The sequence below is a fragment of the Diadema antillarum genome, unplaced genomic scaffold (genome assembly GCF_040938485.1).
Source record: "Diadema antillarum isolate AM-2024a unplaced genomic scaffold, OU_Dant_1.0 seq00000566_RagTag, whole genome shotgun sequence".
Lineage (NCBI taxonomy): Eukaryota > Metazoa > Echinodermata > Echinoidea > Diadematoida > Diadematidae > Diadema > Diadema antillarum.
Window position 1 is genome coordinate 891888 of NW_027271505.1, and position 72089 is coordinate 963976.

The following is a 72089-nucleotide window of genomic DNA, read 5'->3' on the forward strand; positions in this document are numbered from 1 at the left end:
GGGGCCACCAAACGCATGATTGTCCTTGGCAGCATCAGTTGTATCAGAGTGACTCTATTTAGCTCTCGATATGATTATGTCAATCATTATGGATCCAACATACTCTCTTTGTCATTTTTTGCCTTTTGAACATTTGTGTGATGTTGCTAGTAAGATCTTTGCTGTTTTGTTTTTATTTTTTTCTCTCTCATTTTCTTGATGAGTTGAATTAGATCTATTTTTGGAAACAAAGCGGATGTGTACAACACATGGATGATTAAATGCGTTTTGATCAATAATGTCTTGTGATTAATAATGCCTGTGTATAATTTTTGAGAAACCATTGCAAAGAAAATGGCCATATCCAATCTGCTTCACAATCAAATTTATTCCAGCATCATACTGAAATATATATATATATATATATATATATATATATATATATATATATATATATATACATATATATATATATATATATATATATATATATATATATATACATATATATATATATATATATATATATATATATATATATATACATATATTTCTGTTTCTTTGTACATGTAGGTCTACATGGTTATGTAATTTCATAATACATTGTACACCGATTTTGCTCGTTTGTTCATGGAAAATGTTGAAAAAATTGTACATGTAGGCCTAGGCCTACGTGGAAGGGGTCAAGATCAATATAATGGTCCCAACATCAAGTAAGCAGACTAATCTATAATGGGTTTTATTTATGTCATGAAGAAAGATATAAAACAACAACTTTTCATCCAATCTTTTTTCATTTCATTCAGCAGAATATGTCACTGATCTGCCTAAAAAAGAAAAAAAATCATATGCAGCAGTCTAATATTGTTGTCTTCTGTTTTGTCTTTCATGAATAAAATATGAACAGCATAAGCATAAAGTCCGACAAATGTCCATGTGTTTCCATTGGCACTGAGATATATTGATGTTGCTGTGACTTAATGGGATCGTATAGTTTTGGTTGAGACCCAATTTCAGGTTTCTAACATTTTTTGGTGAGATGAGAAACCTCTTATAAAATATGAAAGAGCATGTAATTCTATGAGGAATTTACTGTTTATTTGATGAAAACTGGTTTTGAAATGGCTGAGATATCAAAAAAAGAGCAATTCTAATAAAGTGTGGGACCCACACTTTATTACGATCACTTTGTTTTACTTTGTTTTTGGATGTTTCAGTCATTCCAAACCCCATTTTCATCAAATAAACTTTGAATTCCTCTTAAAATGGTATGTTCTGTACTATATCATGTTTTCTTGGTATCTCGCAAAAAGTTAAAAGCCCAATTCTCATCTCCACCAATACTGTACTATCCCTTTAAACTTCAAATAAGATTTTCTCAAGAAATTTGACTCTCTTATATTAAAGGGACTGTACCGTACAGTACTGGTTGAGGTGAGGATTCAGGTTTATAACATTCCTAAGTGAGATAATGAGAAACCTCTTATGAAATATGATAGAGCATGTAATTTTAAGAAGGATTCAACTTTTATTTGATGAAAATTGGTTTTCAAATGGCCGAGATATCCAAAAAAGCGATAATAACAAAAAGCGGCAGGCCACGTCATTTATTAGGATCTCTTTGTTTCACCTTATTTTTGGATATCTCGGTCAATTTCAGAACCGATTTTCGTCAAATAAACTTTAGATTCCCCTTAGAATTGTATGCTCTTTGACATCTCGTAGTGGTTTCTGAATATCTTGCAAAACATTAAAAGCTGAATCCTCACCTCGACCAAAACTGTACACACCCTTTAATACTCGGAAGGTACTTTGCATGCATTAGTTGTTGCTATGTCGGGCAAGCCGTGGGCAAACATTGGACAAGCTTTATGATTGTAGGGCAAAGTCTCATTGTAAAAAACCCCCCCAAAAAAATGTCTTGTAAACTGGTCTATTTTTCCCTGCCTCTTAGATCACTGATAAAACAACCATTGATTGTAAAGAAGAGCGGAATATAGGGCACCAAAGTGTGATGTTATAGCCTTTCACTGCCATGAAAACTGGTTCTAGACAACCTCATGCAGCTCAAATATCTGTGAACATAGTGGTTCCTAACCAGGCTCAAACAAAAGACCGTGACATCATCACTTTGGTACTCTTAACACTGGATGAACTTGACAGAATAAGCAGGTATGGACTCAAAGTCGGTTAGTTCATGTCTTACAATTTATTTATTTGAGGTGAACTCTGTGAATTTCAAAGAAAACAAACTAAGGAAGCTCATATAAACTCATCCCGATTGGAAAAGCAGAAACAAATGAGAAACAGAAGGAGGAAAGAGGGATAGAGGGCGCCCTTTAGAACAAAGAGACATGGGAGACACAGGGGGGAAAAAATTATTAGAAAAGGATGGGGATTTTCGGGTAGAGTTTGAAACAAACCATTGTAAGAACACAAAATAAGCTGAATATATTCCAGTTATATATTCACACTGCTGGAATCTTTCTCGTAGATCAGCTTAATTATAAATCTGTCAAAATAATCCAATGTACAAGCTCTATTTACAGGCATTGACAAAATAAAGATGCCAACAGAGAAATAAGGCTTTACAAGTGCAAACATTTTGTAACTGAACAAACATGTCTCACAATTGTGACAGTATGGATTAGATATATGAATAGCATTTCACAGTAAGACACGTACTGTGATGTTATCACACAGTTTGCCACAAATTGTTAGAAATAGCTTAAATCATAAATACAGAGCTTCCTTTTATCAGCTATCCAATACAATTTGAGCCATCCAACATCACATGCTCATCTTGAAGAAAAAGAAAATAATGTTGATATCCTCCTTCAATACTACGTTATAGGTGTCTATAGTTACAGTTGATACAAGAACTTTTAAATCTTTTAAAGCAAAGAGTACTACACTTGTGTGGTCCAAAGATATGGAAGGAGATTATAGCAAATTACTACTGTAATACTATCGATTCCTCTCACATTGGACAGCGTTTCTAATGTCGCCTTACCTTTTGTTTTCTTGGTTGCATACACTAACGAGCGGTGTTGTACTCGCCATCAAAATATGAAAATGACAGTATATGCAATAACAACTTTGCACAGGTAATACAATCAAGTAATATGAAAAAAAATTAAATTAATTCTTGCATTGTCACAATTATTGTCATAATCAATTGTTGTCAGTTAAAATCATCACAGTAGGAGGAGGTGGTAAAGTATCGAGCCATCAGCTGGTGACCTGACAAGCTCAAAATACTTCGTCGTTTCTCAGAGCGAGCAAAGTCTGTGTGTACAAACAATGAGATTGAAGGGCATATGAAAGCAGATCAAATGATGCATACTAGCGATGAACCTACACTAACACAACCACAACCCTGTAAGGAGTCAAACTCTGTGTAGATCTCACGAACTCTCCTGCAACACATACTGTAAACGCAGAAATATTTGTGGTACATTATTTTTCGAGGATTACGAGCTACTTTTTGCTAACCTGAATTCTAAAAACCTGCAAAAATATTTGCACAATCTTCTATGCATGTTTTGAATGGGTTGAATTGTGCGTTTTGTCAGCTGATATACTTAACTACGCATGTGTGGATGCTAGAAGCTCTTGCGCAGGCCGTATTTGAATGGATCATTTGTGTGTGCACTGTAATCAAATGTGTGTACTTGTGTAATGTGCAGTTGTTTAGAGTGGGGCAAGATGTGGGTGTATCAGTATACATGGGCCACAGTGAAGGAGTAAATGTGTATCAATTTTCATGCATAGAAATATCGAAACAAATTGTTTTTGAATTGTTTTTTTTTTGAACTGGCAGCAAACATCCTTGAAGGCAATTGCAGGGTGGGAAATGAGGAACCTGTAAATGTGTTTTTGAACGGCTTAGCATGAAAACTTAATCACAAACTAACTATGTTTATAGTACGAGTATACCACTAGCTCCATACCTTGCACAGAGCATTACCCTATCCTGCACCAGCTAGTGTCTTTCAAATGCGATTCTGTAGCTGCTATAAGTGAATCAGAACAGATTTCTGTAGAGTATGGTTAACAGCATCTGACATAAAAACTGACAATTTTATACTGCTTCAGTGACCGACATTGAAGCCTTTGATGATTGCCAAGCAAAATTCAATGCGCAATATTTCAAACAGTCCACATCAATCAAACTTACATGTACAAGAGTGTTTCATCGAGCAGAGGTAGGGCACAAATAAATTATTCAATCTTGCACAAATATTTCATCTCTAACTAGTAATGTCACAAGATGTTAGACCACAGTAGATTATAACATGGCGTGTCAAAACATCATACCACATAGGTCTACAAGTACACTAATAGTTGTAGGCACATGCTCTGTTCTGAAAGAAAGAAAACAACAAAAAAAAGAAAAGAAAAGAAAAAAGCCTATACACAATCAGAAGTGGGCATTCTCGTATAAAGCAAGCTTGTGAAATCCTACAGCTTCCCACAATCGAGGCAACATCGATGTATTGCCAAATTCCACTTCCTATATATGGTTCATGGTCATTATCTTCTCATTATCTATGGTTCTATACATAGCTGTTTTGTTTTTCCATTACATTCTCCAAATTAATCCATGATGAACAATCCAGTTATATAACAACAGCAATTGAAATCACTGCCAGCATACTGCTGGGTCTTCATCCTTTCCTTTTTATGGAAAGATGTTTTCCAGGTTGGAATCAATCAGTCAGTTGGTCCGCTACGAGTCAAGTGATATTAATTTTGAATTCGATATGTTTTGTCATACTGATGGAATAGACAAATCGAGCAATTAGAAGCTTCGCCCATCTCAATAATTCCTGCATGATACGTGGAAACAGAAGAGAGAGACGAGAGGATCAAGGTTTGCCTTGAAATGAAGAGATTGAGAGAGAGATGGACGAAAGTGTGGTTAGGCAAAAAAGTAAACACGTGATGAACACTGGAGAGGGTTATGTGATATTTCAAGATTACAAATAGCATGCTTGTGATGAGTATCTCATTGAAGTTTGAATTTTGAACTTCACATTCCTGGATCAGTTGGGGATTGGCTGAAGGCAAATCACATATAGAGATTGAAAGGAAATTCCTCAAGAATCTTGTTCGCCCCCGCACTCCGAATATTTTTGGACTGATGCGTTCAATCATTGCAAAGACTGAAGTTACTTTAGAGTATCATCCTTGAGTAAAGCACAAAAATTGTCTCTGGAGTGATTTCTATTGTCCAAGATCACCAGAAAACATTGCATCCTGATACATCAGACAATGCTAAAAACCACATCATTAAATAACTCCAGTAAGCACACACACAAAAACCCGACTGTATCCATTCCTTTGTCTACAGGCTACAAATCCCGTCAATAGATACCACGTTGTAGAAATGTAATATCAAATATCATATTCACATTCAGCATTGGCGTCTTGTTCTATCGATTTGCACCCACTTTCGTAAATTTGCAACAACTGTACACAGGACTGAAGATGGGGAAGAAATAATACAAACAAAACTCAGTCCATTTGGTGAGGATAAATAATTTGGCAACAAATGGTGCAAAAGATAGTAGATTAGTGATACTGGCAAAGAATGCATATATCATGTTAAATAATGATGGCCTTCGTGTGTAGTCATACATATTATACACATTGTCGCCATTGGATGCCAATAAATCAATTATTTTACAAGAGCAGCAAATCCTAAGCTAATTTGTAAGTTACCACACAATTATATTACAATGTTATCATTTCAGAGATGTGATGCTTAGTTGGTTTTTTTTTCAATTCTTTCCTTGTAATAGTCGCATTTGCATTGCTTATTGTACACTGAATTTTGTTGCTTGTTTCATATAAAATGAAACATTTTCATTCACAAGTCGAGCCTTCTACAGATGGTGTAAGATTACTAGAAAAACAATTTCATAGCATTTTGTATGATGAAAACATGTTGAATATTGTGAAAGTTGTAGCAATCACATTGTATGTCAAGTACTCTCTTAATAGCTCACAACTTCTACCATGCTTAAGAAAAGTCTTTGCATTTTTGGCAGAAGAAATCATTTTGCTATTAGTGGTATGTTTATTGCAGTGATGATAAGTCTTTATCATATTTCATCACAGAGCTGTATACTCCAAAGCTGTGATGAACCTGACTATGCTACACTGTTTCATTTTTGTTTTTCGCCAGAAGGTTTATCGGAAACTATGATTACCACGCTATATCATTTCATCAGGTTATTGCAAAAAGCAGTCTAAGTATCTGGGGTGTTTTGTATATTTATTACATTTTTAGTTTTTAGTTTCTGAAAATCCTTCACTGAAAAAAAGGGCATACATTTTCAAGCAATATTCTAAATCTCGCATGCACATCGATGGAAATTCTACATTGCAATTGCTCATTCCTTCCAGACTGCGAATCTGTCCAAAGTAAAAGATAATGCATTTCTGCACAAAATGTTGATGACAAATTCTAACACAACTTTCTCAAATATGATGCAATTTTCTCACAAGCTCTGGGTCAAGGGTCCGGCCATCAATGGACAATGGCCACTGTCCTGGGCGCACGTATCACTTTCTTCCGCCAGTGCCTGAAGCGTTTGCAGGCCTACACTCCTAAAAACAACGATGTGCACACTGCCAATGACGGCATCCCTGTATCATACTCACAGAATGTGTATCCATTTACATCGTATCCACACAACACAATAATAGATATATGTACAACCCGTTCATTATATATAAATCCATCCTGAAGCTTTTCTGTTTTTTCTCTGCCTCGAAAGTCTGTACAAAGTCCCTGGGGAGAACCAAAAAAAAAAAAAGGAAAGAAAAAAACGTATCCTCCATGGGTTGCATCCACACAAGTACTTTAGTTTCACGATGAACGGACCTTACAGCAAACGAGCTTTACACAGTATATCATTCTGCTTGCAATCACTGGCAATTGTTCCACAGACTTTGACGTCTTTCCTCTCAGTCATAGTAGGGACACATCACTGGCTGGCTCCTCCCATTTTTGAGATGAGTTCGTCACATAGACTCGTCAGCTCCGCGTTTTCCTTTGACTGCAGAGTGACACAGACACAGAAACAACATTATACAAATAATGAATGATTACGAGTGCAATGGACAGGATATTTCATGAGGTGAAAGATGAAATGATCCATTCAACGAGGCACAGCTGAGTTGAATGGATCAATAATTTAATCTCTCACAGAATGAAATATTCTGTTCATTGCACAAGTGAAAAACATTTATTATTTGCTTAGTATAACACAAACAAAATAGATCCTTATCATTTGATGTTTCATGAATTTAGAATTGAGAGAATGTGCGAGATCTGTGATTGAGAGAGTGCTGAATGCTATATGCTAACGCACTTGTCCATCAATATGCTTGATCGCATACCAACTGGAAACGCTAGTGTTTTATAAACGTAGCCTGCCAAGCTCTGGGCATGCATGCAAATGGAGCAAATCACATGAATCCAAGATTGCACAGTAAATGGAGCCACAATTACATGAATGAGGATGTAATAGGAAAATGGGACAAAATAATCAATATCAAACAACCAATCAAATGACAAGGATCTAATTAGGTGTTAAAGGTACTAGCCCACATTTGTAAACCTGCAGCAATTGGTCACATAGTTAGCATGGAGTTTGGGTATGATTGCAGTAACACCTGTGCAAAATTTCGTTCCAATTAGTCCATTACTTTCATAAAAATAAATGAAAATGCACCGTATGCATGCGTATAACGCTCGCTAGCTCCGGTCCACGTACGTACTACTTGCATGCGATACATGTGTAAGTTACATGTACGTACTAGTAGCTAGCCGCGGAGACCGCGCCGCAAGGCCTGGTCCTGGCGGCTACCTCGCAGCTGAGCGGGAGCAAAAATCACTGCCACATTCACGGCGACTTCACAAATAAAGCACGGCTAAATTTCTATCATAAACACAGTGACAATTAATACATTACCTTTTCGACTTGGTTTTTCTCACCCATTTATCCAGAAACTGCAAAATTTTCTACATTTTTTTAGGAGTAATAAGTGGCCTGCCCTAGTGCAACAATGGAGAGACTTGCTGCTATATCCATTAGTACGCATTACGCATGCTCTCAATGCACTGCACTGCATGCATGCTGTGCGCCTGTGCAAGTGATTGTGAGTTTCAGTGAGCATCGGTGAGCTGAAGATATTCGCGTTATAAGACAACATTTTCTGCACCATAAGCAATGAAATGCATCAAACAGTCGCCGAAATTAATCATTTAGGTTTAATCGACCCATGTAAGTATTCCCAGTAGTTTTTGTTGAAAAATTAAGGAAATATAGCGCCGAAACGGCACCCGTTTTGTACAACTCCTCGATCTGAATGCGAAAACGGCACAGCCCCAACGCTGCACGTTGGGGCTGGTCGCAGTTAGTACGTAGCTAGCCCGCGCTCGTAATTCGATTTTGGGTCGGGTTGACCCGGTTTGAAAATTGATTTTAAAACGATGATTTTCTCTCTTTTATCGAATGGTATAGACAAAGAGCAACAGGTGAGGTACATATGTTACTGTTATAACTTGTACTTGAAGTCATATTGGACCTGTTTTATGCAGTTTTGATTTTCGTGGTTTTGCAAATGTGAGCTAGTACCTTTAATGTAATTCATGATAACTACTACAGGAGTGGTGGTATCTACATGGTTGGATGAATATACTTTGTTGATGCCATCTCAAGCCATTAATTCCCCAAGACTGAACATAAAGTCAGGTACATGAATGAGGCACAATGGCCTGAATTCACAGAGGTAGATTAAATTTTGTCAATCGATGATGCAAATTTCATCTGCATAGTAAATGCACGTGACAGATCACGTACGGCAAAACACATCCAATAACGAATGTGTACTGATAGAAGCATGTAACAGGTGCACCAATTGCACACTTGTTTTAATCCATGGACTACTCAGTATATCTACACCTTTGACTTTTCAATTAAACTTGAAATTATGTTTGTGAATTCAGGCTAATAAAACAATAATTTGAACAAACGAGGAAAACAACATCCACAACTACAACTACAAGACTGCAGACTGTACCTCTTTGGCTGTTTTTGACTGTTACTCAACAGAAACCGAAATTGTGCACCACAGCGTTATTTCACATATTTCTCATGCATAGTATTCATTTTAAAGCAAAAACTGACAATTTTTGCCAGCATATGACAGCTACATTTCACATTTTTGGAACTCTACCATAATTGGAGAATAACCCTGTGAAGGAACGAACCTTTTGTTGGATAGTCTTCTCCAAGCTCTCCGTCTTCATTTGTTCCCTCTTAATGGCTGCCTGCAGGCCGGCATTCTCAGACTGGTAGCTCTTGGTCACCTTGTTGATTTGTTCGTTGGCGCTGTGGCAGCAAAGATTGACACCAAATTATCAATTCCCCATCAATCGTGATGCATCGCAAAACTGCAAACTCGCGCAACTTGGCGAGCGCAAAGACACACTTTCGATATCAGAAGTGCATTCATGATCATTGAAGCTGAGTAGAAATAAGAGCTGCTATCTTCTACCACACAGCAAACAGTAATTCAAACAGCAAATCAAAATTACATAAACAACACATGCTGTGATCGCTGTTAACCACGTCAGGTTTTTTGACTAATCTTAATTCAAGATCCATATCTTCATATCTTTCAAATTAGGACTACGGTATCTTACTCTGACATTTCCTCTCCTTGGTAGTAGTAGCCCTACAGTGATCCAACTTTGCCAGTTTAGTACCCGGTATTTCAGGAAAATGGGCTCCAATTAAATGTTTACCAGTTGTAATTCAACAAGAGTGTTTGAAATTGGATAAAAAAAGGAAAATCTCTTTGATGCTATACAAGCAAGCTCTCAGTGTTCCTTGCTTCTAAACATACAATGAAAGATCTTCCACCACTGCCGATTATCTGTAGAAGTAATCACGTTTTTAGGAGTCTTTGGCAAGAACCATTTTTCACAGAGCTGAATAAGATGCAGATGTTTTTCTAAAACATGTATGAATAACATCATCTCATGCTACAAACAGTCCCACTGCCCTTGGGAAAGGTGGGTGCCATGCACACAACATGCCACCAGTGTAGTAAATGTTGTTATAAAAGCCTTACTCCAACTGTTCTACACATTTGGGCCAAAAAGAAAGTGAAATACCACAAGGACAATGTTTCAGAACGTTTAATACCACATAGCGCGACCGTGCATTGTCACATTTCACGTTCACATTTCCAATGAGTGAAGGTAATAAACAAAGCTGAGGTGTACTCACGCCTCAATCTTTTCTTCTGCATGTGACTTGAGGGTCTGATATCTTTGCTCCTGTTTCTTCACCTTCCCCTGGTACTCAGTTACATGCTTCTTCAGTGTCTCCTCATTCTGGACAAGAGAAACAAATGCAAACAAAAAGACACCTTTTAAGGTACATATCTGCAGACAATATGTGACAGTGCACCTCAAAACGAACATAAAGTCGCACACACTGATTTTGCGTGAGGACTGAAAATAAGTGAAATGGGTCAACCTAGCCGAACTTGACTTTTTCATATTTTCTGAAAGAGCGGGTCTTCTTTTACATTATGCTAAAATTTGGTATCATAAAACGGGCAGGAAAGTGTGTTTTTTAAGCAGTTTATCTCGAACATTTTTGGTAGAATAGTGTGATTAGGTGTGTCTTTAGAATCCCTTTTTAATTTCTGAAAAACCTTGTCCACACTCTTCACTTTCAACTCTAATAACTTTTGAAAGGATAATGCTACTGCTTTGAAAGTTGGCATTAATTATGGACAGAGTGTGTTAATGAGGCATGCTTAATTTCAGTTTAATCTGATAATCCCTTCATTGTTGTTACTCTGGTGGTTTACTTGATGTTTTTTGTCCCATTCATCGCACAGCCAGCACGGTTTGGTAAAGATTAAGCGCTTGAATAGACACTGTACTTCGGAGCCTCTTTTCTCAGTTCACACTTTTCCTGAGTTTGTGCTTTCTTTCCAATATTTAGATAGGTTAGGAGAGTCCATTTGATTTGAGTTATACATCATTTTAAAGCTTAAAGTCTGCTCTTTCAGAATATGGTCTTAACTAAAAATTCATGTCTGGCGACTTTTTGTTTGTTTTGAGGTGCAGGGTCACATATCTAAATGCATTCATAGCTACTTTCATCAGCACAATCTGTGGTGGTGGGATTCGTTTACGTTTTGTCAACTTACCTTGTCTACTGGTGATACAAAGATATTGTACCTTTTGATAATTGGGACAAAATTGTTTGCAAGAAAAAAAAAATTATTCTTTTTGTCTTTAATCATACAAGACATAAAACAATCACATTTAGAATTAGGTTTAGTGTTCTAAATACAATGAGTAACAAAACTTAACGAAAATTGGAAAGAAAAAATGTTTGCTATACACAATGACACTCTGTTTTTGTTTTGTCATTCAATGAGAAATGAAAACAAACAAAATTAACACACCCTTATTGCTTTTTGATGAGCACTCACCTTCTTGTAACCATCCAGAGTCTGTTTTAACTTCTCGTATCTCCTGTGTAGATCACTGAAGGCACTCTCCACTGAGGCCAGGTCCTCCAGTGCTTGGTCTTTCTCCTTCTGGAGCTGGGCCGCCGTGTCGTCCGAGGCTGACCGTGCGTCGGACACATCACCTGGGACGCGAAATGATTGCACACAAAACAAATTGTTCATACATGTAGTCTCATGAGACACCTGCGTGCCTTAAAGCTTCCGCACATACACTACTCGACTCTAAAGAGATACACCAGTGATGTGACCAAGCAACCAGAAGTGTGAGGTCACCAGCCTTGCCAGTTTCCAATAGTGCCACTGGTTGCAATGCCAGCTGTGATATTGTCGGCCAATCATGCTAGTACAGTATACGTACTGACGCCAGTACAGTTGTGAGCCTAGCTATGTGGTCTGGTCGCATAGTGTGCGAGGTCAAGTCACACAATTGATTGTCTGACCCAGCTTGCCTCTATAGAGTTGTGCGACCAATCGCGTTGTGTAGTATGCGGTGGGCTTTAGACTATCTATACATCCGTTCACCAGAGATGTTGTTAGTCAGTTTACCTCTTTACAGTGGGTACACATACTGTTCTATGGGGTATTACATTATCCTCGTCTGGATCATCAAAACTATACACTCTTTCACCAGGCATGTCTTTGCTTTATTTGCTTTTTTCACTGTCTATCACTGACATAATGGAGTCTTTCAGATGTGCTGCAGTGTACTTCAGGTTGGATCCAAGACTAAGTACAGACATGGCCAATGATAACGGTGAACATCGTTCAATATTCCCGCAAGACACTACATAATCATCTGCCTGTTGGCCTGCAGCCACTAAAATGAAACATGGGTCAATGGCACTGCATTATACTGGCCCATGCTGGCCACTGCTATAGTTGTGTTGAGGGTTACCTGCACATTCAGACTTTGTAAGTATAACAAATACAAGTACCTTGCCCAAACAATAGCATCTGAGAAGACTGCATTAATTTGTATTTGTATCATTATTTTGTGAATTTTGCAAGTTTGTTTCAGTCGATGTTGGTGAACACAATTAATGTTTTGTATCTACCGCAACCAACCACTGAGAATAAATTGTTCATGAATCCTCTGTAAATCCATTTTCATTTTCATTTAAAACCAACTATAACCAGACTAATAAGAATTAGAGACACAATGAATGTCGTTGAAGAACCTGTAGCGTGGGGATACCATGGAATGGGAAGGCTAGCCCGGCTTGGATATATTCGAGAATCCTCGTTAACAAATTGTGTACAGCTTTATCACCAATCCCTATGTATAATGTACACACACATTCAAACTTTATTCGACTGGAGTCGACTGTTACCGACGAGCATACACTTCAATTCACATATTCACTGGCAGTTATTATTCATGATTTCCAATGTACCCTGGTAGGCAGCGAATGAAAATCAATTCAATCCAGCCATCCATGTCTCCACATGCTACTGAGCACATGTGGTAGTCAATTTATACTCACTCATAAGTTGCTGAATGGACTTTTCATACTCCATAACGAGAGCTCTGCAAAATGAAATAAGAACAAAGCCATAGTGAACTCAGTTGTCATTTCTAGAAGCGCACCATAGCATCAAGTGTTACCACCCTCAAGCAATATTAACTTTTTGGGGGGGTCACTGCAGGGTCACACACAGCCCCATCCTCACAATGCGATACAAACAGAAATACAGTCAAACCTGCCTTGGCGGTCATTTGTCTGTAAAGGCCACTATTTAACCCAAACTAGGCCGGGGGGGTCTCGGACCCCCCTCAACATTCCGCGCGATGTATCACCATCGCAAAAAACTATTGCCACAATGTTTCACAACTTTTTCTTTCGAGTCTCCTGCATCTTTTGACACCAAATTAGCGACACCCGGGCAAGCGGTTCCAAAGTTACGCATAAATATGTACATGCATGTCAGACCAAAAATTGCTCAAAAGCGTGAATTCTTGTACAATTTCAATGCAAACTGTGCTTATAGTCAAATTTCATAAAAGCATGATTATTTTGGGGTTTTATTGATTAAATTCAATTAATGGCATATTTTCATGTTCGGAATAATGATGCTGTCAAATTTCAGTGAAAAAGCAATGGAAAACAAAAAAGTTGAAAAAACAAGAAATACATAAGAAATAAAAAAAAAAAAAAACAATTAAGAAATTTTTCTGATGGCACAATTTTTTTCATCTGCATTTGCTGACACTAGAAAAAATATTTACCAAAAAAAAGGTGCCCGTTTTGCGCTTTATTTAGTGATTTATAGCAAAAAGTGTGATATTCATGTATCATTATGCATAAATGATACATTTTTGAAAAATCAACTTTACAGTTTTTTAGATTACATCACAGGCAATGTGTGTGCTAATTTTCGTCGTGATCGCGCGGGCGATGGCCAAGACCCAGCCCCAAATAGCCCGGCCTCCGGGTTAAGTCTCCCCTGGGTAGCTGCTACAGACAGAAACTTGACTGCAGATTGCAGTGAATATCAACAGTGCTACTAACATTCACACATTTAAATCAGGGACTCTTAAAAGTGCAATGACGGAGATACCCGAGTGCTACGTTGAAAAAGACATGTGACGGCACTGCAACACAAATGGATAAGACTCCTGGCTTTCGATCGGATGCCCAAAGTTTGAATCTCATGAAGTGCCTATAAGTCCTTGGACAAGATGTTTTTTACCCACCATGTCCCCCTCGACCCAGGTGTATAAATGGGTACCTGGCAACGCTGGGGTAGTAATAATGGCAGGGCCCTTTGATAGAACAGTGTCAATACTGAAGAGGGTACCCCGGATAAAGAAGACCTTATGATTATTACTTCTATTATCATAATGAACAGCTGCAGGGACAACGCACCTCATATCTGAATTTGATTTCTCCGTTACTTCCTTGGCCTTCACCACCTCCTTCAGCTTCTCATCGTTAGACTTTAACCGCTTCTCATACTCGCTGTACTTTTCCTCCGCCTGTCCATCAAACAAGGGGAAAACAATGAAAACAAATGTCATGGACTTCAACTTCATTCATGCATGACATCTCCTGCGACAATTGCTCCAATAAAATATCTGCACGCTAAGCCAAACATAAACTCTACCCACAAACATAACCCTAACCGTGATCCCAATCCTCACATCAAACTAAACCTAAGACCCTATCAAAACCCTAACCCGAAGTTCATGGAGAAACTAGTACCACAACAATTGTCGAGCCACTCCTGTAGCCATATATCTGGGCTATCATGCACTGTAAGCATGACTAGATCAAAGTTGCAAATAGCAAGATAGGGGCCCCTTTGCATAAAACTATGGTAACTTCCCAATTAATGGTATAACTCTGCAATCAATGATAACCATTGGTGATTTCATGGCTTTGATTGGATATGGAATAGTGTTTCTATGGTATGTGTATTACTTGCAGAGTTTTTATTACTTGTGAAGTTACTTTAATTTATGCAAAGGGGCCCAGGTGTGAATCACAGCATGAGTCATTACTTTTTTTCTCAAGTTATGCAATGATTGAAGTGATTGTAACATGTGACAAGACACACAGTTTTAACATCTACAATCACACAAACTTAACATCTAAATACATTACAAGACAACTGTTGGCATCTGTCCCGACAGTATTGTGACTGATCACACACAAACCGTGGAGTCTGTAAAGATTTCTTGACTACACAAACCCCAGTGGAGTCACAATGTGGTGTGTGAATCATATCACCTCTGCCTCTCCCACAGCAAACTAATTATGTTTCATCATCTCCGAATACACACACAAGACAACTGTATGAAGTACAGGTGCTGAAAGATGTCTAGTCTTTAACCCCCAGACAATTTAATCATGACTTGAAATCATCAAGTTTTATTGTCATTACAAGTGGAATGATGCAAGTCAGCAAACACTGATCTCAGACCAAAAGCCTGTCAAAACCCTCAAAGCAAAGCCCCACCCCCCCCCCAAAAAAAAAAAAAATGTGCAACACTTATTCAGAAAAGAGCAAAGACAATTTTTCTCAATGAATTATAAAACTGTGCATGGGTCAAGGCTGCACACCTGTCAATAAATGGTCTACAATCACATAAATTGTCTCGTCAATCCTGATTACTGACTTGGACAACTCTATCAATCAAGAAAAAAATTATCTCGGCTTCAAATTCGGAGCCTGCTTCCTCTATTGACTGATGTGCAAGGTTGCCTCAGATGGCCCATGTAAACCTCTGATGAATGTCAGGGCCACACAGTGCATCATAATTTACCACTACCTCCCAGAGGCTCTTAAAGGAGATACTATGGACCTGCCTCAAGCGAAACATCAGCCCAGAGTACTTACAGCTTTCTGCGTCCGAATTGTCGCAGTCCTTGCTGCCTCCAGTACTGCTGCGTCCATGTCGGTTTGGGAATATCTTAGGAGCTGTTGGAAAAATCAAACAATAGCTTAATAACAGGTCTAGAAATTATCATTCAAACTCAGAACTCTTTAATATTTGTCTCCCCCTCCCCCCATCTTTAAAAAAAAAAAAACATATGAAGTTGGAAGACGAGGGGGAAGAGAGCTTGTTGCCATTCCATATTGTGTGGACTTAAAGGGACTGTACAGTACTGGTTGAGGTGGGGATTCATGTTTTGAACATTCCTAAGTGAGATAATGAGAAACCTCTTATGAAATAAGATAGAGCATGTAATTTTAAGAGGGATTCAACGTTTATTTGATGAAAATTAGTTTTCAAATGGCTGAGATATCCAAAAAGGTGATAATAATAAAAGGTGACAGGCCATGCCTTTTATTAGGAATCTTTGTTTCACCTCGTTTTTGGATATCTCAGCCACTTCAAAACCAATTTTCATCAAATAAACTTTTGATACCCCTTGGAATTGCATGCTCTTTGACATCTCATGGAGTGGTTTCTGAATGTCTCACAAAACGTTAAAACCTAAATCCTCACCTCGACCAGAACTGTACAAACCCTTTAAATTCCCAAAAAGAAGTCACAATTACTCAAACAGAATAGCAGATGTTAAACCAAAACCGGGAATAAAATAAGAAAGTTACAGAATTTCAAATTTCACAAGACTTCACTGGACAGGGATACTGGGTGCAACAACATATATGCAAATTAAATGATTACTGGGTGCAACAACATATATGCAAATTAAATGATGTAAAGATGCCATAGCTCGCAACTTTCCCATTGGTTTGTGAACAAAGAAGATTCATATCAATCGTGTACTGTAAACACAGTCATCACTGAACATAGTCATCACTAAACACTTTTAAACACATCCATCGCTGAATGTGTTTAACAGAAAATTGAGATTTCATGTTTTAAATCAGTATGCCGAAATGGTGTGATAAACTTTTCTCTTATAAAATATGTCAGTGTGTGTGTCTGTGTGTGTATGTATGTGTGTATTAATTCATAAAGAAATGTATTCATTCAATATTTTGATATTTTATGAATGAAATAGTATGGGGACAGGACTTTTATATAAGGCATAGCCTTTCTGTCTGTCTCCGAACACTTTCAAATGTATTGTATATTCGTACTGATGCTTATTGTGATCCTTCTTCTCTTGTTATAGTATGGTGTTGTCAATTTCCTGTATTCTCCTGTTTTTTACTGAAAGTGTTGAATAAATCTGAATCTGAATCTGAATTTGAATACGAGGAATGTTTGCGTGCATTTTAATTTTGCGAGCATCAACATTCGCGAAATTAAAATGCACGCAAAAGTTCTTGCCTACACAATATGCACTGGATGCCAGTGGCAAGTCACAAAAAATGTCATGCTGCTAATTAGGGCAAGCTCATGGCAAGGCTTGTGGTTAATAAATGCAATTTGTATGAACAAAGTAGGCATAGAATTTGAAAACATTACTGAAACGGTCTATTGCTGCTTTCAAATTCAGTCCTTTTCGTGCAATGCCTAGTTTAGTCTTGCCAAATGCAATTCAATGAAAAATGTTTTGAACAAAATGCAAAATTTTATTCGCATATTGAGAGGGAAAAACCGCTCTGAGATCCCCTCCCAATTTTTGTGCGAGACTTTCATCACATCAGTTTACTGATTGGTACTAGAATGGAATGTGACAAATTTTCAGGTCACAACTGCTTCTAGTTTGGAGAGAGAAATTGCAAATTTCCTTGACCTTCCCTTCAGTTTCCTCTGCAACCTCAAGTATGTTTTGGTTACCATGGCAACTAGCATTTTTCCGATGGTCGTCAAGTGAATGTTTGAGCCGTGATTCTTTGTGAGTCTTCATTTTCAACCCTAAGTGGGGTTTTCCTCTGTATGGGATGGCCTGTGGTGCTTAGCGATGAGGGGTTCCTACCATCTCTAAATCGAATGTCATCCATGAAATACTGAGATGACAGTCAAAGCCTTATCACATTCCATCAAAATGCCACCCACAAAAAAACATGAACACCTACACAAGTACATGACACATGCTCACATGCTACCTAGCCAACACTGAAAGCAGAATCAGCACTTTTTTTCATGGCATCTTATCTGCAGTAAGAACTTAAGAAGATTGTTACACATTGTAAAACTTGTGAATTTGGAGCATTTAAAGGGGCATAGTCCTGGTGGTGTAGAGGGCGCTGTTGATGATACTGCCGATCAAAGTTAGCATTGATACGAAGATTACGGAAGTTGAGCTGTCATCAGGAGTAAAGTGCGTAGTTGTTGCTAAGTAACGTTGCCTGCGTTGTCTTCTCTGCGCATCGTGCAGTCTGTAGTAATGCCATGGTGCGTGCATATGTGCTTGATATTATGACATCACAAAAGAACTTTGCTAAAGCTGTCTTCCCCTTCACCCGAATCATGAGCCGAAATGTGATCCGACCACTGACTACAGTGAATCGGACTTCTTCGGACTCGGGGAAGTGGGTCAAAGCGTAAGCGCTAGAGAGGAGTCGATAGCATAGGTCTCTATAGGAAACTTGTGCCGTGCGCGCACGTACGCATTTGACTAAAACACCACGACCATGCACCTTTAACTTTCACTCATCATCATGTTCAGCACAGGAAACGGCAAGGAACTGATCAGAAGGCTCAGATTCAAACGCATCATGCACATTCCATGCCATGTTACCTGCACTATTCCTTCATCACTGCCAGCAATGGGGGGAGGAATGGCTTCTGATGCGTTAGCACTGTCAGTTGAATCCTGCATTCATTGTAAGATCAGAATAATGATTCTCTTAATCAAAGATGTTAACAAGCCAGCAGAAATTGTGAAAGTAAATGACTCTACAGGCAAAGTTGAGTGCAATTCAAAGATATTGTGACTGTGAACTTTTATATCTACCCTCCAGACTTAGAACTACCTTCCGAGTATTTCCAGATGAAAGGGAACCTAATGTTCTCTTTGGTTTTATGACTTATTCCAGCATCTACAAAAGGCAATTTCATTTTACTTCCTTTTCAAATAGGACTACTTCTTCTTTTTTCTTTTTTTTTTGGAGGTCAAAACATTACGGTAATCTAGCATAAAATTGACTTAACATTGATACTACTAATGATGATAATGCGTATAAAACAGAGCACAAAGATTTCAATCATTTTCATTTCAAAACTAAATTCCTTATTTCACATCAAAATACACATTGTCCAAAATCCCTGGCACAGAAAGTGTCAATGCTCTTCTCTTGACACTGACCTGACCCTCCTCTGTAGCGGGGCTGTACGAAAGGAGGCGATCCACATTTTTGACGTCATCGGTGGCATTTGGGCTGGTGTTGGCCTGGGCGTTGACCTCTGCCCTCCGCTGACCCCGCCTCTCCAAGATCTGGCCAGGCGAGGGCGTCTTCATCTGGAGCAGGTCCTCACCTTCCGGCTCCAGGATGGGTGCGGGAGCTGGTGCACATAAAAGGGGGAATAAGAATAGAACTTGACATACAGTAATGGAGCAAGGTACCACTAAAACATTACATGGCACGACAAATTTACCTCAGAATGGATGAATGGATAGATGGATAGATGAATAGATGAATGGATGAATGAATAGATGGATGGATGAATAGATGGATGGACAGATGGATGGATGGATAGATGGACAGATGAATGAATAGATGGATGGACAGATGGATGGGTGGATAGATGGATGGATGGATGAATAGATGGATGGATAGATGGATGAAAAGATGGATGAATAGATGGATGGATGGATAGATGGACGGATGGATGAATAGATGGATGGATAGATGGATTGATCAGATGAATGGACAGATGGATGGATGGATGGATGGATGGATGGATAGATGGATGAAGAGAAGGATGGATGGATGGATGGATGGATGGGTATAGATACATGTATGGAGGGATAGATGGATGAAGGAATGAATGAATGAAACAATGAATGACCAGACTGCAAAATAAATAGATGATCGAATGAATCAATCAACAAATAAATACTGTGTGATGATGCAAATAGATAAAAGATTATGGAACATTACTTTTGTAATTGAGGTCTTGACAATTTCAAATGCAAAAAGCAACCACCTCCGGAAATTTGTTATAATTTTCTGGTGCACTCTATCCTCCTACATCTCTTCTTCTTTCATTACCTATCATGTTTACCCCCCCCCCCCCCACCTCCCCGTATTACAACACAAATATCACCTGCTACTAAGCTCTCTCTGTGTCTCCATGGCAACCATTAAATGGAGGGAAAATGTGAGAGAGCATCACTAACGACCTGCATGCATGTGACGGCAGCGAATCAATCCTGGCACAATCCATCCGAAGAATCGGTGAGAAATTATCGTACAAATGTTTGAGCGGAAAATTCTCCACATTAGTGTAGCAGTGGCAGGTTTGTCACACTGACAACAAAAACAGATGGCATCAAACCGTATGTTGACGTCAAAACCATACAGTGGATGTTAAACCAAATGTCAGCACCAATAACATGTCAGGCATAATAGGGAAACAAACATGATGCATTCACTAACAGAAAGCACAGCTACACTTTTGTCCCCCTTTTTCTTGTTTGCCAGAGAGTAATACAAGTCACAATGCCAGCCGCTTATGAGGACTCACTGGTATGTCACATAGAAATCAGGCTTTGAACTATTTTGCTTATTATTTTGTAAACATATGCTTACTGGGTCACTAGAGAAATGCAATACTACAGGAATGTGGGAACAGAAGGAAGAGGTTACATACAGGAATGTCTTCATCCACGATTGACATCATAATAGAGGAAATAGAATGTCATGTTATGCTTGCGTGGTTTATAAAATGAAGTATAAAATGGTCCTGTTTTTTAACTCTCTTCATTGCTCAGATTACTTCCAACAAAGTACCTGAGATTCTCAGATAAAATAGATTTGATAAATTTCATCTCTCCATTTACTTAGGTATTGTACAGAGAGACAGAGAAAAAAAATGCTTTTAAATTCATAAGTTTTATTGAAAAAAAAATATCTGTATGTGATTCAACACCAAGACTGCACTTCTAACTTATACTATTCCTGCTTTTGTAGCATATTAAAAAAATAGTTCACAGACTTCATGCTTAAAGTTTCTGTTTTCTGTCACAATGATATACTTAAGTTATTTGAAAGATAACTTACCTTGTGGAGTAACACATCCTTTCACCAGTGGGTCAAATTTGACGTACAGTGACTGCCTCGCTAAGGCTGATTCCTTGAACTGTGTACACAGAAAAAACAAAGAGTCAAGACCCATTGGTTGCAGAGATATCCAGCAATAAATGTTTAATATCACACAAGAAAATTCTTAAATATAAGCCATGAGGGCAAAACTATTCCCAATTTATTCAAGTGCCTTTTAATTTGATTTAATCTGTCTTATGTGGTTGCTGTAACGGAAGCCATGAACGTTTGTCAGCAAGCAACTACAGTATCGACTGCTTTAAGTCCCCTCCAGAGGACTACATAGGCAATGAGTATCATGTGCCCTGCCTAGGGGTACAACCACTGTTGCCAGGGAATTTGAACCAGACACCTCATGATTGGTAGTCTGTGGTCTTATCCATTAAAAAATCACCTTTAAACAAATCTGTTTACTTCTACAGTAATTGTGTCAATTCTGTACTTCCTCGATTTGTGCCTAAAGCCTTCTATTATTATCAGTAGTAGTAGTATTAGTAGATGCCATCATAGTAAAGTTGTAATAGCAGTTTTGATATTGGTACTAGTATCATTACTAGATACTACTATTATCATCATCAATACCATTACTATTATCTAATGAGTAACAAAACCTTTGTTGATCCGTCAAAATGAAAGCAAGCTATCTTAGCACTGCAGAATAATCAAAAGAGATCACTGTAATCACCATTCCAGCTCAGAGCTTGTACAACAAAAATATCCTACAGAGGTCCAAATCCTGGTACATTTTATAGTACTGTAAACCAAAAACATTCATAGCATGAAACTATTGCAAATGGGAGCCGATTGCCTTTCTGGCGGCATGAAACTTTAGCGAATTGTTTGTTTTTGCAAATTTAAATCAAATTTTAACTGTTCTGCTGATTCAATTCTACTCTATCTTTCTCCCTCTAGCCCTCTTTCAAAAACAAAAGTCAACTTGAATTGTAAAGTGGAGTAGCCCTTTTATCATTCATCACAGTAAAGCTGAGGAGGATCCTAAATTGACAAAGTAAGAGCTCTCTCATTCCTTGCAACCTAGACAGGGGGTGCAGGTCGATCAGAAAACTGGCACCAGGGATTCCGACACCCAGTGCCAACCTTTTCGGACAAAAATTCAGCAAACATCTGGAGGAGATGAAAGACGGGAGGACCACCGTACTACCTTTTGGGATACACAGGAATTTGGTAAAGTCAACATTTGAGGTGGTGGGCATTAGCATGGAATTCTAGCATTCTTCACTGAAATCAACACACTCCTGTGAAATGTCTCCTTGTTTGTTAAAGTGAATGGCAAGTCAAAAAGGAATGGAAAAAAAAAGCAACAGAAAAATGACGACCCACCATGTTTATATTTCAAGATGGCCTTGAAAGGAGACATCGCTAGTTGATACTTATAAGAAGTTCATCTTTGCGAAGAACCTAACAATTTTCGGGGGGGGGGGGGGGGGGTCCAACATATGTGTTTCACACTTGGGGGAAATATCACTTGAACCTTTTCCCCTGTGGTGTTTTATTGTAGAGCTGTTTTGTTGTATTTTGTTATTCAATGTAAACATACATAGGGTGTACAAATAAGCACAAGTTGCACTTGCTTCTGCACGTAACTTTCAAATACATGTGATTGATAACAAAAGGAGGAAGATGAGAGAACATCACCACTGGGCAGATTTATGACTGCTTACATGTCCAAGTAGGTAAGAAAAACAAGAAAAAGTGAAGTGTCTACTGTTGTGCTCAATTGGAAACAAACACCAAGCTATCTTTGTACAAGATGGGTTTAGATCTGAAACTCACTCACACACACACATAGGCCCTACACTATACATTTTGACAAACAGTAAGATTTCTCTGTCAAGCTCCATATGCTGATATTTACGTCATTCTTTTGGCATATATTTTGTGTAGAATAACTTCTGCATTGGTCAAGTTAACCTCTCCACTAGTACAAAGGGTAGGATTTTTTCTTTTCTTTTCGAATTGCATTATCATTCACATTGAGTGGCACTGAGCCAATTTCTGTTATAATTCCACTTCATTACCAAAACTTCACATGTGACCTTTATCATATAATCCAGCAGACTCCACAGTACATGCACTATGAATTGCAAGTGAAAGTGACTGTTCATGTTTACTGCATTGGCGCTGCGATGAGAGTCTGGAATGACTCCAAGTCCAGCAAACCATCTGCGGACTGCACTGATGAAATGTGATACTCTGGCTCCATCTTGACAATAATGAGTGTACATAATATTATCTCTACAACATCAGTGGTGACAGACGTCTATGCTTTAAGAGCGTCTATAGCTCCTACAGCAAGCTCTTGAGAAAGGCTTCTCTGATAGTTTTCCTAGAAAGTGGATGGCTAGTATGCATGCTCTCATGTAAACACATTCCTGTGGTTTTCAATGGATGCTCTATACTCTGTATGGGGGAAAACTGACAACCTAACATAACCTACATAGTACGTACAGTATATCGGTACGTCACCATTTTCAAGATGTTGCAAGTTCTTCTTTTTTTTAATATCATATACTTTGTGTCTGGTATATGTATGACTGTTGTAAATATACTGAATTTATTACATTGCAGAGTACCCATACACAAGAGGTGCTGATTAGTGATTAGAATAAATGGAAATATTATTCTGATACAATGGAGATTTACCATGCATTTAATTTGAAGTTTTACATTCAATGAAGAAACTTAAAAAAAAAAGAGAGACAATTTTCTCAGAAATCAAATACCAGAAAATCAACACAGGGAACTTCATACTTCAACTCTGTTCTGTGACCCAAGGGTTTTAAATTTATGATTTAGATGATTATTGTGCATTTAATACTTTCTGTTCCAACTCCCCCCCCCAAAAAAAAAAACAACCTACCAAACAAACAAACAACAACAACAACAACAACAACAACAGTCACCCTTCCATGGGATTTTGAAGATTAAAAGTTGCAGAAAAATTGTCTACACATACATGACAGAAGACATGTTTTACACATGCTAGCCATAGTAAGACAGCGGAGCTGCCCCTTTAATTGGTGCGGTGGGCGGATGCCTGCAGAAATATTCTACCTCAAAACCGTGACTCGCATGTGCGGAGATATTCTACCCCGACTTTCTGGGCTTCATAAAAACCACTGTATGGATATCTACCTAGCCCCAGCTCTTAGTGATTAGTTTCAAATATGAGGGTTGCATGCCACTTGATTTTAAAGGTAATCTATAGCATCGCCCTAGATGACGCTGCCCATACTCGCACTTCACAGAAATTGAAGTAACTGGGGACATATACCTCATGCTGTCAATTCCTTTGATCACAAGTAATATACTCTTGCGTTCTTCATTAATTCTTATTCTAAGTTTCTGAAAGGTCAGAATGATGTTCAGTAGCCTCACTTCCTTCTAAAGACAAAAACAACAACAACAACAACACTCAAACAAACCAAATAAACTTGAAAATCAGGTTACGTTTGAAAACAGTGCCCTTCTAATTTTCTTAAATAATCCTCTTCAGCAGTCAGTACATGTTTTGCTTACAAAGAGTCGATCTAGACTGAAAAATATGAGATTAAGTGTGATAAATGGAAGTCAATTAACAGGAAATGGAGACTTGCAACTTATTCAGCACCTGACTCAGCACTGATGACATGGCACCTAGGCAAACTTTCTCTCCTTTTCTGTCTTGGTCTCTGACACAGACATACAATTTCTACCCACTCTTACAAAAGGGGAAACATATTATGAGAGTTTTTACATACTATCTGTATCAAATATAAATCTTGGATATTACCACACTCTTTAGTTCTACCTTCTACTTCAATATCAATGAATATTTCTTACAGGCAAGCCCTGCCAATATATAGACAAAATAAAAACAACAGGGAAACAAAAATACAAAAAGTAAAGGAAAATATAACAAAAGACAATAGTGAAACAAAACAAGACTCAATTATTTAACTGCCAGGTGGGATTGCCTCTACTTCCTACGCAATCGCTGTAGAAGTTTACCTTTCGGCCACAAGTACAATGTACATAATTAGTACATTTCTTTTCACTTACACTTTGATGAAGTTCACCGACCAAAACCTGACCAAGGATTGACTATGAACTTTCTATGCAAAAGCAAAATCTTCCAATTCATTTGTATCTATTACAGCAAATATTATTGGACACATATCTATTAAAAAAACAAAAATGATTATAGCCAGAAATAGCATATGAGCTAGATCCTGACATTTCACCTTGAATCTTTTATCCCATTTGAGGCAACTAATTGCTTAATCATCAATTATATCATTAGTTGCTAGACACAAGAACCACTGGACAGTCCAAACTGAAGTTATGGCTGGAGAATGACATTTTTAGCCACATTAAGTGACCTTTGACCTTGACTTCTGATCTATCGCCATTATGAAAACATGGAAATAATTGTCTATTTAATTCTATTCACCCTTGAACATATTTTTACCACGGCACCTACAAACTGAAGTTCCAGCAGAAAAATTTCATTTTCAATCAAAGTTCAGAGACCTTTTGCCTGCTAGGAGGATTTTGCATCTCACCTTTTCAGTAAACCTACACCTCATGTGGTATTATACCTGGGCTAGGTACCTTGAAAATTAATTGCATGTTTTTCTGAAATTGCGATAGCAAAAGTTGAAACAGACAACTGAACGGATGAAAGGAAAACCTGAATACATAATTCCTCATGCACCCTTCCGGCCAGAAGCATAAATACAAACTAACAAACCGAAACAGAAATACATGAAAACAAACATACAAACAAAATTCTCCAGGGAAGCCAGCAACTAGAATAATGTCTTTCATGCAATATTCCAGATAAAAATACTTCCTGACGCAGTAGCAAACACATGAGATGTCTAGGGAATTTCCTATCACATCCATTCATTTTTTTTTTCCATTCAGCTTTAATTCAGTACTTCCATTTGAGATTTTTTTCCATCATGGGCATATTCATGTGTGCATGAAACAACGCTTAAAACAAACTTGTGATAAATGCAAACGACTGCTAAGCTGTGACAAATTGATCAAGCAAGGTTGCTAATCAGGCTACAATGAATTTGCTCCTCTTTGAGAAACCTACAACGCTTTACAAATGTTGGCAACAAACTCTACGACTCTCAGCCGAGTTTCACTTTCACTTACATCGCTTGACCCTCCCGCCTGGGCCAGGTAGTCCACGTCAAAGGCTGAAGGATCGCTGGACGCAAAGACTAGAGGGGAAAAAAACAACAACAATAACAACATTAACAATAAATAAGGTCATGTGATATGGCAAAGGTTCTAGCCTAGCAGGGAGTTGATTTTTTTTTTAGGCTTTATTCTCTCTTTCTCTGTCTAACTCTCTCTCCATGTGTCTGTCTGTCCGTCTGACTGTCTTTTCCCCACTGTACATGTGTGCATACCAATACAAGTATGTACATATCATTTTGTGTGTGTATTCCTGAAAACATCTAGTGTGTCCAGGATTAAACATCCTGCTCACACAATAATACCTCAAGATACTTCCTGGTTTGAGCAAATTGATACCATTCCTCAGACTTCTACTACAACAGCCAACAGCTCTACAGCAGTCTCAGTACTTGTTTATTTGCGCTTCTTCTATTTTTTATCATTTACTATCTATTGGTTATATCACACAGTATTCTTTAACAAATGGCACAATACCAGATTTACTGAAGGAATTCACAAAAGTATGGCACAGAGACATATATTGTATGGGGGTGGGGGATGTTAAATATGTCATTTCTGTCTACTAGTATTGCAATAATCAACACGAAGTATTTACTTGGAGAGCCATACATACATACACTGACCAGGGGACAAGGTACTTTGTACACACATTCATTCATTTAAAAAAAAAAAAAAAAAAAATGTCTTGAAACATGCCAGTAGAAAACCTACACATTGTTAAGTATGCATTCATTGCTGCCTTGTATGGCCTCTTTTCAAGGACAAAATGTGTTTTCTTTGTATGCTACATGAAACTTCTCTTGTAGTCACAATCTAGAGAGGAAATTCCAGCAACAGAAATTCTATACAGTGCCACCATAATTCTTTTCTTTCTCTCGGACTACAGAAAGAAATCGTCCTTGGGAATCTGGGCTTCAGAATATTGACTGCGTGAATGGAACTACATGGATATATGGAATTGGGATGTGAGTTAGGCACAGATGAATAGATAAATCACAATCACATGACAATGTTGTGAACGAGAGTGAAATGTCACACTGTTGCTACACTGGGAGTGATATCACATAACATGGAGAAAAAGAACAACTCCAATTTGTTAACACTGTAAGAAGCTCATATAACATTATGATCTCTTTAATACCAGCCTCCGTTCAACATTGCAATCAATACGACCATAGCACCAGCTCACGTACACCGTACCATGCACAACCCTCATGCAAAATTGTACTGCACCGTCTAAAGTTCACTACGTACAGTTGTAATATCAATGAAAACTTACATTTGCTGCAGTGTCTTATCAAAACAACGCACACAACTATCACTGACAGAGCCAGTACATGTGTCGTCCACGTAGACGCAACAATTGTCAGCGCTAACGACATTTTTCTGCGTGTGGGAACGCCTAAAACCTGATGGTTGTAGTATAAAACAGCGCAGCTCCGCAGCAGACATCAATAACGTCCTTGAAAGCGAGGGAAAACTGACAGATTGCCTCCACCTAATTTAACACCTGCCCATAGCTCTCTTAGAATGAGGCAACCAATTGATAGCAGACGCACACTATGCTGGTGCCACCCTATCAACAGATGGTAATATGTAAGAAGTGAACACTAGAGGGAGCTGTTCTTGTTTGTAGGACTTTGGACATTCATGGCAGTCAACAGGGAGCTCTGTTTATTATGGGCAAACATGGCTTTTTCAAAATGGTAATCTACCCAGCCACTGTCTCATGCACAAACCTTTTATGACATCACTACATTCCATGATAATATTTACACTTGGAGCTTAATGATTTGTGGTTCCCTATGCCAGATGGTACAAGCACCTACTACACACATAAAATTGTGAGTTCTTAGTAGATGTCTGTAGTTTGTGGATCTTTCTTACCACTGAGAAATGAGATTTGAATGGTACATCACACATTGCAATGAATGATCCAGGAACTTATCTAAAATTATTTTTAAATGTAGATAAGAAGTGACTGAGTGGTATTGACTCTTCGGTTTGTTTTGTTTTTCTTTTTCTTGTTTTTTTTTTACTTTTTAGAGGATTTCATTTCTGAGGGGATTTTTTTTTTCCCCGTAAGAAAATTAAATACAAATTGAATGTCAGTGGAGTTAGTACGTGTATGCGAGTGCAAGCTCTCAAAACACAGCATTAAAATGCAACTCCCATAGGTTTGCATACAATATTATAAAACATTTTGTATGATAATTTGGCAACTGTGACCCCTATTCCATAAAGTTATCACTGCCATGTTGTATGAAGACTAAGATGTAATGTGAAAGATATAACCCATTCCTACTAATTTTATGTCAAACAGGTCAATTTGGTAACGATTTATGTATAGGTGAATAGGATTTTTACACCCAGTATTTCATAAAAACCCAAAGAAAAATGATTTTCAGCACTCTGCACAATACTAATGGGAATGGCAAACTATCAAAGACCATTATCATACCAATTTAACTTCTTTTCAGCATAAAAGACCCTCATTTGAGAAAACATCTTGGGAAGATAATGGGCTGTTAACAACACACAGAACGAAAGGCTTATATGGCAGACATATCCAGACACTTAACACAAGTTTGGCTTTTTCGTCTGTTTACCCAGAAAATAACTTCTTTCTAAAGTAACTGACTGTTTACTTAAAGGGTGTGTACAGTTCCGGTCGAGGTCAAGATTTAGCTTTTAACGTTTGGCGAGATATTCAGAAACCACTCTATGAGATGTCAAAGAGCATGCAGTTCTAAGGGGTATCAAAAGTTTATTTGATGAAAATCGGTTTTGAAATGGCTGAGATATCAAAAAACAAGGTGAAACAAAGAGATCCTAATAAAGTTGTGGCATGTCGCCTTTTATTATTAGCACTTTTTTGGATATCTCAGCCATTTGAAAACCAATTTTCATCAAATAAACGTTGAATCCTTCTTAAAATTACATGCTCTTTCATATTTCATAAGAGGCTTTTCATTATTTCACTTAGGAATGTTCAAAACATGAGTTCCTACCTCAACCAGTACTGTACAGTCCCTTCAAAACATTGAGAAATCCAATATTATTGAATTCATTCAACTTTACAAATGACAATTGAGCATGCAATTGAAGCAAATCTCAAACATACTAGTTTGGTACTCAAATTCAGATAATTCCAAGCAAATCCGGATGATTTACAAAACTAACTATCTACCTAGTATGTAATCCCCCTAAGACCAATAGGTGAACGCTCTACTGGCATTAATACATACAAACATTGTAAATGACTATAACAGAGTTGACGACTGGTTTCTTTCTTTCATGCAATACATGTAGGCCACAACAGTAACAAAAGCACTGTGGGGGATTTGTGTAAGAGAGTGTTATTTAATGGACACCAACAGACATTTCAACGCATGCAGGAATGAAGATATGGTGATACCTCGACGTGCAAACATCACCCTCATATTTGGAACTTCAAGGAACCTTCTGTATTCCCGATTAACAGCTTTTACGGCATAACAAACAATCATTTGGGAAGGGGAAAGGAGAAATTGAAAGTGAAATCCTGATCCTACCACATTAAAAACCTCATCAATTGAGGATTTCATAGATGCAATGGGGAAAGCTCCAATGAGGTTTGCAAATTGTGCAATACAGTAGACCCTGGTTAATCAGGACAAGGTGGGAAATAAACTTTCATTCCATTAGCTGCACATGCCATATACTGCGGAGTTTCCTTATTTTTTTGTGAAATTCAGATCTTGGCTGATATTCCTGAATGTAACAGCTTTGGCTCACAAAATAGAAATGCAATATTATCTCCATACGGTGTTGAAATTGCCAAGTTTTCTCTTGAACAGAGAAAATCCTGATTTCTCATTCTGTTCACCATCACAAATTCAGTTCTCCATCACAAATTTAACCATTCATAGAATTCCTTTTCAAGTTCCAATTCGAGAAATATCATTCATGCAAAATATATATGGCTTATACAGGACTTGGGAGCCATTATAAAGCCATGCACATCAACCTAAATGGAACCAACAGCAAAATCTGCACATGATCTACTTTTTTACATACTTATTGAGGTTCATTCATGTCCTCACTAACAGGCATCAATTTCATGCAAAACCTGCACTTTTACGGGCAGTCAGCAAAGGATCCACAAACTAACTGAAATTTGGAAAACGATATCAAGAAAAGTCTATATTTATTAAAGATCTTTCGCTATACAGGAGAGCTGGGCTGAATTATAGGTTGCAGTTTCTTCTCAAACTCACAGCAGACGGAAAACAAAACATAATGAGTGAAGTTGAGTGCTGTGATTTACACAGAGCACAGTGAGTCATTCCGCTCAACGTCAAGTTTCCATGGCAACATGCTATGTGGACATCCGTGCAGGAGATGACACAGCAAATTGTGACCGAGAATTACACGGAAAAATCTTGAATGGTTTAACAGCATCACAAATTACGCTTGTATCACGATTTTCAAACAACGATAGATCCTTCGTACCTTCTTCGGCCAAGCGGAATTCCATTTCCTCAAAGCTTATGTCTCGTGTGAGACCGCCGTGGCCGCCGCCCATTTCTATGCAGCGGAGGCGGTACGTTTTTGGGGTAAACACGTAAGGTGTAAAATAGGTGTTGGAAATAAAAAATACAATGGGTGAAACATAGAGTCACGGATCACGGGTTGGAACAGGGTAGGAAGGAGGAGTCAAACAGTGATGATGGGGTGAGTTTGCACAAGCATAAATTTGGAATAAACGTTGATTGATTCACAGTGATTGTGTCATAACGGTTTATAGATATTTGGGATGATAATGGATGTGTGTAGATGGTGTTGTTGCATGTAGCATCAGTCATTACATCGATCAAGGAGAGAACAATGCGAATATGTCACAAATGTATGGGAAGACAGTGAAGAAAATGGAGAGCAAAGAATGAAACAATAGTTTAGGAAAAATAGGAGGGAAAAAAAAGGATGTACAACACAAACGGTTACACAGAACATCACAGGCGATAGATTATGTGGACAATCAATATCGACATGGGTGAAAGGTCAAAGATAGGAAAGGTCAAAGGCAGAAAAGTGAAAAAGGATGGAGAAATAATCCATGCAGTAAAAGACACAATTTAACACATTGTTTGAGGTAGAGATGAAAGGATGGAAAGAGTTAGTGAACATTAATCGCAGAAGCATGGTCAGGAGAAAGAAAAATGTGGAGAGAAAACAATGGAATCATGAATCTTACGTACTTTAGACGGATCAGTGTGGATGAAGTAAGTGTGAATGAGAATGCAACGCAATACCTTAAATCTTTTTTGTTCTTATTTTAAGCACAATAGACTTTCCTGTAACTGAGACAATGGTTCTCATGGGATCAACAGATCACCCTACAAAATCCTTAAGGTTTAGTGAGAAATCCACTTGGGAAATGACTTAGTGAAGACAGGACTTAAAATGTGTCTCGCCTCATAGCAGGCTGCATGATTTACAGTCTTGCAATACTGTTCCATTGCACTGCAACATCTACTGTGAGAGCGATCAATGTCATGCTTTGTAAAAAGGCCTACATAACAGGAGCTGGCTTGACCAAATCTTTCAGATTGATCTTTTATGCAGAGAAACTTTACCCTCTGTGTAATAAGTCTTTAAATCTGTGCAGGTGTGAATAGCAATTCACACACAAAATGAATTTGTGTTGATTTAATAGGTAACAGGAATACAGCTGAAAAAAAAAAGCCAGCAAAGAGTATTATCTGTTTTTTAAGAACTAAAGAATCTCTAGTCATCTTTGAATAGATTACTAGGTCTACATATAAAGCATATTTCCACAGGTAGACAGCATGAAATGCTTGATTTTGGGGATGGTTTAACATCAAAAGTTTATTTACCACTTTTCTTCATTTTTCAGTCAAAGAATGGTCATTAATATTGAAGGAAATCAAATAAAAGTTCTGTGATTTCTTTTCAATTAAGTAACACGAGAGATAGAGAATGATAGTCACACATGAAAAGAACGACAAAATACCAATGGAATGGACATTCTGTCATGACAAATCCATGACGGAACACATTCTGGAACAAAATTCTAATATAGATTCCTCTATATTTTTTCACTCAAAATAATGACACACAAAAAAAATTGTCCCATTATATGACCAACTTTTCCTTGAATGCAGGACAACCCTATCATAACTTGCTATGATGTGGGGTAGAATGGGGCAGAATGCTCTTGAATTCCATCTTGTTAAACCAAAATGGATTGTGAGTATCAGTCACACACAAAATGACATACCTTTCAGGAACAACGCAACACCGAATTTCACTTCTTTACGTCGTGAGTAAATACTGCTCAGTTTACCAAATCAAATAACCCAATATCAACCAACTAAAAATAAAACACTTCATCAAACATTGGCAGTCCCATAACCTTCTCCAGGTTTACTTGCAAGAACACACACTGAGCAAACCATGAACCACACAAGCGCCCCCTAGTGGCACTGTCATGCACAATGAAAAAGAATCAGTTGCAAGAAACTCACCTTCACCTGGTGTGAACTCATCATCATCAATGACGGCGGGAACACCTCCTGTAAGATGAGAGAGGATGAGGATGAGAGAAGTAAAATCTTTAATGTGCACTCTGAATATAAGTCATATATTTGCAAGCAGTAATCAATGTTTACATCTATTATAACTGAAACCTCTAATCAGATACAGTGTGCTCTAATGAAAGCGCACACAGTTAGAACGAAATTTACTTACAAAAAGTGAAGATTCAGGTCCAAAATTATCATCTCCGTGTATATATCTTTAAAAACTTCATGTGTTTGGGTATGATGAAATGTGCCAGTCCTGAGGACCTTGTTATAATGACAGTCACCCATGCAATTAAATTAATAAGCGACTTTTTTCTATACAAAGACATCTGTGATGAATCTTGAATCTTGGGCTATTGCTGAGCATTAGCTCTATAAAACAGTGAACATCTAAAAGCAAGTTTACAGTTACACAGAGTGCTGCTCCAGTATCATTGCTCTCATTTCACCAGATAACTGGTACTCAAAATATCACAGAAAGCATGCAGAATGATCAAATACAGAGAGTGAACTGAATATAGCAACATGAAGTGAATGGACATCAAATCTCCATTACTTGAAGACGTATCCGGGCACTTACCCCCTGGGCAACTACCCTCCGGATAACTACCACCCGGATAATTACCCCCCAGGTCTATTCCCCCTTAGGGCAACTACCCCCCGGACAACTACCCTCCCAGGGCAATCACCCTCCAGGGCCATTACCCCCTAGGAAAACTACCACCCGGTCATCTACCCTCCTAGGGCAACTACCCCCAAGGGCAATTACCCCTAGGACATCTACCCCCCGGATAACTACCCCCTGGGTAACTACCCCCTGGATGACTACCCCCCGGATAACTACCCCCCAGATAACTACCACCCGGATAACTACCCCCTGGATAACTACCCCCCGGATAACTACCCCCTGGATAACTACCCCCCGGAGAACTACCCCCTGGGTAACTACCCCCCGGAGAACTACCCCCCGGATAACTACCCCCCGGATAACTACCCCCCGGATAACTACCCCCCGGATAACTACCCCCCGGATAACTACCCCCCGGATAACTACCCCCGGATAACTACCCCCAGGATAACTACCACCCGGATAATTACTCCCCGGATAACTACCCCCAGGATAACTACCACCCGGATTACTACCCCCCCCCATTAACAATACCCCGAACCCACCCACCCCCCCCCCCCCCCCCGCCCCCTCCTGATACTTACCTACTGGACAACCCTCCCTCCCCGCCCCCCGAAAGTTACCACCCGTCGTATATTTTCCATAAGTTCATAACACCATATCAGAAGATGCACCTTTCTCTTACACTGTCATCACTCTTTTGGCTTGTCATTTATTTTCTACCGTTATAACACATGATAGACGATAAACATAAGAAAAGGAGAGTTGATTTCACTGCAATTCATATTCCCTTAACATTAGCGAGGGACTCTTCGATATAAAGCCATAATTTCTGATAGGATCCGGGCACGGTTTTATGAAAGTTATCAGTCCTGACAAGCTGTCAGTTCCACACAATTACCAATCGTTGTAGGTCGATCAAAGAAGGTCCATGGTAACAAGTCAGTGACTCGAGCTTATCAATCAAGCAGAACCCATGGTTTTATTGAAATTATTAGATACTAACAAGATGTCATAACTGGCAACTTTTATCAAAAGGTGCCCTAATCTGTCATGAGAGTAAAATTACAGCTTGTTTTACATACAAGTAGAATGTGCTAGTTTTCAAATTAAATGTTCTCGACACTTTAAGAGGAAATCCAGTTCAAATATAAGTTAGTCTCATTAGAAAGAGTAAAATATTACGAGTTTAACGGTATTTTTTTTTTTTTACAAAACACCCCTAGTTGTTAACGAAGTCTTTTGTCCTGCACCCTCTTTTTGAATAGATCTAGGGAGAGTTGTAGTTGACAGAATCCTTTTTACATTATAGGGCTGCTCTGTTTTATCCCGGCCATTTCAAGAGTATTTTTTTTTCTCAAAAAATTGAATCCTTCTTGGAATAACATGCTCTTTAATATTTCGTAAGGGGTTTCTAATTATCTCACCCAAAAGATGTTTAAAACCTGAAGTTAGGTCTCGACCAAAACCAGACGATATGAAAAAATGTTGGGTTTTTTTTTTCAATTCAAATAGCTAATGTGTTCGAAAATAACAATGAGAGACGTAATTTTCTGGGGGAGAGTTATTGTAAGAGGGGTGATTGTTTGGAGCCTAATTTTAATAAGGAGTAATTGTCAAGGGAGGTAATGTTCTGCAGTGATCATACCAAGGAGGTGACAATCTCTTCCCACATCCTTGATATACTAGTTGTTAATATGCCCAATAATGCAGTAGGGCAATTCTGAAATGAGCGTTAACGGTATAACAGTAAAATAGTTACAAAATTGATGAAACAATGCAAAGAAAGCAAATTAAGACAGAGACGAAGTACACAAATAAAGATACAGTGCACTCCCGTTCAGTGGCGTATCTAGGGGGGGGGGCAAGGGGGGCACGTGCCCCGGGCGCCACTCCTTGGGGGCGCAAAAAACGAAAAAAAAGCGAAGAAAAGAAGAAAAAAAAAACGAAGAAGAAGAAGAAGAAAAGAAAGAAGAAGAAGAAGAAGAAGAAGAAGAAAAAAAAAACTCGCCCGGAAAGGGGGGGGGGGGGGGGGAGGGAGAATAGTGGGGGGGCAGAAAACCAAATCAAACAAGATAAAAACAAAACATGATGATGACGCGGACAATATGACAATGTTTATTGTGTTCACACAAGAATTCCATGTTCCGTAAGCTGAAATACAAAAATTTTCGGCGCGCTCGCTGCCCTCGCTCGCCAAATATATATAAAAAAGAAGGTAAGAACAAAACTTGATGATGACGCGGACAAAATGACAATGTCTATTGTGTTCACACATGTCATTTAATATTTAGCAGGCAAAATGTTTCACTGAGCAGCGGCTGCAATTTCTTTTGTTCTGAAGCGATCGCCAATTGGATCAAAAGGCGCCAACGGTTTCGAACATACGGGGGGGGGGGGGGGGGGGGGGGGGGGGCGCAAAAAACTCCCAAATCAAACAAGATAAGAACAAAACGCAATGATGACGCGGAAATATACAAATTTCGGCTTCAGTTTGTTGGTATAAATCGTTATCTATAAGGTCGTCACTATATCTTGATTAGAATTGTAAGATTTAATAAGCAAAAAATGACAAAAATTCCATGTTTTGTAAGCTGAAATACAAAAATTTTCGGCTCGCTCGCTGCGCTTGCTCGCCAAAATTTATATATATATATATATATATATATATATATGTAAAAGAGAGATAAGAACAAAAGGTGATGATGACGCAGAAATATACAAATTTCGGCTCACTCGCGCGCACTAATTTAGAGTATTTTTTTCAAGTCCTCAGTTTGTTGGTATAAATCGTTATCTTTAAGGCCGTCACTATATCTTGATTAGAATTGTAAGATTTAATAAGCAAAAAATGACAAGAATTCCATGTTTTGTAAGCTGAACTACAAAAATTTTCGGCTCGCTCGCTACGCTCGCTCGCCGAAATTTATATATATATATAAAGAGAGATAAGAACAAAACGTGATTATGACGCAGAAATATACGAATTTCGGCTCACTCGCGCGCACTAATTTAGAGTATTGTTTTCAAATCCTCAGTTTGTTGGTATAAATCGTTATCTATAAGGCCGTCACTATATCTTGATTAGAATTGTAAGATTTGATAAGCAAAAAATGGCAAGAATTCCATGTTTTGTAAGCTGAAATACAACAATTTTCGGCTCGCTCGCTGCGCTCGCTCGCCAAAATTTATCCAAAATTCGCTACATTTAAATCACCCTCAAAAGACCCCTTTTAAGTGCTTGAAAAAAGCATATCATGTAGACTTTGTTTAAAGTCCCTACCGGGATGGGGTTGGGGTTGAACACTTTTTCAGAAATTAGGGGCGCAATTTTCGCGCTTGCCCCGGGCGCCGTTTCCCCTAGATACGCCACTGCTCCCGTTACAACGAACACGGTTATAACGAAATTTCGTTATAACGAAGCAAAACTTCTGGTCCCAAAATTATCGCCATTAAAGTCTATGGTACAAAATTTGCTTATAACGAAGACGGTTATTAAAAATGTTCGTTATCGCGAAGTCTTTTCTGAGCGCCACTGACAAAGAAAAACAAAAGAAATACGCTCCGTTATAACGAAATGCGGATCGCATTCGAAAATGCGTAGCGGAACAAGCATTATTAAAGCGTCTCTGCATGAGCGAACGCATCATTAAATGTTCACTCCGTGTATCACGCACAGTTTCCGAGGGGAACTTGCGTTGTTGTAATAAAATAATTTGAATTCAGATAAGGTTTGTTTCATTGTTCCGAAGTCCTTTAATACAAAACACACAGATTCTGATACAACTAAATGTCCGTTAGTTCGGAAATGAAAGAGGGTTTGTTATTAAGCACATTTTGGCGTTATTCCAAAGGTTCGTTAATTCGATAATAAAATATGGTCCTTATTCTTATTCTTATACGGTTCGTTAGTCCGAAAATGATAGGAATTCAAAACGTTCGTTAATCGGAACATTACAAAAAGTATCGTTAATCCATGGTGGAAAAAGGAGAGTACACTAACAAAACTTAAGAATTGCAATCTTTATAATCGTCTTAAGATAAATAAATCTTCGAAATAACTAACCTTTCTCATCTTTTTTTTCATTAACAAAATTTCCTCGGAATAACGAACCTTATTTCATTTTCGGATGAAAAAGCCTTCGGAACAACGGACTTTCTGACTAGTGAACCTTTTTCTTTTTTTTTTTGATTTATAAACCTTCAGAATGACGAACCTCATTTCATTTTCAGATCAACGAACCTTCGGAAAATGAACAATATATTATTTTGATCTAGATTATGAACTTTCGGAATGATGATTCTGCGGAAATGCGAACCTTCACATAAACAAACCATCGGAATCCCGGGAATGGCGAAACTTCGGAATAAGGAGTCTTCGGAGTAACGTACTTTAGTAAGAAAAGAACCTTTGGAATAGCGAACTGTAACCAAATCCTACACCGTCATTTTCTACACATGTGTGACAACACAAACAACTTTATGCTCTTTTTAAAATGTAATATTTAAACGAAATTAAAAAGGTATTCTCCCATTTCACATAGCTTTCCAGCGTATGATGAGGATTCAACAAACAAAATTTTTTTATGCGTGGTTTCCTTCTTTTCGTTATACATTGCATATTATATTTGTTCGGTTACAACGAAATTTCGTTAAAACGAAAAAAAAACAAAAAACTGCCGGTCCTGAGCATTTCGTTTTAACGGGAGTGCACTGCACATGAACACACACGAGATAAATCCCTTGTAATGAGAGAAAGAGGAAAGGTGAGTTATGAATGACAGGAATAGACTACCTTCACAGTGGACAGAGAAAAGCGAGAGGGAAGAGGAAGATGATGGGTCAAAACCAGGGCACGTGAGGCATGAGATATAAGCTCCTCAAAATAAAGAAGTGTTACATGGAGTTGTGGTAAACGATAGACAATTGTGGTTAAAAAATATTGCAAAAAGTTTAACTCATTCTGAAGTGTAACATTTCTTCAAAATGTCTTTAGTTCAATGGTAAAGGCATTCAAACTTAAAACTTCTTTTATACTATACTATCAAGAGAAATCCGAAATTTCGGAACAGTAAAAGAAAATACAGATTTAGCGAAAATAGTTTGGTTAAAGGCATTGACATTTACTGGATTACCGGGTAGGATATGAAGGGACAGCTTCGTTTTTTATGAACATAGAGTCAAAATACAGAGGGAGAAATTAAGCTTTTACATAAATTGTCCTAAGTGCAAACGATACAAATCGTAAATCTTTAAGATGTTGTTTTCATAAAATGATGTATCAGTATGGCATCTCCGTGATTCCTGGCAAATAATACAAAGAACTTCGTTTCCTGTAGTAATGATATTCTTTTTATTAAAGGTAAGATGGGGGGGGGGGGGGGGGGCAATGACCCGGGAGGTAGTTACCCAGGGGGTAATTGGCGTGGTGCACTGTCCTGGGGTAATTTTCGTCTTGATAGTTATAGGGGAGGGGGAGTTGTAGGCTTGCTTATCCGGGGTAATCATCCTCGGGAAGTTATCGGAGGGTGTAGTTATCGGGTGGAAGTTATCTGGGGTCTAGTTATCGGAGGAGGGGGTAATTAACCTGGGGATAATTATCCTGGTGGTAATTATCGGGGGGGGGGGGGGGGTAGTTATCCGGAGGGTAATTATCCGGGGGGGGGGGGGGGGGGGTGATTATCCGGGGGGTAATTATCCGGGGGGTAATTATCCGAGGGGTAATTATCCGGGGGGTAGTTATCCGGGGGGTAGTTATCCGGGGGGTAGTTATCCTGGGGGTAGTTACCCAGGGGGTAGTTCTCCGGGGGGTAGTTACCCAGGGGGTAGTTCTCCGGGGGGTAGTTATCCAGGGGGTAGTTCTCCGGGGGGTAGTTATCCAGGAGGTAGTTATCCGGGTGGTAGTTATCCAGGGGGTAGTTATCCGAGGGGGTAGTTATCCAGGGGTAGTTATCCGAGGGGTAGTTATCCAGGGGGTAGTTTTCCTAAGGGGGAATTGCCCTGGGGGGTGATTGCCCTTGGAGGGTAGTTGTCCGGGGGGTAGTTGTCCTAGGGGGTAATTACCCTGGAGGGTAATTGCCCTTGGAGGGTAGTTGTCCGGGGGGTAGTTGCCCTAGGGGGGAATTGTCCTGGGGGGTAATTATCCGGGTGGTAGTTATCCGGAGGGTGGTTTTCCAGGGGGTACTGTTCCTAGAACCCTTGAAGAACAAGAATACTGTTCTGTTTGAAATGAAAGAGGATTTCACAAACACATTTTTGCACTTGCAAAGATAACAATGTAAACTGTCTATTCTGTTCCCATACCAGTCATCTCCATAAATTGTACAAAATGACACTTCATGCAAATAGTATAATTGAAAGAAAAGAACGTATGTGATATTTTTTTGTGTTATATCAACTCAAGCAAGCAAGCAATACCACATACCATTAATTTTGTTCATGTTGCAAGTGAAAGATATATGTTTGTAAAATTCTCTTTCATTTGAAACAGAACATCATGATATGGTTGGGGCAGGTCAAACTTCCAGGAGGTGATGGACGGGGGTTCAGCATGGAAGAGAAGTGAGAGGTGGACTGTATACCTTGAGCATCAAAGGCTTGGGTGGGTTCTCCGTTGACGGCGAGGACGTCGTCCGGCTGCCTCTCTTCGGCGCTGGCGACGCCGCTGTCTCCATCTCCCGTCGACAGCAAATGCACACCTCCCTCATCCTCCTTGGGGCCCTCCCCATCCTCGTGGGCTCCGTTCGTCTCCGGCCGCAGCACCACGTCCTCGGGAGACGGAGGGGAGATCTCTCCGTTCAGTTTCTCTCCGTCCAACTTCTCTTCTGCCGGGGCCGTATCCTCGGCCGGCTTCTTGGTGGGTGTGGCCTTCTTGGGAGACCGCTTCCTCGGCGAGCGTGATCTGTGACACCGGAGAGAGCAAAGACAATGAATATAAAGTGGAACCTCATCATATGGATGTCGGATATACAGACCTGCTAACCTTTAAAACTGAAAATAGGGATGATTTGGCTCAAAAGTAGGAAAGAAAGAAAGTTTCCATAGGAGTGTGTGGTAAAATCATCAAGGAAAATAGGAAAATCCTACTGAAATACCTGAGTTGGGAATTGCCAAAATTCAGATTCTTTCCTCCAAATTTAGAATGGTTGGGAGCTCTGGATATAGAACAAAACCCTCTTATAAAAAGTTGATTTTGCAGGTCCAAAGTCATTATATTTCTCTGTTTTGTACCCTGATATAGTGAGAAATCTGATACAACAAGGTAATTGCCATGGTTTTGGGGTCCTTGTTAGGAGGTTCCCCTGTAACAGTTGCAATGAAAATGTAGGAGATCTTCAAGACATATCATGAAGCTACCAGTGTGTTACATGCATCTCTACAGACAATCAAAATTCCCAACATCAGATATATGCTTTATATTTGTGTAGAGACATTATATTTGTATAGAGACATAAAAAAAACATATTCAATTTATTCAACATAACCTTCTGCCCAAGTAAGAAGATTAGCAGTTGAGATGATCATTTAATCTCTCTCTCTTTTTCTTTTTTTTATGGGGGGGGGGCAGGGTTTCTTTCCAAATTCAATCGAATTTTACCTATTCAGTGTTAGTTAAGTACTCCTTAAACAAGATATAAAAATGTCCTTATGAAAAAAAGCAATATTGTATCTGCATCACAAAAATATAAATCTGTGTATCAGTTCAAAGGAAGCCTATTTTCTTTTTTTCCCACAAATTCACAGGAATTGAGGCATATTTTGTTGGCAATCCCCGAACAGTACCCCGGCCTACATTTTGAGAACAAGGCATCAGCCAGAAAACAAAACCAGTTTGAACATGGTGACTTTATCAGGATCTCAAGCAGGGATGATATTGAGATGTGTTGAAAAAAGTGGGAAATCCACATTTTCAGGTGATTTTGATACATGGAAAAAGCAAAATGGGTATAGACTGGAGAGAAAACAAGTTTGAAATTGGATTTAAAGGCACTCAATCGTGGCGAGTGGTTTGTGCGGCACGGAGACGAACGCAACACGCTGCCTCCCCCATTCTGTATCAAATGTAGTGACCCTGAATGAGAATAGCGCAGGCTCAATGGGTCAGCAAACAACACTCCAGACTACAAGAGTTCTGTGCTACAAATCTCCTGACCCAAAATGGCTGTCCGAGCGAGCCACGAGAGCTTCCGAATGGACGCACACTCTCAGTGCGCATGCGCATGAAGAGAGGCCAAAAGAGCCACGCGTCTTCTGGCCTCTCTCCTCCAATCACCGCAGCTCGCGGTCACAATGTTTGTGTATGATGCGTACACACACACACGCACATACACACACGTGTCTCAGTGGCAGCACATGGATATAGCACCGAGTCTGGCATTGCGCAATTGCATGCACAAACTTCGGTCGTTTGGAGTTTACGTACCATTAGGGATGACGATCGGCTGCCTTTAACTCTGCAGAATATCATGCCTGATCTCAAGGCACATTAACTGGAGCACTTGAAGGACCACACAAACACCACTAGCTCATGCACAAAGACCCATCACAGTTCAGAGAAAGTATACACATGACGCACAGGTCTGAGTGCATCATTTGGAATTGTGTGCATAAGGTAACTATGGAATGCATAAACCACGAGGTGAAGACAACTGGATTTAGGCTAAATTCTATAGTTCAGGGATGCCGGTGGCAAATTGCTCTTGGGCTGGAAATTTTTTTTGTGAACGAAATTGATTCGCGCACATCACGAGCGTGAAGCGTGAAGTACCTTCGGCCGGGGTCCAGGGCACGCTCAAGGGCCCTGGAAGCTCTGGGGTTCTTAGATGCTCTCTGGTGCAATCTGAGCATTTCTGAGGGCTCTTCTTCCCTCAAATCTAATCCAGAGAAATGAATTTGTAGCAAAAATAAAGAAGTCCTAGTGCCGTAAACTCTGTAGTTTTGCTTCGTTCAGCTGACTCGATCGACTCACCATACTCTCTCAGCGCTGTAGCTACAGCGAGAGCGCAGCATGATCCATGCACCGCACATATAGTACGTACATCGCCTAGAAACACCACACGTTGTTCGATCGCACGTGCTGGTATAAAACGCTTTCCAGACAATAATGTGGTCGTATTCTAGAAAAAAAAAGGAATTTGTAGCAAAAATAAAAAAGTCCTAGTGCCGTAAAAGCGTAGTTTTGCTTCGTTCAGCTGACTCAATCGACTCACCACACCGTCTCAGCGCTGTAGCTATAGCGAGAGCGCAGTATGATTCATGCACCGCGGCCGCGACCGCACATAGTACATCGCATCGAAACACCACACACTGTTCGATCGCTATCATCGCACGTGTTGCAAGTCCCAGCTAGCAGCAGCAACATCGCGCTAGTTTTGCATGACAGTCGTTTTGTGATATTCTCATGCCCAAGTATATGCCAAACATACTACGGAAATCGTGAAAGTGAATGTCCCGTAAGTTTAGATGATCATATTTTTTCGTTTTTCTTTCTTTCTTTCTTTCTTTCTTTCTCGTGTTTTCCGGCTTTCCCACACAGACGGAAATAATATCACGAAGCCGGAAATTGGACACCAAAATATGAAAAAGCCGGAATTCCGGCTATTGACGGAAAACTGGCATCCCTGTATAGTTACTGCATACACTGACTGACGCACGAAAAGATATGTGCATCATCTGTGTTATAGAATGGGTAATTTTCTTGCCAAAAATCCATTTTCTCTGTCATGTTACCCAATGGCAAACTTACTGGATGCATTTCCGTTTGGCTTGCCATAGACGAGAGCCCGAAAATCATGCATCCAGTGCTTCAAAACCACGCATCCAGTACTTACTGGATGCATGATTTTTAGTCAGTAGGCGTCTCGCACTGAGAGCGCAAACGCTTGCTTAGGGTACAAACCCTTGCTACAAGAGCACGTACCCTTGCTACAAGTGCGCGATAATATGTTTACCACTGTGACTCAGCATGCGGCCAGTAAAACATCAACACATAGCTCTCGACCAATATGAGATGGCAGGATTCTCGCTACCCATTCTATAACACACACTGCTGCACATACTGGTCTTTTGGAAGCAGAGACTCACTTTGCCTTGGGGGAGTTGGCCATCTTGGCGGAGGTGCCGAACGGGTCCTTGATTTCCTCGTAGTTGAAGTCGTCTCTGTTCTCGTTCTGATTGGTTCGTGCTGGCGACCTCCTCCTGATGGGCGGTGAGTTCTGCATGCCCTTCTTTGCTGTAATGGGACGGGGAACAAGGAAAATAAAGACACATAAAGGTATTTGCCTCCTAGGAAGTGTAGCCATGCATCTTGAGTACTGTAAAACGAGGAATGTTCGCGTGCATTTCAATTTCACAAATTTTGCGAGCGCCAACATTCACGAAATTAAAATGCACGCGAAAGTTCTCGCCTACACAATATACATTGGATGCCAGTGGCAATTCGCGAAAATTTCATGCTGGGAGAAAGGCCGTCGGCTCCAATTCGGGAAATTTTCATGCCGCGAATATATCATGTTTTATAATATGCATCACATGCTCAAAAAGCATTCAGTGAAATCCCTGGTCTTATCAAGAAATGATTGGCATAAAAAAAATGCAGTACTTTGGAGAACTCTATTTCTGTGTATTCACCATGGCCTAAAACATTAATACCTGTTTACCTCACCCCACTTCAAATCTTGACATCAAAGTGAATGATAACTAAGCAAATCCAAATGGTCAAACATGCAGTACCAATTCAAAAGATGTCCTCTCCAAATCAAACAAGGAGATACTTACATTTAATAGCATTATTGCTTAATTTACATTTCATTTCATTTCATGTGACAAATTACATTATTTTAAACTGGAAACTTTGCTGCACAATTATTACAAATTCCTGTACCATGTCCAAACCATAACTCTATGTACCATCATGTCGTAAACATTACATAGCAATCCACGATATGACATGTTCTGAGACTGCAATACTTCCGGCGTAACTTTTTGGCTGATATTTTGCATTTCTGTTGTTACCCAATTGAAATCATGTTCTCATAGCATTATTTCATACAAATTCTTATGCTCATGTGTCTATTCTAGAGCAAAAATTGGCAGTTTCTGCATGCATTTGGAAACTATATTTTACCCTTAAATGGTGCCTTTAAATTGTAATACAGTGTAAACAAGCTATTCTCTTCTCTGTCTTCTTATGAAGGTTCTACAATCTCACACGCAATGACATAGCTAATGCTCACATTGAAATGGATTCATGTTTGCCATGTCCTCGTCGCTAAGCTCGTAGATGTTCTTGCGGACCGGCTCCGGTGGCGGAGGCGAGGGCGACACGCTGTCGTCCATGGCGACGGGGGGCTGCGGCGAGTCCCCGCCCTCGGGGGTAGGGGCGGAGGTCTGGTCCCTATCTGACCCCTGGCCAAGGCCCTGCGCGGGCACCGGGTCGGCGAACTCCTTGGGAACTTCGAGAATACCCTCCACTTTGAGAGGGTTTGGTGAACACGATTCAGCCGAAGTAGTATTACCGCTTTTGGAAAAGAAAGGAAATGAAAAAAATAAAGATAAAAAAGACACAGAATTAGTCTACTGCACCAGACACACATCGTTTCTATGTGCTCTATTATACACTCAGAAAAGAGATTCCAACTCATTTCCCTTGCAGCATTATAATCACATGATTAAACTCTAGACTTTTGTAGCTTTTGAAAACTTGCAGTCGCAAGAATAAAGTTGTGACTAAGAAATGATGTGAACCTTAAAGGGGATGGCTAGTAACTGATCATTAGGAATCAGTGGGAATGTTGGGGGATGATTGTTCCAATTCTTGTGGGATTCATTTAAGAGTACATCAGATTTCTATTGTTGTGTGAAAATTACTTGCTTCAAAACGGTCTCATATTCAAGTAATGTGCAGTCTAATGCCCCATCACTGTACAGGCATGCTAACCTGGAAACATTAAACTGCACATTAATTGAGTATGAGTCCATTCTGAAGCAAATAATTTTTACACAACGGTAGATATACTCTTACATGAATCCCACAAGAACTGGAACAATCATCCCCCAGCATTCCCACTGATTCCTAATGATCAGTTACTAGCCATCCCCTTTAATACAGTTGTATGAGGAACTGTATATTGTATGATGTGTCTCTTGTGAAAAGCTGCATGAGGTGTGAAGAAGAGTGGATGATGTTCATCATTCTTTAACCACTCAAAATAAGATTTCCTAAAGATTTATCTGATATGCAAATAGTTACACTGAAGTTCAAGACAGACAATGGTACCACAGTCATACTTAATTCAGTCATTTACAAAACAAACTCACCTATCACTATTACATAATACCACCATGAAAAAAAAATCCAACTGAAACAATTGTTGTACTGTCTCTCATTGAGGCTCTCATACTACAAGTAAACTCCATAATATCATGGTTAAAGAAGCATTGGAAACTATGTAAATGCCTTAGAAATTTATTTTGAAGTAATATTGACTAATTCTCTGGTATTAATATGATCACATTCCTGTCACTACTTGACTAATGGTGCTAACACTTTCAGATGTCCAATGCTCACTGCTTGCACTACCTAATCTCGATTAAGTTTAGTTGTTTTGTTTTTGTTTTTGTTTTTATTTTCGGGGGGGGGGGGGGGAGGAGCAAAGTTTCCCTTACGGCAGAGCTGCCAACTTTTGTAAAAGCCTTTCAGTACTCTGATGGCTGAAAATCAGTAATTTGCACCTTTTTTGAGTGAAAATCAGTAATCCTTAACAGTGTTATAGAATTTATTACAGACAATGATTTCTAAAATCAGTAATTTGCTTGTACCCTTCAGTATTCTTGTCCAATTTCAGTAGAAATGACTGAAAATCAGTACTAGTTGGCAGCTCTGTACGAGTTACAAGTTATGAGTTTGAAAACTGTGGGCCACACTCCAATGATACATTGAAACTGAGATAGAAGTCTGAAGTCCTACTAAGAGAGTAGACATTGGACTGTGGGAGAGAGTGACTTCTTTCAACTGGTGTGGTAAGGTCAGCAAACCCAGCCAAACAGGCAGGTGAGTTCTCTGAGTACCAAATGACCTTTGATGCTCACAGAAAGACAGGGTCATAGGAAGAAAACGAATGATAACTGATAAACAACATCATCAATGAATGATTTCCTCTGACCATGTTCTTATCCCAATGGCAGATTGTTTTATACTACTCTACTTGGCATAAACAACCAGAAGTTTAACCTTCACAGCGGGAAGAAGACAGTAACGAAATGATAAAAAAATACATGTAGAATAATTATGCTGGTAAATATTCGACGGAATATTGGACGTAACATTCGGTTTTTTACTTGATGATACATGTTCTGAAAATGATAAAGGGGTAGGCCTGCTGTAAAAGTGGAAATTTTCGCGGTGTTGAAATTGTTGCACATTTCGCGCAACCAGATACTAGCGTGAAAATAAAAGCACACAAAATATTTTTGGATGCTATTTGTTCCAGTGGTCAATGTCTTGATTCCGCTGAATTAAAAACCCGCGAATCTCTTCTTACCCGGCCGAGCGCAAAAAAAAATTAGTCGCGCGAAAATATCCACGTTTACAGTATTTGGCAGACACTGGCTACCTTCACTATCCCTTAACCTTCTGTGTACCACATTAATTGAATGTCCATAGGTGTGTGTCTGTGTGAAATTTGTACACACTTGATTCATTGGCACAGAGTAGGTCAATTAGAGCAATAGACAGAATTCTTCCCTTCACTTCCATGGCACATGGAGTTACCACGGTAACACACAAAATTGGGTCTGCACACATTTTTCCAATGCTGCTGCTGTGTGTCTATGACTGACAGCATCTCTGCATGTAGTCCTTCTCCTATTACATTCACTGTGAGACACATGTAAGTCATTACCACAGTCTAGGTTGAGGAAGGCTTTGGTTTGTATGTGGTTCCAGAAAGTCACTTAAAGGAGACCTCTAGGCCTACTGAAACTTTTGTTTATCTGATGTATTTTTTTCTTTTTGTCTCAAAAACGCATGCCACTGAAATATCTACAGCATGGCTGTGATTTGTGTGAAGACAAATACAACAAATGATGAATAACAATTATGGGATTGATGGAGCGTACAAATTTTGTTTATGACTTGTCTGCTTATGTGTTTCAAAGGTACACATACATTCAATGCTTACTGTTCATGAATTATTGGGTCCACTGTTTCGATAATAGTAAAGCATCGGCCCCATGTATGCACCAAGGTGATTGCCACTGGGCATATGCAGGGGCCAGCCATATATCGCTTTACCTACAATGTATTCCAAGAAGTGATGTAGTTTCAGAGCGTCAACCCCGCCACAGATTACACACGTAAAAGTTGCACCCCTTTTAATGGACCTGGTATTACAATTTAAATAGTTCAGTGATACATTGCATACATGTACCAAAAACAAAGTCCTTGTCTAGAGGCACCTTTTAATTCTAAGCAAATTGGCAAAGACAATACTGTAAAAGTGGAAATTTTCGCGTGTTTCGCGCAACCAGATACTAGCGCGAAAATAAAAGCACGCGAATATTTTTGCTTGCTATACATTCCTGTGCGTGATGTCTTGATTCCGCGGAAATAAAAACACGCGAAACTCTTCTTACCAGGCCAAGCGCGAAAAATTAGTCGCGCAAAAATATCTACTTTTACAGTATATGTGCAGTATCTTCATTCTAGGCAACATTCTCTCTTTACTTTATTAGGCTGACACAAGGTGGGAGGACTAGAGGAATGTAATATTCCATGAAGTACCAGGAACTATGGATGCCATGATAAACGTGATGCAGCAAGACTGATGAATGCCTCCCCATATACGGGCACTACTAGCACTGCTAATGGGATTGAACCTGTAATCTACTGGTAGTACTAACTTACAGTGCACATACCACCGCATCATGACACTCCCACCTGCAGTAATTGATCACATACCCGATCGGTAGACTGGAAATGATCTCGTTGATGATGTCAGCAGCGATGGTCATGTACTCCTCATGGTCTTGTTTGGTGACGATGGTGGCACGCTCCACCCAGCGCTCCTTCTCGTCCAGCTCCCGCACGGCGCTATAGGGAGAGTCGCCCGTGTGCGGTTGCAGGTGCGCTGCCCGAGCCGGCGTCTGGAAGGTTACCTTTTACGCACAGACAAACAATCACAAACAACTGGTCAAAAGACATGCAGTGCATACTCCCGGACATTAGCATGTGATAATGCGTTTCCTATGCCCTTGTCACCGAAAGCTGGCAAATGATAAGCAAATTCAAGTATGGAGTCTCAAATCTTTTATCTTCTGGTTTATAGAAAAAAAAAAGCAAAGCAAACAAAACTCATCACATAGACATTGACAATGAGAATAGATATTACTGTAGAAAAAGTTTATATGTCCTTCAGATACAACTTATTTAAAGACCATAAAAAAAGTAAAGGACAAAGACAAAAAAAAAAGTCTAACCGGAGTGGAAATAACATAGTCTAGAAAACAGCTCATCTTTCCTCCGCTTGTGTGGCACAGACCATCCAAGAAATACATGCGACTGGAGGAAATTGCGTATAAATCACTGAAAAATCGCCTAGGTAGGTATGGATCCTCTCGCTTCTCGAAGAGTGTTTGGACTGGAAAGCACACGCAACCCTCTCCCCTGTTTACTTGAGCATTAACACATGGTAATGGGAACATGTGTCGAACGTGACTCACCAGGGTAGCACAATGTTGCCTACCGACAGCCACTGCCTAGTTTATGACACATGCACCGTTAATGTTCTACTCCCAATGTATGGAGGTGATCGGCAAGTTGGAAAACTGGGAGAGAATTTTGGCAACTCTCGCCGACAAATTGAAGTCGACTGCAGCTGCTTAAAGACCCTCACACACCCCCTCACCAAACAATTGGAATTGCAGTATTGTTGTTGTTTTTTCCTTTCTCTTTTTCTGAACTGTAAATTGTATGTTCATCAACAGGTATGTTATTATCATGCATATATTTTATATGCTCATGAATTTGATTAGACATGCCATCTGTGATATCACTGTGTGATGTATTGCACACTATAGACTTGCTACATGTACATGTATGTTTCATTTCTATTATACAATGTATGTAGGGCCTATGCAGTGAGAAGTACTCAGTACTTAGGGGGGGGGGCTATTATTGCACTGATTGCTTTACTGAAAGTGAATACTAACTATTATGACACAAATACGCAAAGTTTAAAAGGCAGTGCATTTCTAGAACTACTGAAATGCCTTAAGAACGAAAGTGCACAATCCACTTGGTGATAGTTCAGACAGAAAAGGAGAAAAGTAATTCAAATTTGGAAGCTGTCTAAAGCATCTAGCAACATTAATGATCTGTGTTTATACAATGTGTTTCTTGAGCATGGCATCTCAATCATAGCCTAAAAAGATATCAACAACTGCCCCATGATGGAATAAAATTGCTAGAAATTATACAATTAATTTTACTGCAAATAAAAGAGACTTCATTGTGTAAGAACAATTGATAATGCGAACACTTCTAATAGTAGGCCTATTAGGTTGTAAATTGCCATACATACTGTATATGACAACTTAAAACATGCTTGGAAGTCAAATGAAGCGCTGCTTTCGAACTCTTTGTGCACAGGCAGAAAAGTCTGATCAGGGTTGTTCTGCTTCTTGACTCAATGAACATATTTAACTTTTCGAAAAGCAAAACATGGACAACGGAGTCATGTTGTCAATGGAGATACATTTTGTAAACTTTGTGCATAAATCATACAATTGGCTAAAATAACACAGATTGCACGATCAACATATAAAGTCCTTTCCCATTCATATTATGCTCAATGTCATGGGAAGAAATGTTTATGCTCCTTTTTATTTTGCAAATCATGCATAATGCAAGAAGTAATAGGAAAGCGGGAAATAACCTCCAACTCTGCTTTTTTTTCCTCCTAAGAAACTTTTACTCGCCAATTTGCATACATATGATTGTACCATTGCATTTTTATTGCATCATAAACCTACATAAGTGGTAAAATTTGGTTGGATTCACAACTTGGGTCTACATACTGCAAGCAAGAGTGGCTGTACTCTGCTTCATTTTGACACACTTGTAATATCAAGGTGTATCACGAAAATCCATACAGTAAAGAGGTGCATGTAATACCCATGGTAGTCGTACATTGCATTTTGCGCATGTCAGTACCACAGTGTATGGTCAATAAGAATACAAAAAAAGACATCAATGAATACACCATGTATACATTGTAGCTGTACAGGTGCAGATGAGAAAACAGTTTGAAAATTTTAAAAGAAACGAAATAGAAGTGGGTAACAGGAATAATTTCTCAAAACTAGTGGCCAGGTTACTGAGAGCACAACGATCATGGACTTCACTAACGGACTGAATGTACACATGTACGGTAAAATGAATTTCTGTGACCAAACATTTAGTGGATTATAAACAGTTTGCATCCAGACAATTCAACCTCAAAAAAGGACATAATTTGGTTTCTTGTGGCTTGTGGCTGGCAAGACACTGGCAAGTTGTGGATCCACTGAATTATCACCATTAAACTTGAATAACTGTGAGTGCTTGAAATCTGGGATTAGTAGAAAAACCTAATGCTGCAATGAAAAATCAACTCATTAGTATGCATTAAACAAAAGGTGATTAAGAGTAATGAGGGTGAGCTAAAGGTAGAAATGATGCAGGTGAAGAATGCATTGCTTGCATGTTTCCTGTCAAAATCTTGAGAATCAATGAAGTTATTAAGGATTTGTTAGTAGCTTCTCTATACATGAAGCATACACAAACATCATAAATGCAATGACAAAAGAAAACAAAACAGAATTAACATCTAGGTCAGCTGCTCTTCTGTGCTTTAAAATGAAACAGATATACAATAGATACAATGTAACAATGTCTAAAATATTACACCGTGTATAAATGTATGACCCTATATTTGGGCAGCCAAAAACTGCTCATTCTGAGTAGACATCCATGATATATTCCATTCGAGCCAAGGGTACTTATCGATATCTTTACCCAGGGGGCAACTGAGCGTAATCTTGGGCATAAACGCAATACTCTGTGAAAGCTGAAAGTTTTAGTATATGTGACAGTGCACCTCAAAACAAACAAAAAGTCGCCAGACATGAATTTTTAGTTAAGACCATATTCTGAAAGAGCAGACTTTAAGCTTTAAAATGATGTATAACTCAAATCAAATGGACTCTCCTAACCTATCTAAATATTGGAAAGAAAGCACAACCTTAGAAAAAGTGTGAACTGAGAAAAGAGGCTCTAAAGTACAGTGTCTATTCAAGCGCTTAATCTTTACCAAACCGTGCTCGCTGTGCGATGAATGGGACAAAAAACAGGAAGTAAACCACCAGAGTAACAACAATGAAGAGATTATCAGATTAAACTGAAATTAAGCATGTCTCACTAACACATTCTGTCCATAAGTAATGCCAACTTTCAAAGCAGTAGCACTATCCTTCCAAAAGTTATTAGAGTTGAAAGTGAAGAATGTGGACAAGGTTTTTCAGAAATGAAAAAGGGATTCTGAAGACACACCTAATCACACTATTCTATCAAAAATGTTCGAGATAAACTGCTAAAAAACACACTTTCCTGCCCGTTTTATGATACCAAATTTTAGCATAATGTCAAAGAAGACCGGCTCTTTCAGAAAATATGAAAAAGTCAAGTTCGGCTAGGTTGACCCATTTCACTTGTTTTCAGTCCTCACGCAAAATCAGTGTGTGCGACTTTATGTTCGTTTTGAGGTGCACGGTCACATATGAGGTTGACAACATTTGATGTTCATAATGAGAATGCAGATATTTCATATGTCAAAAACCATTGATCTGTGTCAAAATTTTGATGTCGCAGTTAGATATTTTGGTGAGACAAATCCTGATAAGCAAATTTGGATGCTGCAGCATGCATACATACAGTATGTAGTTTATCAACTGAGTTACACCAAGGAGGTACACACATCGAGGCACTACTCTACACAGTTTGATGGTGACTTGTCTCTTCATAAAGTCTGTGTGTACCCCAGCTGTCAAACAGTTCTTGACAAGGCGATAGATTGCTTTGGACAGGGAGTCCTTCACTATCCCATCCCCCTCACATCCCCCCCCCCCCCCCACCAGCCCCCACCTTGCCCATCCCTCCCACCCCAACTTCCCCTTGAATTGGACCTCCAGGCATGACAAATAAACGCCTGTCTGTCTCCCCGAGGGCGGTAGACAGATGTGTGTGTGTATGTGTGTGTGTGTGTGTGTGTGTGTGTGTGTGTGTGTATGTATGTGTGTGTGTTCTTGTTTGTGCTACACCTACACATGTATACATGGATGTATCATCCTTCCAGTGGAGACAAAATAATGGCGAAATGTCACGCCGCGGCATGCACAACTCACTCGGCACAAGTGCTGGATTCCCTGGCACTACACGTTACAAACTCCCTGAATACAGTTTGACATCTATTGACTTCGTTGCATTTTACAAGTTTCCCAAGCACTCTATAGGCCAATAGTTGTACATTCATTTGATGTGCAGATTAATATTTCATAAATTATTTATTGCACACATACAGTACAACATCTGTGCTCTGTGCTTTCTTGGACACCACACTACGTTTCCACCAGATAGAGTTTCATACATGTAATGAAGAGAGTCCATAAGACAAGAGCCCCCAATAATCCAAAGTGCCATTTGTTGCAGGGTATTTAGATAATTTTTTTTGAAAAAAAAAATTCTTCCCCCAACAAAATTAAGCAACTGCTGGACTCCCAAAATAAGCTTGTATAACACTAACAGAGACTATCATTACTGCTTGTAGATTATTGGACAAGACCTTTCCCCGAAATGTGGTTAATTATTTTCAGACTAGCAGAGGATGAACCATAACTTTTGGTTGTTTGGCTGCAAAAAATGTCTAATGTCTAGTACTTGTGTTATTCACCACTGCTACAAGTTGACAATACAATTGGGTATATACACTTGTATGCATGTAAACTCTGGATAATCTTCAATGGCATTGTAGTAGCTCTATGTATTCCATTGATGTTTTCCCACAATGAGCACTGGTTCTAGTGCAATAAGTTCAATCACCACCTCGACAACCAGTTGAATGATTTGTGAAGGTCAGTTGACTGTATTTCATTCAAAATCTACAGAACATAAACTGTATGACACAAATTTAAATTAATGCTTGACTTTGACTTAAAGGACAAGTTCACCTTCATAAACATAAGGATTGAGAAAATGCAACAATATTAGTAGAACACATCAGTGAAAGTTTGAGGAAAATTGGACAATCGATGCAAAAGTTATGAATTTTTCAAATTTTTGTGTTGGAACCGCTGGATGAGGAGACTATTACAGCTTGTGAGTCATATGCGTACAACAGTATAAAGAAAATGTAAAAGAAAATTCAACATATTTTCACTTTTTTCGCATAATAAAAGAGCACTTGACTTGCCTCTTTCTAAAGGCAGGGGAAATAATATTACCCATAACATTTGTCGGTAACGAGTCAGGGGAATGTGTATTTTTTTCAAAAGATGGAATTTTGTGAAATTCTCTTTATATTTTCCTTATATTGTTGTACGCATGTGACATCTAAGTTATTCATACACTGCAGTAGTCTTCTCATCCAGCGGGAACTGCACAAAAACTTCAAAAATTCATAACTTTTGAACGGATTGTCTGATTCTCCTCAAACTTTCAATGATGTGTTCTACTAATATTGCTACATTCTCTCAATTCCTATGTTTATGAAGGTGAACTTGTCCTTTAAAGGGATCGTACAGTTTTGGTTGAGACCTAATTTCAGGTTTCTAACATTTTTGTGTGAAATAATGAGAAACCTCTTGTGAAATATGAAAGAGCATGTTATTCTATGAGGAATTCAAGGTTTATTTGATGAAAATTGGTTTTGAAATGGCTGAGATATCCAAAAAGAGCAATTCTAATAAAGTGTGGGACCCACACTTTATTACGATCGCTTTGTTTTACTTTGTTTTTGGATGTTTCAGTCATTCCAAGCCCGATTTTCATCAAATAAACTTTGAATTCCTCTTAAAATGGTATGCTCTGTACTTTGTCATTTAAATGTTTTCTTGGTATCTCGCAAAATGTTAAAAGCCCAATTCTCATCTCCACCAATACTGTACCATCCCTTTAAACTATGCACTTTGAAATATAAAGTTTTCAATATTTCACCTCTGGCAGAGAAATATATTGAAAACAAATTTTACCAATTACTCGGTACCTTAAACTCTTAAATACAGTACTGTAAAACTAGGATTGTTCGTGTGCATTTTAATTTCGCAAATTTCGTGAGAGCCAAGATTTGCGAAAGTAAAATGCAAGTGAAAGTTCTTGTCTACACTATACGGATTGAATGTTAGAAGCAACTCGCAATAATTTCATGCCGCGAAAAAGGCTGTCAGCTCCAATTCACGAAAATTTCATTCCGCGAAAATATCGTGTTTTACAGTACCGTACTATAATTTAAGTACTACAAATGAAGTACCATGTGGCAGTCTAATGTAGGTCAAAAGGGCAAATTCCAACCTATTGGCACATACTGTAGCCTCAGATACAGTTATTGTTATCATGTTATATAATAATTCTACAACAAAATTTGGCATTCTTGTTACCTGCACCATCAAAACAAAACTGATTTCTCTAACAAAAATGGCAGCATAATAAGATTGAACAGTAAAAATAAATAAATAAATAAATAAATAAATAAATAAATAAATAAATAAATAAATGAAAACAAATGGAGAAGAATGTTTCTTAATCACAAGCAGAAAGCAGAAGCAAAATATTTATTTTTTTCCCCTTAGGGGATTTATCAAAAGAAGGAATCATGTTCACTGCCTTAAAGATGTATCATCGATACTATTAGAACTTCAAAAGGAGAAGATGAAAATGTCTACAGGACTGCGCATGCTGTATCACAGCCTCAGTGTCATTCTGATCCAATAGAACTGAATTGCACAGGTTTGTCCTTACTTTGCAGTCAATAACGGAAAAGTGTCTCAAGCTTTTAATCTGAAGTACATCAGTTTCTCATAAACTGCTGAGAAAGCTTCATCTATTAAAAGTTTGATAAACTTATAGCCAGAATTTTGTGCATCTCAATCCCAGATGCATTCCATCTTAATATACAATGTTCCATAATCTCTAATCATATTACGCAAAGGCATTTTGAAGTGATAACTCAAAACAGTTCTACATCAAATTACTGCTTTCGATGAGAGTAAAATCGCACCTTATCTGAATGAAGATGACTATCTACTGTTGTACTTGAAGATAGGTAAATACAACATGAAAATGGTTTAATTTGTCAAAGTTTGGTATAATGGTGACAAAACAAAAAGGTGACTCTCTGGCATGTGTATCATTTAATATGTTGTGGCAACATGCAAATAGCAAGGTAAGATAATGATGTGAGGTGTTGCTCTTACCGCTTCTAGCTGACTGGAGTTGTGAGACAGGCAATCGCCCATGTTACAGAAGCGGTACTGACAGAGAAATAATCTATACGTGTATGAAGAGCAAATAACGTAAATGTATGATGCGTTTCCTCCTACCGTGTAGCCCCACTCACTGAATGCAACCCACCAGCTTGCTGCCACAATACACAGCAGGGTTCACTATGAAACAGAAGTCCTTGTTTTTATCAGTTGACAAACAAAAGACAAACCAAAAAGCAGCTTTTTAGAATTCAGTATGATCTGAATCTCAAGGATTATGCTATATTTACCTTGTAATTGGAGAATGGTGTTATGAACAGATGTTGTGTATGTGAAAAATGCTGGTACTGAATGTAGAAATCAAATCATTCAATTGCTTTTAAACATAAAGAAGGTGAACCAGTAATGTTTACGATCATATTTTGTTTTAAGAACATGGAAACTTCCGCCAAACATGTGCAAGAGATGGTTCTTCTGTTCACAAAGGATTGTGAAAACAAAAATGAATTTGATTGCTGGTTACAAGCAGCATTGAAGATGAAAAAACAAATTTCTTAGAGGCAGTGTTTTACTCCATTTTTTACTTGTAAATTCCTGACAAAAAAAAAAAAAAAAAAAAAAAAACCTGACTAGTCTGACAGTGATTTTTACTGGTCAGGGACCGTCGGACCAGTGCCAGTGTGCAGCCTTGTTGTATGTTATTTATTACTGAAAATGCAAAATTGTGTGGACTGTTTGCTGGAATATTTCAAGTGATGGATGAAATGACCGAATATCTTCTCTGTGCATCTGGGTATGCTGTGAACTCGACTGCATGTATACACAACATTATAATACAATACAAACAAAATACAGAGTACCCAATTAGTAGTAAGTGTAAAAGAGCAATGTCTACACACGTTAATGATAGTCATTCAGTGGGGTTAAGTAATTCAAGTGACATGAACAACAGTTTGTTAATCTCTGAGCTAGAATAATAAACGTTCACTACAAAAAAAAGAAAAAAAAAGAGAGTCAAATGCACAATATGAGGCATACATGATGTGGTGTGAAACGTAACAACGATGCAAGAAAGAATCAGGCGTTGAAATGGTGGCTGCACTACGATCAGGTCTACAGAGATGTTTCGCCGGGTATCATGCTAGTTCGTTCTCTCTTTTCAGTGCGTGGTGATAAGAAGCCATCGGCATCAAGGTAAAGGGGTGGGGAAGGTTGGCTCGGTGAAAAGGGACAGAGGAGACTCTGAACGGACCCATGCAGTCAGTTGGCGAGTTCAAAGACTCTCCACCACATGCTCAGTGAACGGCACACGGCAAGAAAAGTCAGTCCCATGCACACACAACCAACACTACCTGCCCCAGAGGCGAGTCGACGCTGGGCGGCGAGGCACTGACCAGGCTCTCCGATGTCATGCCAACGGCCGAGTCGCTCGAACTGTGGCTGGGCGACCGCAGAGTCTCCCGTGGGGCGGGTGATACGCCTTCTGAGAAGTCATTGTCAAGCCCGTTGACCAAGTTGGTCCCTGAGCATGGCGGGATATTGTCTAAGGGTAATGTGTCCTCATTGCGGATGTCATCGTCCAGTTCGGCCCCTAGTTCGTCCTCAATGGACCGAAGCTCGTTGTCGTTGTCCAGATGGCTGAGTTCTGCATCGGTGAAGAGAGAGTCGCTTCCTGATGATACATCCTTATAGTCATCCGCTATGGAGTCATCCGGCACCCCGAGAGCTTCCAAGACCTTTTTCACATCTTGCTGCCTCAAACGCGCCATTAGTTCGTCGTCTGATATGCCTGGATCCAAATCCACTGTCCCTATCTCATCTGCCGCAGCATTCTGGTCTGCCGCGGGAAGCTGCCCAACATTTGGTCCCGGAGCAAAGTCCCGCACGGGAGTCATGATGGCACTGGTGTTGCCACTGCTATCCCCCACGCTGGGGTTGTCCGACTGCGCGCTCCCCATGTCCAGGTCCGGATTCGCACTCATCAACCTGCGCCGCGAGCTGCCGCGGTGGTGTCCCCGCTCTCGCGTGGCCGACTTTCGGGCGCTTTCCCCGCGATTACACTGGTCAAGAGTCCTGGAGTCGTTGGGGTTGCCCAGCGGGGAGGATGAGCGCATCACCGAGTCCCTGTCTACACCACCAGTGCTGGTGTGTGCACGAGGCCGCTGGCTTTCACTGCGAATGGCAGGCATAGAATTTGATCTCTGGGCAGGCTTGCGAGCTATGCCGTCCCGTGCCTGTGTGGAGCTGCTCAAGTGATTGAAATCAATACTGACTTCAGTGGTGTAGGGCAGCCGCTGCACGGGGGTGAAACTCCTAGAGTACTGCTGGGACGATGAGGAAATACTGCCGTCGGATGACAAGTCGCTCATGTGAGAGTTTGTGTCACCCATTACGGACATAGGAGTAGCGGGTGCTAGCAACGCTGTCTATGCTATAACACGACAACCAAGCAAGATAGAGACTCACAACACGAAGGTGACGGACCAATGGAGAAAGAACAGGCAATATATCTTTGAGGAAAAAAAGAATAGCAATATAAGAGAGTATACATTCAAGGGAACAAAACTGTAGCTAGTGAATCATATGACTGGCCTTGTGAGTTGACTCTGTTGGATTGAGAGAAAGCAAAGCTGAGTGAGTACAAAATGTATGTATCAAACACAGGAAGTACTAAAATTGTTGTTTGTGATAACAAATGCTTCGTTTCTATTTAGTTCATGGTGAAAAAGTTGACATGACGACTGAAGAGTTAACATGTGATAAATCATGGAACTAAAGGTAAAGTAGCTGTTACACAACAATGATTTGCAAGACCAGAGAAGTGTGTGGGAAGAATAAGATTCAAGCAAAGACTGGGACTATAAAGCCCGGAGGTACTTTAATAAGAGATTCAAAGACGGGAGAGTGCTATGAAATCTGACGTATTGAGTCAAAAGATGGTTGGGAGTGGCTTTAAGAGTTGTTTATCCTACCTTCAAACTCTTATTGACGGGTGCTGGGGTGAGAATGTTGATGATGTTCAAGGGCTTGAGAATGGAATGAGGCTGGCTGGAAGGTGATGCGAACGGATCACCCTGGAGGCTGGCTTGATTCTCCTTATCACAGACTGGTGAGAACGGGCACCCACTCATTGTTCAGCTGGGTGGACAAAAACAGAGAGATACACAAAATTACAGATTGAAAGAATGATAATCATATAGAAAATTGGAGAGTACTGTAAAACAAGATATTTTTGCAGTGTAAAATTTTCGCAAATTGGAGCCGACAGCCTCTTTTGCGAAATGAAATTTTTGCAAATTGCCATTGGCATTCAATGCATACAGTGTAGACAATAACCTATGTGCGCTTGCTCTCGGGAAATTCGCAAAATTAAAATGCACGTGAACATTCTTTGTTTTACAGTATGTACATCTGCAGATAAAGGGTCATTTCTTTTCAATAGAAATGATATGGAAGGAACGATAATGCAACTTTATTTCCATTCTCAAAAAATCGAAATAGAATAAGTACTCATAAACTACATGCTGGAGACATTCACAAGACATACACTGTACAATGTACAGTTGTAAGCTATCTCATGTGAAATTCCAAGAGTGACATCTACAATGTACAGGAGTACATCTACTGCATTCACTCTTTATCTTGCAAACATTTTACTGATAGCATGCTTGAAAACATCAGTGCATGCTGACCTGTAGTTTGGTGACCTAGAATGTATTTGAAAGGTTATCATTTACAGTACATCCCCAAACACAGTTTACAAGCTTCATCTCCACGTACAATGTGCTGACAAAAATATCTACAGCTCTGTATGTACACAGCGCACACTCGTATCTGATTCTGGCTAACACGTACAGTTTGTATGAATGAACAGATATTTGTGAACCTGCCAACACAAAATGTGTATATGGAGGGTCTCCACATGTTCCAAGGTCTTTGCTCTCATGCAATAATATTTTTCTCAATTCACAATAGAACTTGTTAGTACTGAGTCTTTTGAAAAGGAAAACCTTCCTCATTGCCAATGGACGGTGGTTGCATTTAGAGATCAACAATATAGAGATTTCTATGGCCTTTCAACTGCAGTGCCATCCAATGCATCACAATACGAAGCAACCAGCGACTCTTGAGTCAACATCGCTGTCAACTCATGGACAGGCGTTGACAAGTTGTCTGACTCAGGAATGTTAGCTTGGTCTTCAAATGAAACTTTCAGAGAACTGAGTTAAGCTGCATTTACACCAAATCCGGCGTGGGTCACAGAGCGGGGTTTTTGCTACCGTGCGCCAAAAGGAACCATACTGTAAAAGTGGTTATATTCGCGCGACTAATTTTTCACGCTCGGCAGGGTAAGAAGAGTTTCGAGTGTTTTTAATTCCGCGGAATCAAGACATCAACTACTGGAACATATGGCAAGCAAAAATATTCGTGTGCTGTCATTTTCGCGCTAGTTTCGGGTTGCGCAAAATGCGCGAAAATTTCCACTTTTACAGTATCTGGCTCTGTTACAATATCACTTCCCCGCTAATAATTTTCTTACAAAATTAATCTTCTACTGTTGATTTTGTTGCTCTTGATTTTGACATAAGAATAACATTTTGGGTGATTTTGTACCAAATTACTGATTCTTTTTGAACAGAACCAGACATGGTTCCTTTTGGCGTACCAAAGCAAACACCCGGCCTGTTGCCTGTAGTACCGTGCTTGGTGTAAACGCACCATAAGGCATCAGTAACATCTGCAAATACCTAACCATTGTTCTTAGCCTGTAGCAGTTCTACATCAACCACTTATTTCATAAAAGATTATGTAATAGAGATTTTTAAAAATATGATAAAATGTACTATCGGTTGGTCTTGTACATAAATGCGACTCCATTTCATTTTATATTTCATCCTCGCATCACCAAAAAAGTATTAGAGGGGAAGAAGTTTAACCTTATGTAAATGTTTGAGTATGTCAAATGGATAATTCACTAAAGCACTCCACATACACCTGCATGTAGACTACACTATTTAAAAAATAAGTTTCTTTTTTTTTTCAACTAAAAGTGTAAGACAGAATAAAGAGTGAAATGTATTTTTAAGAGACTATAATGTATGCCAAAAGCTTAAATTACACACAGCTAAGATCAATTTGTATTTTCCTTGAAAAGCATTTCTAATGCTACTCAATTTAACAGTTCACAAAATACACCTTTATAGAGTGAGCACATTCAACTGGATAATGGGTTGTTTATCACTGTTGCTGAGGTCAAATCATTTGCACTGAACAGCAAAATGTCAAATGCAGGTCATACATTCTACCATAACAATGATGTCCTCTTTTAACCCCTCCCCCATCCACCCACCCCCTTGCCCTATAGACAGCCTTGCATGTAAAAGCTTCCTACCATTACACACTATCTGTTCACTTCCCTGCGTCAGGCGCCATCCCAAGATGATAATGAGCACCTTTGGGCTAACTCTCTTTCATTCCTTTCATCTTCCGTCTTGTGGTATGCAACCTTTGTCAAAAGACAGTAAATCAACTGTAGTTCCTCCATCAAGGCACCTACATTGGTTTAAGTAACAAGAATCTAGCCCTAACCAACTGTAAAGTTTCGCCACTTGTTCGGTTGCTGTGACCTGGGGCCCGTTTCATAAAACTTGTCATCAGTGACAAGTTGTCATAGATGTGACAAGCTACAGAAATCCTTGCATCTGATTGGCTGAGAGAAAATTTGTCATAGAAATGTGGCACTTGTCACTGATAACAAGTTTTATGAAACGGGCCCCCTGATCTGCATAAAATACACCTTTTCGGTAGACACCATCTTGATCTTTTTGTCATACGGTGTACCACAATCCAAGAGTGGCGAGGATTCAGTAGGCTGCTATACTTTTAAAAAGGTGGTACTGGAATGCTAATGTGTTCTAAAGCACACCTCATGTATAAAGTTTGAATATGGCCACGTCCAGCCATAGCCTGCACTACAATTGTATGATAGTTAGAGCATGGAGGTCTTTCTTTGTACCTCCATGGTTAGAGCCAACACAGCTGTTTTTTTTTTTTTAAATGAGATAGCACACTTGCAAAAATATCATCAAAATGTCTGTCCAATGTCAGTTGATTTGCTACACCATCAGTGTGATCATTGCGATGGGGTCATCCAAGACTCTTATCACAGTGCCTGGTTGTACACTGGACTTTGGATTTCATCAAACTTCACAGCAGCACATTCAATTCACAATACAATATTCATGAAAAAACAAACAAACACACATTTACAAAACTGTTTCACAATTCTTTATCATTTACAATGTACAGTACTTAAAATACAGGACCAAAACCACAATCCTTCACTGGACCATATATGGTCAGTTTTACGGTAAAGGGTGTAACTTTCAATTTTTAGCCTTTTGGCCCACCCTGAACACATAGATTTACAGATCTCAAAGATTTTTTCCCATGTGAGTCACCTTATGAGTAGCCACCTTGGGTAGCATAATCAGGTCCAGGTATTGATGCGTTTTGTTTTGACAGTCACATATGTACCCTAAAAATGACTATTTTGTTGCATTGAAATTCATATAACATTTTTGAAATGTTAATAATTTTCTACAGCAACTGCAGAGATCTAATTTTTTATGTTAAAAGCATAGTTGTATGGTCAATTGAAATGACCAAATTAGTTTGGTTTGTATCTGGCCCTTTATTTTAGAATACTATGACTTCAAATTTGAGGTTTCGGAGGCTTCATTTTCCGTTAACAATTGTTTACAAACTTTGATGGACAGTAATGATCAGTGGATGTGTTTTGGTTACTTTCTTTTATGCTGAAAATAGTAAGGTACAGCTAAACTTTCGACTTACATCAAAGTTTACTTGATTCTAGGACTATTTGAAATTTTGTGATAATTTTATTCCATCAAGTGAAATTTCCGTTAGCAGTTTTGAAGCCTCCGAAACAAAGTGTTTAGTCAAATAATATGAATATAGATACGAGAAGCGACCTAATCTATATGTCAAAATGTAGGATATGGGGCCCTAACCTAATAGACCAAAAATAGTTAAGATCTGCCAAACTCTCTGAAAATAGGAGACAATACAAATTTTCCGTTAACACGTGAAGCCTCCGAGACGCATTGAAGCCTCCGAAACAGCAAAAACATCTAATTTGACATTTCTGATAAATTCTTTGAGTGTCTGCCCCAAATTATGCCATGAAATCATCAACAGACATAGACAGACAACAAAAATAATAAAAACATTATGATACTGCAATAATTTTTTGAGCTAATACACTTTATAGAGAAAAAGTGGTTTCGGAGGCTTCAAAAGGATGTTAACACTGCATTTTTGTGATTTTCTCTGGACAAAATCAAATTAGATTTATTGTTCACCCACCCAATGATCGCTTATGACATATCTAAAGATATTTAATCACATTCAGTTTTCTGGCTGCTTTGTTTACTCACCAATATAGATTTACTATATGATTTACCTATTTTTCTTAAACAGTGCAGACGTGTCCCACATAACTCACCTTTTCATTCAGCAATAAAATATTAGCAGATGAGGACGTTGCCCCACAAATATGTTTAAACAGTGTATATCAACCAAAAAAGACACAATTTACCCATCACTTTCTACATAACATACATGATTTTCATAAAAACATAAGGCATACCAAATTAATTTTCCAGATGTTTCGGAGGCTTCATTTTATGTTAACAGCATGTAAATGGAATGTTCTGATTACAATTTTGTAATTCTAAGTCTATCAAATAACTGTTTGGACTGAATGAGACTTAATGATTCCTCAAGCAAGGTGTAGATAGTTGTTTAAATGTATGAAAAGCATTTATTTTGTAGGTTTCCTTTTGAAACAATGAAACAGGCTAGATATTGTGAGTAATGAAAGTGACTTCCAGCTTGCGTGCATGCCCACATCATGCAACAGTAGTGCAACAAAGCAAGTAGTTGTGGATACATCAATGTTCTTAAGTTGGATAACTCATTTTTACTCTTGAGAGAAGTTGAAGTGTTGTGACCATATTTGTATCACTCTTTTGACTATTAGTGGAAAAGTGAGCAAAGAAAATGGGATTCCATCGGGATTCGAACCCGAGACCTCCGGATTGCTAGACCGGTGCTCTACCGACTGAGCTATAGAAAGCCCTAGTGCAGTGTTCGTCCCAGAAACCCTTAATTCTCAATGCTCGGGTGGTCAGAAGCTATAGCAGTGTGTTTGTGTGTGAAACACACGCACACACTTGAACCTGGCATAAACCCGAAGGATAATTCAACTTGGGGATAAATGCGAGGGATCACCGAGGTGATGCAGCTTTTTGAGTTTGTAACAAATAAAGACAGAATAACTGACCAGAAAGAATATAAATTATTAGTTGACTGGTTAGACTTTGATAATGAAGACCAAACAATTACTTGATTATTTAGTGTTAAATACACTTTTTTTTTTTAAAGAACTGAACACTATTCCTGTCCTGAAGATTCAAGGACTTTAATAGATGGTTATTCAAGAGGGAAGCATACACTTAACTAAGAAATATATTACTTTTGAATTTAAGGTTGTATCTTTTATTCATGATCCAGAGCAAATGGTGGAAAATGCTTTTTGGATTTTTACACTTTCGACTCACTATCATCTGAGTGTAATAGTTTCGAAACACAATCTTTTACATAGTGTCCATTTATAACCCATTGACAAATCCATTCCATTGTTACTCAAATGGCATTTGTTTTTGCCATACTAAAATCTTGACTTTTTCAGCTTTCCATTTCTTAACAAGTTCTTTGGCTTTCATTTCCAATACTTATTTGGAGGAAAATAATTAATCAATAAATTTGTGATTGGATTTGAAAATAGCTAACATCTTGCAGATTATCATTTCTGTGGTGTGACTTGGATCACAGGGTACTGTTTTGGAATTTTGACATTTGATTACTTCATTCAGACAGGTTTTCATATCAATCTGTATGTCAGATCTGATGCATGTAAGGTGCAACACAATCTTGATACTATACCCTGATTGATTTTCCATACTTTATCATGCTAGCAGTGACCACTTGATTATTTTTGATTAAACAAAATGTAACTTGTGTTACGAAACATCTCTTCGCATACATGTGTGAGACTCTATGACATGTTTGCGGATGTAGTTCTCAGTGCAGTAAATGGACAGTAATGGTTGGGATAGGATTGTTTATAAATGACATATAGACCTCTACTTATAAATAGCCTGTTGCCGTGGGATACATGTAGTTTACATGGGTGGGTGACTGGAGAAGTTATGTTCATGAAGAACAATATTGACATGATTGAAATCTTTATAATCTGTTTAGTCCTGGCTTTTCTGGAAAAAGTTACAAGCCCCTAACTATTTTGAAATTCAAAGGGTTAAAACTGTAGTCTGTGGGTTTATATACTATTTAAAACAAACTTGTGGGTTTCTAAAAAACTTAGATATTTTTAAACACATTTGCTGCTTTTTAATTTTTTGCTAAAAAGGTTGTCATTTTTAGAAACAGTAAAAGTTCTGTTAGCAATTTCTCAATGCGTACCTTCAAAAACAGGCCTCCTAGCTGTCACAGGAGTCACACTAACTGGAATTTTATAAAATAACTATAAAAAAAGAAGCCTTTGAAGAATTAAAAAAAAAAGAAAAATAAAATGATATGAAACAGGGGTGACTTGTATACCACAGAAAAAGAAAGTAAAATTCTAACTATCATATATTATAGGGAACTATACATTTGGTCAACATTTTTTTTTTTAATTCAAATTCGTACACAGTCATGGGTAGGGTATGTACATTTATCTTTTCAACAGGCGATTCAAAAAGATGAATGGGATCTTGACCATTTCAATTTCTATTGAGCTCCATGATAATATCAGCAATATATTGATTATTCCAACTCCATTTTGATGATGACAGTTTGATGATGACCCTTACATGGAATGGCTGATCGGTGTTTAAGATTGCTGTTCTATGACCATGATCACTGCATTTGATAGCTATAGTAGGGGGTATCAGGCATGGTCATATGCAAAAGAATGTTTATAAGCCTTTTTCCCCTTTCTTCTATATTTTACAATGCTATGTTGTAATCTAACCGTCATGCCATCACATAGTCTATTTTCTATCCCTTTCTCATCAACAGTTGAAATTGATTTCACATGTATATAAAACAATTATGATGGATGGTTTATGTCAATATACATCCCACAAACTGCACTTATAAAGCAAGCAAACATAATCTTTGCATTAAGTCTATAGCTACAGTTCTAACTCATTGAAAGTAATTCTTACTGCATTATGATGAAAAGTTTGACAAATGCATACAGCTGTACATGTGTGTAGCCTAATCATGTTCTGCATTGCCAAAGTCATGGATATGCAAATACAGTGTATGTATACAACTGAGCATAAAGATTTAAAATATTTTTCTTTGTCTCTTAACATATATGTTGGAAAGTCTTTTTTCTGCATACAAATAAATACTATTTTACATGTTACAACATTGTTAGTTATTTGGAAACAATCAGCTGCATTAAAGTACTTCATATCACCTTAAAATGGACCATTTTTGCATGTTAACAGTCATGATGAAGCCTCCAAAACATGCGTTGCTGCTAACTTTAAGCCGCAAAATAAAAAAAGATGTTCCTAATCAGTGTACTTTTATTGCTACTGTTGCAGTTTCCTTTAGAATCATATTGCCTCATGTAATGTCATAAATTCGAACTGAGCATTGCTCAAAGTGTACACAGTTTGTTATTCACTTTTGTGGAAGCCAATTTCCTTATAATAATGAGTACAATTTGTATGAAGGGTAAACATTATGCACTGCCATAGAATGTACATCTGTATACTGTTATTCACATTTTATTGATGCCTTGTTCTTATTCTAGCATGTAGTGATAGTTGCTTACTGTAGTTTTATTATTTTAAGTGAATACAGGACTAGAACTTTGTGTTACCAGTTTTGAAGCCTCCGAAACACACTAGTTTGTTAACTGAAGCCTCCGAAACTCACAAGTCTGAAAATTTCAACTTTGTCAAAAATAATCAAATTTCTTTGGGATTTGGGTTGATAAATGTTTGTTACCAAGAGATAATTTAGGGCTATGTTTAGAGTGGCTCTTGCTTCTAGAACATTCTTTTAACTTAAAAATAGTTTGTCAGGTACCATTTTTACCTTGGAATTTGAAGTTCACATCCAAATAATTGCAAGAGCGAATATCTGTTGGGGGAAAAGTGTTTTGATATTCCAAATATATGTTCACAGCAAATGAAAAGTTGCATTACCTCCACCATTTATCTTCATTTGGTTGCTGTGGGTGATCAAAACATTCTTGTTGTTTTTACCTAAATTTATCTAAAATTCCATAATAGTCACTTCATTTTTCATATTTAGCCTCAGAATTAAGCTCTGGAATGACAAAATATTGAAAATATAGACATTCCTATATAAAATAAAGGCAAAGATAAAAATGGAAACACAACTTTAATTTTTGACCCTTGCCACATCAAAGTTACACCCTTTACTGTAAAACTGACCATATACAAATCCCGTAGAGCAGCAATATGGCTAGCATGTAAAGAGTTCAATTTCAGCAAAACAACTTGACAAAGCAATCAGATTAGCATAGGTGTAAGCAAATGATAAAAACAAACAAATGTGAGAAGACAATCGCGTCCACTTGAACTTGTATTGTGTCCTTAAGTCAGCTTGTGCAGTGATTTATGACCATCTACAAACATTTGTCTCTGGTAACATGACCATGGTGCCACTGGTGAAAGAGCCCTCTTTTGTTCAGTGCATGAAATGTTGATACTAAATGTTGTGCAGTTTCGTGGAAGTGCACCATAGATAATGTTTTTCTACATGCATATCTTCAACAAATTGTGATTTTTCCCTTTTGAAATTTGATATTTCACTCATGATTTAATCATCTTTTTCATGGACAAAATGTAAACATGTGTTTTATGCATGCAACAATCAAGGCCGCTTGATGCTGGCAGCTACTTTGAGATCCCTGAAGTTGGTTTTAGCTAAAGACTTGGCAATATGCAATTTCTTATACTTTCTTCTTTTGTCATAATCTATCTAAAGAAAATGATGGGAATTTGTCTTCACAGCATACAAAATCAAATCAATGTTCCTTCTTTATATGTTAAATAGTAATAGTTTGCCATTTATGTAAAATATCCTTCAATCCATGTAATTATTGACATAACTGGCCAGTATACCTACATTATCAAACTATCACAAAGTGCTTCCCTATATTCCCTTCCAATCATACTCAGATTTACTGCAAAGTTGAAGGAAGGCTACCTTTCTATATTGTAACATGAAATAACTATTGTCATTCAGTTGTCTTTGAAATAAAAGAAAAAATTACTGTTACCCACTGGGGGAAATACCTTAAAAAAAAAAGACATATCTGGTACAATCACAGTCAACAAGTTCTGAACACAAGAGTAATCATGGTACAAATTTGGTACAAATTTTAGTAATTTGGTATACGTCAGGTAGATGAAAAGCACATACAATGTACATGTATACACAATGTATGTTTATGTTTATAGATTACTCCATCAGACGGCATTTCTGCTACGTTGCTATCGGCTCGTTTTCAGCACCAACCTTTCCCAATCGATCTCGCCACACTTGACAATTAATCAGGGCAAATGCGACATTAATCCCCATGTCAGCAGCTGCCGCCGATATTTCCTACTGACGGATTGCGAGGAGCTGCTCGAATATTAGATTTGTTGTGTATGTATCCATTCATCACAACACCCAAGTACGGGAACATGCATGCTTCGTTAACCTCCCACTGCGGTAAGCCCTGTGGCGGCATGGGTGCTTTCGTACTCGAGAGCACTCAAAATCACTAGAGTCCATTAAGAGTTTGAGCCCAAAAGTTTGCATTTCCATTCAGTGCTGTGCATAAATTCACATACAGCTGATGAAGGGAACCTTTAGGCTTTATATCACAGGATTCAATGTCTTTAGAAAACAGGCATTGCACAACTTTACATCCTGTGGGTAAGAGTGATTTTACACACTTGTGGAGGATATCTAGCCAGGAAATGGATTAATATAAAATGCAATACACTCCTTCTGATAAAGCTTCTGATAAAGCAGGGATAGTAATACTTTTGCACAAGCCCGTGTTGGCAGTTTGCATCACTATAGGCTGGGGTCATTTTTTTTTTTTTTTTTATGTGTAACCATAAAACTCACATGCTTGGTGTGACCTTCAATTCAAAACATAATACAGTTTAAATTGATTCATATGATACCAAAGTCACTGCAAAATAGCTAAGAACTGAAAGCATTATCATTTTTTTTAATAATAAAAATTAATGAGTAATACAACTACCAGGGCACCAGATAGGCCTTATCAACCATAACAAACAGTTGAATTTTCAGTCATTATGGGACTTTTCGCATAATAGCTATTCAGAAAAACAAAAATCATTTGCTCTGAAATTGCAGCTGCTTTGTAAACAGCATACTATGATTACATAACAAATTTTTGAGCATACATGAAGAAAGAATAATTCAATCCACGAAATGACAGAGAAAGGGCTATTCCTGCATCACATACACGTACTGTACATGGGTGATGGTTGAATGGTTGTTGAGAGCTGTTAAAAAACCACGCTACCATTCTCAATGGCACAAATGCTGTGCAACATACATTATACTTAGCACACACGGTAATGGCTGGTATGTAATCAAGTGTTACCATGGCAACCATTGATTGTATCCAATGTCGAAAGGCATCTCACATGGCTCACTGAAGTCCGATGAGTCATAGCAAAAATGTGAAAAAAATAATATTAACATTACTGCATGCACTGCTGGAAAAGCAAATTGTCTGCACATAGAATTCTATCTGAAGAGATTCATGCAGCATACAATGAGCAATCAAAATGACTTGATACAAATTTCACAGTTTTAAGTAAAACCCTGTTACAGCACACATTGTACATGAAACTAGAAATATCACTTAAGGTGATTAATACCCCCGCCCCGTGACGACAGTCTTACCCAAGGAACGATCTTTCCTTGATCTTCTGCCATTTAAATGCCGTTACCATGGCAACGCAGCTTCCGACACGTCCGAAAAATATGTCTTGCACATCTTCCCACCAAGACTATTGTGTGTGCCACATTTCATAAGCTTTTGTCAAGAACTGAGGAAGTAGTTCAATCCACAAGATCTTTCCTTGATCTTCCACCATTAATATGCCATTACCATGGCAACGCAGCTTCCGACACGTCCAAAAAATATGTCTTGCACATCTTCCCACCAAGACCAATGTGTGTGCCACATTTCATGAGCTTCAGTCGAATACAGAGGAAGTAGTTCAATCCGCAAGATCTTTCCTTGATCTTCTGCCATTTATATGCCGTTACCATGGCAACGCAGCTTCCGACACGTCCGAAAAATATGTCTTCCACATCTTCCCACCAAGATCAAGGTGTGTGCCACATTTCATAAGCTTTGGTCAAAAAACTGAGGAAGTAGTTAAATCCGCAAGATCTTTCCTTGATCTTCTGCCATTAATATGCCGTTACCATGGCAACGTACTTTCGGGTACTGTCAAAAAATGCGTCTTGCACATCTACAACCAAAGGCACACATCTGTACCAAGTTTCATGGAAATTGGGCAAAAACTGAGGAAGTAGTTTGCAACACAAAATTTTCCATCATTTTGGCTCATAATGTGTGAGCTGTTACCATGGCAACATACTTTTTGTCACTGTCAAGAAATGTGTCATGCTGACCTATATCCTAAGACAAACATTCAATATGAATTCCATGAGAATTGGAAGAACACTGATGAAGCAGTTTTGCCATGAAGCATTTTGCCCTATATTTTACCAATAACATGCCGTTACCATGGCAACGCACTTTTAGCCACTGCGGAAATATGTGTCTTGCACATTAACATATTCAGATGAACATCTGTACCTAATTTCATAAAAATTTATCAAAAACTGTGGGAGGAGTTCGCGACGCAAGATTTGTACCCATTTTTGCCCATAATATGCCGTTACCATGGCAACGTACTTTTGGGTACTGTCAAAAAATACGTCTTGCACATCTACAACCCAAGGCACACATCTGTGCCAAGTTTTATGGGAATCGGTTGAAAACTGAGGAAGTAGTTCGCGACGCAAGATTTGCAACGGACCGACCGCCCGACCGCCCGACCGACCGCCCGACCGACCGCCCGACCGCCCGACCGTCCGCTGATTCCTATATACCCCCTTCAAACTTCATTTGGCGGGGGTATAATCAAACTGACAAAGTCTTCAAATTGCATTTGGAGCTATTTGGTGGTTTGGACGTTACTTCGATACCTGTGCTAGATAATGTTCTCTTTAAGATGAAAAACAAGAAAGAAAAACAAACAAATTTGCCACTTTTATGGTATCAATACATTCCCAAAGCTATATTCTGGCTTTCGTCTAATCCAGATAATGAAACTTGAGCCGCAATGGCAGATGCAATCACTTTCAATTTTTGTTCTCACTAAAATATTTACCTTTTTTGTTTCTACCAGACCATAAACAATGACATTCTGCCTTGCATAGCTGCTGTCACCGTGATTACAGTCGTGCACTTGGGTCTAATTTGATTGCCCATCCCTGGATCATAGTATCCTACTAGGAATGCTCCAAACTGGGCATGTAAATCCTTTCTAAATCAGGCCTGACTATCCGTGTCCCCCTCCCCATCATGAACCACCTCTCTTATCCCCCTCCTATTCTTCCTCTCCCCTGCCCCCTCCCCTCCCCATCCCTAATCTGCCCTTCTCCTTCCTATGTGGATTTTATTACACCGAGCTGCTGGCTGGGGCAGAGCTAGGTTTGCTTTGTGCTTCATACACATTGGGGAGGGTGATGGAGATGATGGAATGACA

The 72089-nt window shown here is 38.8% G+C and overlaps 1 protein-coding gene across 1 annotated transcript; it reads right to left on the reverse strand.

Moving 5' to 3' along the window:
* Positions 1-6102: 6102 nt before the first annotated feature.
* On the reverse strand, positions 6103-58523 carry LOC139735233 (uncharacterized). The gene is made up of 19 exons (XM_071645987.1): positions 57486-58523; positions 48538-48777; positions 44856-45195; positions 43705-43852; positions 40203-40522; positions 32937-32984; positions 30901-30975; positions 29825-29890; positions 26359-26426; positions 21148-21226; positions 19230-19426; positions 18663-18737; positions 15898-15978; positions 14424-14533; positions 13041-13084; positions 11518-11678; positions 10293-10399; positions 9269-9389; positions 6103-7049 (listed from the first exon to the last, which is right to left on the reverse strand). The coding sequence occupies exons 1-19, from the start codon at positions 58521-58523 to the stop codon at positions 6978-6980; spliced, it is 3390 nt and encodes a 1129-aa protein (XP_071502088.1). The 3' UTR covers positions 6103-6977.
* Between the last annotated feature and the right edge of the window lie 13566 nt (positions 58524-72089).

Bases quoted from the DNA above. Each gene is read 5' to 3' on its own strand.
- LOC139735233 (XM_071645987.1), bottom strand. From the start codon at position 58,523: ATGGGTGACACAAACTCTCACATGAGCGACTTGTCATCCGACGGCAGT. The intron at 43,853-44,855 runs GTGAGCATTAGC...GTCCCATTACAG, and splicing joins AAACATGAATCCATTTCAAT to CAAAGAAGGGCATGCAGAAC. The intron at 9,390-10,292 runs GTGAGTACACCT...TTGCTGCCACAG, and splicing joins GCAGAAGAAAAGATTGAGGC to CGCCAACGAACAAATCAACA.